This window comes from Rutilus rutilus (genome assembly GCF_951802725.1).
Source record: "Rutilus rutilus genome assembly, chromosome: 12".
In the NCBI taxonomy this organism is placed as follows: Eukaryota; Metazoa; Chordata; class Actinopteri; order Cypriniformes; family Leuciscidae; genus Rutilus; species Rutilus rutilus.
This window is the reverse complement of record NC_140217.1, coordinates 29060494-29121441: the sequence shown is the minus strand read 5'-3', so window position 1 is coordinate 29121441 and position 60948 is coordinate 29060494. Positions and strand designations below refer to the sequence as shown.

Genomic DNA, 60948 nt, shown 5'->3' with positions numbered 1-60948 from the left:
TCAAGCTCGTATATTTAAGTTCAGTAATTTAACTTAATATACAGGCTTGATAAAAATGATCATTCTAGAAGAAAATTTCAGATGGCACTTAGAGGCTTTTGCATATATATATATATATATATATATATATATATATATATATATATATATATATATATATATATATATAACACAAAACAAAGCAAAAACGAAAGCACTTTCACAAGTTGTCTCATATTTGTTTACCCTATTGTAGCACAAAAGCAAGACACACTAATCTGGAGAAGTTCTCTTTCAGACATTGTCTAAAGAGAAATACTTCACACTGTTGGCGTTCTAGCATTCATCCCAAGAGGTCACACGTCATAAGCACATGTTCAGCCCGAACAACTTGTCTATAGCCTACACTATTCACAGTCCAGAAGCTAGAACAAAGAGCACTGACAGAATAATAAAATTTGACTGTGCCAAATGAAGACACTCAAAGAGGAAGATTACACATTCAGAACAGACAGTCTTTGTTCAGGGGGATAGTCTAACAGGGGACATTCATAATAGAAATTAATGTTTTTGTTTTTTTCTTAAGCTTAATAACCTGATCTGTGAGGATGACAGCTATAGTTCTACAGTCATTTCGGTAATTGTTAAGTTAAAGATTTAAAGGTTAAAGCTAGTCGTTTATATAGCATCTATGCTATGCACTGTTTGTGTCACTTGCCCTCTAGTGGAATTTATTTGTATTGCAATCACAAGTAGAACCTAAAATTAATCTCAGAGGGCCAGTTGTTCAAAGGTAAACTGATCGGATTTTGGTTATCGGATTGGATCAAATCTTGAAAATGGGTTGTTCAAAAGGGAAAGAAGGAATCTGAAATCAGATTAGATCACGGAATCCAATCCTAGTTTTAATCTGGATCAAACCTTCAGTTTGTGTTGTTCAAAACTTGTCAGTAGGATTTGGATAACTTTGATCCAAAAAAACTGGATTATCCTGATCCCAACAGGGGGTAGGATTTCAAGGTGGATTCTAGGAAGAAAATGTAGTAAAACTTTAAAATTGGTCAAAAATACAACATTTGTATATCATTGTAATATACACACACACACTCATATTTTTATTTTGCTTTTGATTAGCTTAACTGTTAAAGTAATACATTAGAAGTAGACATTTGGCTACATATTAAGCCTTTCGGTAGCCTACTGTAAAGTAAAAAAGAGATTTTGGCGCCATTAAATAATCCCCAAACAGCTGTAAAAATAAAACAAAAATATTATATTTAATTCAAAGTGTTTTATCACTATTTCTAAACTACATTGGCACAATCATAAGAGATGAAGCAGTCAAAAGATCTTTGCAAGCGAACACAACGTTTTTTTGGTGAATGCTATACAAAACTTTTCTGAGAGAACGCAAAAGCATTGAAATATTTTTTTTTTTCCTAGGCTATCTCATATTTTTTACATGACCATGTCCCTTTGGGGGTTCCGTAGAGCACCAGTAATCCAGATTTGGTAATCGGAAAAAGTTTACATCCAGATCAGGGTGATCCAATCCAATTTTGCTTTGAAAAAACCGGCACAAAAGTAAGATGGATTACCTGATCCTGGATAGCAAAACATGGGATTTCCAAATCCAGATCATTCTGATCCAGATTAAACTTTTTGAACAACTGGCCCAGAGGTATTGCCTACAAATTGGACTCTTACAATGTCCCACTTTATATGTTTCATTACACTCTCATAATGAGCAAAGATATTAATAAATAAATAAAAAATTAAGGAACTCCATTGTACGGACTGCACACATTTAGGAAATGTCATGTTTATACACTGTGATGAAATCTTATTTTAGTCAAAAATCTGACTGCTTTCTACTTACAGCCACTTAATTTTCTGAGAATATAATGTACTTAAGAAATCTTTGATTTGAGGTGTTGTTTTACCTTAAAATGGTCCTTAAAGGTCCTTAAAATGATTTCTTCTCCAGTTATACTGCTCATAAAAAGTCACATCTTTACATCATGTCATTTCAGATTACAAATAAATAAGAAAATCTTCCATTACATGTGACCCAGACAGTGACTTTTATTTTTGCTGACTTTTGTTTTGAAAGCATGGCGTCACGCTGTGGACCAGGAACTACTTTCCACTCCTCCAGCAGCAGTTGACACTGGTGATCGCCTGCTTGCTATGCCCTTGTTAGCCACGTAGCTAACCTGAGTGCCACATTTGGAAAGATGAATTGAATTTTATATCGGAAAGAGATCTGATAGACCCCTATATATTCCTTTATTGCCAATAGCAGGATGTTACGAGCCGGAAGTGTAGTTACCTGGTAAGTAGAGTAACGTTAGTTCTTTTGCAGCTACATAATTCAACGCATTTTACATACTGGAAACCGGGTGATTGGATTTATAAATAAAAATGCCTAATCCCATATGTGATATAAATACACTCATTTATCATTTTAAAGGACGGTTGACTGTAAAGATTCGCCCTTAATGACAAATGTTGCTTGGTATCGTTTCCTAAATGACACTGACAGGCTAACGTTACACTACTGGACTAAATGGACACCACCCGACCACTGACTCACTTTTCACGTTTTTAGATAAATTACATCAATTATTAACAAAATTTCTACGTTGATATCATAAATATAACAGTACTAATTTTATTCTAATTTGACATATTTACTCCAATTTTAAAGCACTAAGTTAAGCCTTTGGACAGCTGTTACAGGAACCACCAAGATCTTCTCTGAATTTTTGTTTTGCGTTCTTGCTTAAAAATATATTTTAGTCACTTAAAAGGTAACGTTTTCAGGCATTTGTCGGTCTATTAACACAGCTGTCAAATTTGGGACTTCATATCTTATACAGTGATGTTGTTTTGCATGCTGCGTGTGTCTGACAGAAAGCTGCCAACATTTAGGCTAGATTAAAATAGATTGATATTTTTCATTAGTTAGTTATTAACAACTTAGTTTTATTAACAAAAACGCCTAAAGTTAGTCAATTACAGCTATAAATTGTCCCTTAATCGAAAACGATAGCACATCGCGTGAACCATTTGTTTTGTTTATCATTTTCAACCCATTGTAACTCTAGCTTCCAAGTCATTCTCATAGTTTCAAAACAGACTTTTTTAGCTTTGCAAGACCTAAAATGTGTTACAGCTGTCAAATTTGGCGCTTTATATCATATACTATACTATGCTGTGGTTTTGCATGCAGTATTTCGCTATTTAAATGTTTTTACAGTAAGAAAATAGAGATGTGTATTTTTCATTAAATGTTTATTGCTACTTAAACCCGAATTTTACTCCATAACAACTATAAATTGACACACTTTTGATAGTAAACATTGGCGTTGCGTCAGTTCTATCAGCTGGCCCATTACTTTGATACTTGCTCTGGGCCATCGAGCCAACCTGCATTTGAACAATATATTCTTCAAATATTCTTACATATATTGTTATTAGGGATGCACCGATATTAAAATTTTGCCCGATACGATAATTCTTTATATTTTGAAAAAAGTCGATAACCGATATATTGGCCGATAAATCTAAATCCAATTTTTTAAATCATTTTTGAGAGCCTGATTACAAAATCAAAAGTCTCACCATTAAACGCCATGTCACAACCACATAATTATAATGTTCTCATTATAATTTTATGTAGCCTATATGACAGAATTGCGCTGCACATGTTGCACTTAACTGTATTTTCCTTTTCAAAGTGATTCCAATCATATTTCAAGCAATTTACAACCATTATGGCGAACAGTGCGCATCTGAATTATCTCAGCTAAAGGAAATAGTCCATTATTTATCGACTTTATATCTTTTTTATTGAGCCGATAACATTAAAAATGAACATATATCAGCCGATACTGATATGGTGGCTGATACATCGTACATCCCTAATTGTTATAATCTGGAAAATAAGAGACTCAGAAGAGTATAAATGTGTCAGAATGATCACAGTGTCTCTCTCTCCACAGCATTGCCTGCAAGAATCTGCTTCCCTCCAGAATGGGGGTAAAGTTCAGAGTTCCATTGCAGAAACTGCACCCATTCTCTCGTGCCATTCATCACCGCTTCTCTGCTAACAACAATCCACAAAGACCACCTCACTGCTCAGCGGCCCGCCATTACACGTCTCTCTCCAGGCTCCCCATGCGTCCTCCCAAATCCCGGTCAGGAGGACACGGCTATCAACAGCACCGGACATTCTGGGTCGCCCGACTTGCTGCCAGATTGCTGAAACTGAGATACATCGTGCTGGGTTCAGCAGTTGGAGGTGGATATACAGCGAAAAAGGTACACTTAACTATTTGGTTGTGTTGAGCCAATTGAAATGAATGACCTCAAAGTCCTTTTACTTGCACATGCAGAGTCTGAATTTAAATCTGAGTTTGAATGAACACTGGATGTGCTGCTTGTCCTATTTCAAACAAGATGCAGATATTTGGTTTTCAGTGTCATCATGTTATTTTAACAGATTAAACATGTGACTTATAGATTTATAGAATCAGCCATCATATCAGTTATCAACAAAAATACCAATTGGCTGTTGGAATCAGGCTAAGTGTTTATTAGTCCACTACTAGTCAATAAATAAATACTGTCTGTTCTGTTTTTACAGACTTATGATGAATGGAAGGATATGCTTCCTGATATGAGCCAATACACATGGATTGTGCCAGACTTCATTTGGGAGCTGAGTGAAAATATTGATTTAGGTAAGTAATTCAGAGACATATTTTGATAAAAAAAAAATGCTTATTCTAGGGATTCATCGACATGAAATTTTGTCTGATATGATAACCAATAATTCTTTATATCTGAAAGCCAATAACCGATATTTTGGCAGATAAATCTAAATCCATATTATTTTTTGAGAGCCTGATTACCATAACAAAAGGCTTACCATTAAAAGCCATGTCCCAAGCACTTCAACATAAATCAAACATACAGTAGCCTAGTTAGAACAAGTGTAAGATTTTACACTCCATCTAAAATTAATATTACTTTTTAAAATAATAGCATTGCTGTTTGAGCTGTGTGTGCTAAGGCTGGTCAGCCATATATCGGCCTAAACCGATATGGTGGCCGATATATTATTTTATTCTGATATATATATATATATATATATATTTAAAAAAGAAAATTGTGTGTGTAAGTGCACTGGATACATTTGGTTGGGTTGCTAATGCTAATGATGTAATTTCTTTGCTCCCGAATAAAGACAAGCTCGCCAGAGCTTTGCCTGAACTAGAAGAGATAGCCAAACTACTACCTGATATGGAAAAGATCGGAGAGAACTTCACTTTCCTGAAGAGCCTCCTCTCCAGCGGTAAGCAATTTCTTTCACACACACCTCATGATGGATACAAACTGAATAAAGAGAAACGACATAGAATAAAAAAAAAAGAAATTAATACATTTATTCAGCAAGGATGCAATAAATTGATCAAAAGTGACAGTGAAACAGATGTGCTGTTTTCAACCGTTTTCAAGATTGATAATCTCAAGAAATCTTTCTTGAGCACCAAATCAGCATATTAGCATGATTTCTGAAGTATCATGTGACACATAAGAAATGGTCAGCTTTGCCGTCGTAGTTTACTGCATTTTTTATGAATGTCAGACCGTTTATGTGAATGCGTTTGAATGTTAAAATCTTTAAAGCTTCAAGGTGCTAAATCTAACCATGTGGTCCATGTGGTTTGTCTCTGTGATTTTTGCCAACTAAATGGATCAGTATATTCTTAGACACTGCATTGCTTATAATCATTTTCATGCATGCGTAATCAGTTTCTTCCTAATGGTAATATGACATTGAGGCATTTTAAGATTTTTCACGTAAGTCTGGGTTATTTATTTGCTTAACATGTGCACAGTGCTGCTGACACTGCTTGTCCGCTAGAATCCCAATCCAATGTGTAATGAAATGAGCGCTCCATGCTTTTTCTACAGCCTTTATTTTATTTTCATTTCATTTGTTCCTCTTGTTCCTCCCTTCTCCTCTCCCTCCCTCCACGTTCTTCACAGGTTTGGGTAGTGAAGTCAATGGAGCTTCTGGTCTGCGTCTGTTATTAGGTGTGTAAATGCCTCACTTAGCGTGCCTCGATTCCTCCTGATCTGCTGCACTGATGTAAAATGGATTTAAGTTGATGGTGGGGTGTGCGCCTCTAAGGATGGACCAGCAAAACAGGGAATAATCTTTAAAATATTATAATAATGTTGTTAGTCAGAAATCGCTTTATTGTCTGTACAGAGCTACAGCTTCTTTATGTGACAGAAGCTTAATATTATTAAGCTTAAAAGATAAAGTAAGCTTCCTGTTGCAGTTGCGTTACAGTGTTGCGTTGTCTTTCAAAAGTCTGGGGTTGGCTATATTTTTTCTAATGGTTTCGAAATAATTGTTTTCTATTTCAATATATTTTAAAATTGAATTTATTCCTGTGATGCAAAGCTGAATTTTCTGCAGCGATTACTCCAGTCTTCAGTGTCACATGAACAGAAAATTCAAAGAAACAGCATTTATTTCAAATAGAATTTTTTTGTAACAATTTAAATGACTATACTGTCACTTTTCCTCAATTTAATGCATCTTTGCTGAACCAGCGTATTGAGTTCTTTCATAAAAGAAAAACAACTTACTGACCCCAAACTTTTTAACGCTAGTGTGTATTTAGTCTAAACTGGATCACAAAGACTCGAGTGTTATTTAGTTTGTTTGACTTTTTATAATATACCCTTAGCTGAAATCTTTTAACTGGATGCTACAGCGTTCATGTTAACATAGGTCACTCACAGTCAGTTTCAGATGCATTTACAGTTACAGTAGAGATGCAGTTAATGACACTAACAGTATCTGTGAATGTGAATTTCTCCGATTTTAATTGTCTTGCCACTTGGTCCCTTGACTTCACCTTCTCCTCTCTAATGATTTTGTGAGCCCTTCCCTGTGTTTGTCACTTTCTCTCTCTTTCCATCGATATTACTAATTTATTCTATATGTGTGAAGTTCTTACAGCTCAAGAGTTTTGAAAAGTACACTGACTGAATATCTAATCTGAATTCTTGTTATCTTAGGGAGGGAACGATTGTTTAGAACTGCATTTTTATATGTTCATATTCCTGTTCGTGTTTTCATAGCATATTGCACATATTTTCTCATCCAGTATATATTCTCATTACTACACTCACTACAATCTTAAAATAATATGCTCTGTTATGTAGTCTTAAAGTGTGTCTTGATAATTTATGAACTGTTTCTCAAGCATTTTTGCACCATTTACTTTTCAAACCTTTGAGTCTCTTTTGGGATATGGTGACTTGATGTAATTGCTTTAAACTACAAGCAAATATATGCTTTCGCATGTTAATTTTTGTTGTCACATGACAGTTATTTTTTCTAAATGTGAAAAAAGGGGAACAATAATTTGTATTTGTGTGTTATATTTATTTTTTCTAGAAACCACAGGTGATTCATCCCTGAGAGCACCAGATATCCCACCAACATCTGCATCCATGTCTGACAGCAGTGATAAACAGTTCAAGAAGGTAAATGTCTCTCTTTTCACTGCATAAATTATGTTTCAAATGGCTTTTCTGAATGCTAAAGCTTGACCATAATATTACGATGGCTCTTTTCATCATTTAGTATTTTAGCCATTATAATAATTAAAGCAGCTTAAGTTTTTTATTTGCATTTCTCTGCCAAGCTGTGTTGCTTGGGCTTTTTTCCAACTTTAACTGAGTTGCCAGTTGCTTTGCTATTGTTTTGACTATTCACTATAAGGGGCAACCACCATTGGTTGATGGCTATCCTGATGTTTTATAGTCCTGGTAAATATAGACACTGTTTCAGTAGCTTGTGGCAGGCAACTTGCTAATGCTGAAGTTAAGTTTATCTTTTATCAACTCTTTCCCCGACATTGCCGAGTTATCTCGTCTTTTATGAGAAAACGCTTCCCTGCCATTTTACTGCTTTCCGTGTTGTCACTGTTGTAAGGTAGGGGGCGCTGTTACGCATCTCCTGAACTAGGCTAGTACTGTCTCTCCGGATCAAAACACAGGCAAAGAAGCAGAAATGAGCGATCTCATATGTTTGCAGATGCATATGAAAAATAATGCGATGTTACAGAATGAAATGTTGACCCAGAAAGTGCTATTTGACTGTGAAGCTTTGGGGGTGTTGATGTACTCCGTCTACTCCATCTATGTTTTGATCACCGTACTGAATCTGATCCAGATGTAGTCTTTGACAAAACGTGTTTTTTCTCAGCTTTTTGCTCAATTTTGCTTTTTTTATGACACTTACTCACATTGTACATGATTGTTTTTATTCAAAAGCAGAGGGTCTGTTCTTTCTTTTGATATATTGCATGTTCAGATATTCATACAACAAAGTGGAAAGTGTTAAAGGGATACTCCACTTTTTTTGGAAATAGGCTCATTTTACAACTCCCCCAGAGTTAAACAGTTGAGTTTTACCGTTTTCGAATCCATTCAGCCGATTTCCGGGTCTGGCGGTACCACTTTTAGCATAGCTTAGCATAGATCATTGAATCGGACAAGACCATTAGCATCTCTCTCAAAAAATGACCAAAGAGTTTCGATATTTTTCCTATTTAAAACTTGACTCTTCTGTAGTTACATTGTGTACTAAGACCGACAGAAAGTGAAAAGTTGCGATTTTCCAGGCTGATATGGCTAGGAACTATACTCTCATTCCTGCGTAATAATCAAGAAACTTTGCTGCCGTACCATGAGTGCAGCAGGCGTAATGATATGACGCAGCGCCTGAAAATAGGTCTAATAGGTTAGACAAACTTAGTCCCGGTCACGTTGGAAGTTACAGAGCTGGGGACTATTTTCAGGCGGTGCATCATATCATTACGCCTGCTGGACTCATGGTACGGCAGCAAAGTTTCTTGATTATTACGCAGGAATGAGAGTATAGTTCCTAGCCATATCAGCCTAGAAAATCGCAACTTTTCATTTTCCGTCGGTCTTAGTACACGATGTAACTACAGAAGAGTCAAGTGTTAAATAGGAAAATTATCGAAACTCTTTGGTAATTTTTTTGAGAGAGATGCTAATGGTCTTGTCCGATTCAATGATCTATGCTAAGCTATGCTAAAAGTGGTACCGCCAGACCCGGAGTTCGGCTGAATGGATTCGAAAACGGTAAAACTCAACTGTTTAACTCTGGGGGAGTTGTAAAATGAGCCTATTTCCAAAAAAAGTGGAGTATCCCTTTAAGATGCCCCATTACTCAACTAATTAAAATTGTTGTTTGTGAGCAGTCTGCATTTTGCTCTTGATATTTTTCCTCTTTTAATGTGACACCTTCACATTATTTGAATGAATTGTCTCTCTCAGTGTACAGATGTCTCTTTTTAATGTTTGACATGCTGAAACATTGACTTAATTTTAGATGTTCTAAAATCTTCTTTTTCCAAGGTGTTTTAAAGGTCAGATCCAGTTGTATAACCTAAATCCAAAGGGTTCACACATAATTTGTCCTGCAACTGTATTTAAACCCTTATTCCAGGAGATTGATGATTAATTTCTGTCTTTCTAAGCTTATTGTCCGTCTAAAAGCTTCCCTCTCCTTAATTCCATGTTTGTCTACCATGGTCATTTTGTGCTCTCTGAGAAAACTTGCTTCTCTGAGAGCAAAGGATTTACTACTTGATATGCTAATGTTAAATGTCAGTGTTCTGTTTTTCATTTTCTTTGTTTCATCACTCATAAATCACTCTTTGTCTACAGTGGAAAACTATGCACTTTTTAGTTTATCTTAGATTAAAACTGAAAATGTTCATATTAGCATTCCTAAAAGAGCATATATCCCATAAAATGTCTTAACGGACAAGGTTGTTGCAGTTATATTGGAAGTCTAAGCATATTTACACTTTCATTTAGTTTGGGGTGAGTACATTTATTTTGAATACTTTATAAGTTTATACTTTTATTCATCAAGGATGCATTAAATTGATAAAAAGTGACTACATTTATAATTTTACAAAAGTTTTTCATTTCAGTTAAATCCAGTTCTTTTCAAATTTCTATTCATTCAAAGAAAAAAATGCTTCATGGCTTCCACAAAAATAGTTAACCACACACACAACTGTTTTCAACTTTAGCACCAAATCAGCATATTAGAATAATTTCTGAAGGACCATGTAACACTTAAGACTAAAGTAATGGCTGCTGAAACAGTTATTTGGAATTGTAATAATATTTCACAGTATTACCGTTTTATTATATTTTTGATCAAATAAATGCAGCCTTGGTGAGCAAAAACATAAAAAAATCGTACCTACCCCAAATTTTGAATGGAAGTATGAGTGTGTGTAAGACGAAATGATACAATTGAATTAGCCTAATACATATATTTGGAAGCAACGGTGTTTGAAAGATGTGTAGTAAATATTTGCTCTCTCCAGCTTCAGGCTTTGCACTGTTCTGCTACTCAATCACTTATTCCTCAAATGCTTGCTTTGCCATGTAGCACTAGTTTTATATGATATTAGTTCATCTATTAAAACTTAGATGTGCCCTTACTGCAATTATAGCAGCTTGACAACACTGACTGTGAGTGCAGGTCTTGAATGTGACTCAACATTATTACTAGTGCGAATAAATGTTCGCTTTTTAGTTTCCTCTGATGTTCGCAGTTCAGCTCTTCCCCTCCCGTTTGCTGAGAGACCTTTATGGTCATTTCTTATGCTCTAAGATTTTAGGTTCGCCATAACCGAGTTCAAAACTACTGTATTATCGAGAGCAGTACATTAAGTGAGGTGGACCATTACCCAAAGGCTCTGCCATGTCCTCCTATTGGTTGGTAAGCAGGTTGATTGACTGCCCCTCTCTGTCACTGTGCCGTCCCTCAGCAGGGGCTGCTCAGCGAGCTCATTCTCATTCAGCAGCAGATCCAGCAGCATGAGGAGGAGATGCGGCGGGCGGCAGCCAATAATGCTCCGCCTCCGCCGCTTGAACCCAGTCCCAGCCCGGCCCCGAACCCCAGCCCCTCGCAGTCCAAACGCAAGGTGAAGGTCCACTCCCCCACCACCCCTCTGACGCTGTGGCTCTCATGCCAGTCTTTGACTGCCTCACGCCATTCGATTTTAGTTACGTTGTGCTTTTAAAAGGATATATTGAATTTTTGACTCTCAGAAATATTTATTTCTCAAATTCTTATTAGCTGACTATAATTAAGATGTTTATATTTATATAGCTAGTGGAATGGTGGAGGTATTCACGATTGGCGTGAGAGAACTACAGCTTTAATATACTTAAGTTACAAGCCAAATAAGTAGCTCCACCCATCCAAGCGCCTGTTGGAAATTACATGTCCTAAGTGACAATTTAGCTTAATCCGCTTTTGTATTTTAATTTAATCTGAGCATCTGTATGGCTACATGATGCTGATTTCACTGTGATCTTATTCCATCTCATAACTTATAGTGGGGTACAAAGTCTTAGGCCACTAGATGAAGCATTTTTGTTTATTTAATAAATAAGTTTTCATTACAAAATATAGGGGATACTGAGACTAGTTGGGCAAGTTGTCACAAAGCATGTCTCTATTTAAACATAAAATTAAAAACTGCCTTTAATTAGAATAACTTTTTTGAATTCTGTCCTTTAAAAATAAAATTACAGTATCATACTTTTGTAATAGGTAGATTTTTGAGGAAGATTTTTTTCCAGGTATCAGGGATATTTTTCAGAAATGTCAGGGCAAGCTGAAATGTGCATTTTATGTTATGAATATTTTAACTGCAACATTTTTTGGACAAAACACTGATCTGACATTGTTGTACCTTTTCTTACTTTGTATATTTTCACTGTTTCATGAATTGTTACTTGTTTTATCATTATTTAGATTTAGCTGAAAAACCTATAATAGTTTTTTTTAATGGATTTTTCTATTGTGACAACTTACCCCATACAGTGTGGCAAAATCCCTTTCTATTTTAGAATGTTCCAAAGAGCATTTTGTGATCTTTAATGGAAAGAAATCTGATCTTTTGTACAAATGTGACATGATCAAAGTCACAAATTTGCCCTAGAAATAGAACAGAATGTTATGTATAAAATATTTCTTATTCAAGTAATGCTATAGTGTTTCTTGGTTTATAATTGTAAAAATTTTTTTTTTTTTACAAGACTAAATACACTTATTTTTTGAATCTCAGATTTTCAGAGTGGTCCCAGACTTTTGAACCCCATGGTTTGCGACATAGACATTGATTTCTAACAATCAAACTGAGTGACTTTGAAAACATTATCCTTTTAAACAATACAGTGAAATGTTTCAACGTTTCATTCAAGTGGCTTTCAAAAGACCCATATTCTAAACAAATTGTAATTTTGAAAGTAAAATAACATGATGTTTGCAATCCATCCTTACTAGTAGTATAAAGTGAGTCTTGTATATTTTCATAATTTTTGCGATAAGCCCAAACTCGATCCATTCTGCCTCGATCATGCAAACCCATTTATTTACACAGTCCCAAGTGTACAGTTTATATTCACTGCATGGAGTGGTGTGCCGTCCTGCCACATGGAGTGCAATGCACTTTGCTTCAGCTGTTGGCCAGCAAAATTAACCTGCCTCACACCAGAAACAGTTACATAGTCTGTCTGCACATAGGCAAAAGACATGTTATTTAGCAGGAAACAAAAAACATTTTATATCACACACCCTTGTATTTTACGTAGATGTGTGTTTGTGTATGTTTGATGTTTTCCTTTGTGTCCTTTCCTTTGTGTCCTATCATGCACTGATTTTCTGTGATTTGCCCTGTAGTTTGAGGTGTGTGTGCTCAACAATTGCATTGCAGGTGCGGGCCAATAAATGATTCAAGAAACACTTTTGATGCGTTGATTTATAATCTAAGCATTCTTCACAAATCGGGTTTTTTTGTGTGTGTGGTGATTTGTGTAAAGAATAAATGATTAAATGCTTGGAAGTGTAATTTCTTCTCTTTGCATTAACTTGCCTTTCCTCTGCTGGGTTACTCGCTGGAATTGAATGCATGAGATGTGGATTGTTTGTGCAATGACTCTTACAGGGGGATATTAGGAAGATGATCAGCTGTCCTGAAAAGAAATAACATGATCATAGTCTGCTACATTGTTTCTTGTGCTTACAGTCATCTGATAAAGAAAGAATTGATCAGCTTCAGGAAGAACTTCTTCGAACTCAGGTATTGACTGTTAAATGTCATTGATTTTAAGCCATGATTTTGAGTTGTTAATTTTTAAGTTGTTCATAATCATTTTATACTCCATTTCTCTCATGTTTGTATAGATGAAGTACCAACGGATGCTGGAGCGTCTGGAAAAGGAGAATAAGGAGCTGAGGAAAGTCGTATTGCAGAAAGATGACAAGGGGATTCACCAAAGAAAAGTCAAGGTCAGATTTCAACAGTCTTTTTTTTATCGGTGAACACAAAGACCAAATCGCTGGGTTTCGTTGAAGCATTTATCCTGTTTTTGATCCTGTGCAGAAGTCTTTGATTGATCTGTACTCTGAAGTCCTGGACATTCTCTCGGATTATGATTCCAACTACAATACTCAAGATCACCTGCCAAGGGTCAGTGTTATTCTTATTTATTGTTCTTTTAGAATGTCAAATATTTACACAAAACTTAGTGACTAGTAACTATTTTGAAAATCTATTCATTTGTAGACTAATCTTTAATTAATTGATTAATTGCGTATTCTTTCCATCAGAAAATGTCTGTAGAATGTATGCTGCATTGAGTGCAAAATGGTTTAAAATATAAAGATTACAATATAAAGTCAAAAGTTAACGAACCACAAACTACATTTTACAGGTAAAAGTTAGAATTCTCTACAGCAAAACTCACATTCCCTCCTCTGAACATAACATATTACTGCAATCTGATTATTTCCCTGTAATATGGCCTCATAAAACACCTTCTCTTCTCTAGGTGGTAGTGGTTGGAGACCAGAGTTCAGGAAAGACTAGTGTGTTGGAAATGATAGCTCAAGCTAGAATCTTCCCCAGAGGCTCTGGAGAAATGATGACCAGGTCTCCTGTCAAGGTGCATTCAACTAATTCACTTCCCAACTTCTCCTGACCTCTGATTTGATGCTAAAAAAATCATACTATTATCAATGTTGAAAACAGCTGTGCTGCTTCATATTACCTGACTTGTTTTATTCTGAAGGTGACATTGAGTGAAGGCCCTCACCATGTAGCAATGTTCAAAGACAGCACTCGTGAGTTTGACCTCGGGAAAGAGGAGGATGTAAGTATTTTAAAATGATGTAGTACAAGTTTGTGAGCCTCTATATTTGACTGTCAGATCACTGAGATGAGGTTCTTTTCTTTTCTTTTCTTTTCTAGCTTGCTGCACTGAGGCACGAGATTGAACTCCGGATGAGGAAGAGTGTGAAGGAAGGTCAGACAGTCAGCCCTGAGGTGAGACCCTTGTTCCTTCAGTGCTTTGTGAAAACATTTACACTTGAATCTGCCTAAATGATTTAATATTCATCATTCATGTGTTTTCTTTCTTGTCTCAGACCATTTCTTTAAGTGTAAAGGGCCCAGGAATCCAGAGAATGGTGCTTGTTGACTTGCCGGGGGTTATCAGTGTAAGTTCTGTGTGCATTTTCATACAGTTTTACTCATCGCACATAATATAAGCTTATACATCTATGCAGAACATGTTGCACTGGTTCTTGACTTTGTCATTGACTGTTTCATTTGTGTACAGACTGTGACGACCGGCATGGCTGCTGACACAAAGGAAACCATTTTTAGCATGAGTAAAGCCTACATGCAGAATCCAAATGCCATCATCCTATGCATTCAGGGTGAGTTTTCACTCTTTCATTAAAATATGTGTACTATCACTGTTTCTAGTCACCGTCTCTTGTTTTATTTCTCTCTTTCAGATGGCTCGGTAGATGCAGAGCGTAGTATAGTCACTGATCTTGTCAGTCAGATGGACCCTCAGGGCAAAAGGACCATCTTTGTTCTTACCAAGGTTGACCTGGCAGAAAAGAATCTAGCTAGTCCGAACAGAGTAAGACCTTTAGATATTTCACTACACGAAACTCCCAATACTAAGTGCTACCTGCTGTATTAGCCACTAGAGGGAGCTCCTTTTTATCTTCTGACTCTAAGAAGGAAATATTAAATGCTGTTATGTGCAGGTGATGGCATTCATGGGAATGTTTTCCACATATACAAGATTAAAATATTTTGTTACTTGCTTCAAATTATTCATTTTCTCTATTTGTAGATCCAGCAAATTGTTGAAGGCAAATTATTCCCAATGAAGGCCTTGGGCTACTTTGCAGTAGTAACCGGCAAAGGTAAAAAATGAGATCTTGCTCATTTGCATTTTGCTGGACTTTGCTGGATGTCATTCAAACCCGTGATTGTTTTGTAGGCAGTACTAATGAGAGCATAGACTCCATCAAAGACTACGAGGAGGACTTCTTCCAGAACTCAAGACTGCTGAGGTAGGACTCTCATGCATATTTCTACCTTACCTTTCCTATAATCTGTCACATGTTTTTGATTGGACAGTCTTTAATCAAACTTCTATAGGGATGGCATGTTGAAAGCTCATCAGGTGACCACAAAGAACCTGAGTCTTGCTGTGTCAGACTGCTTCTGGAAGATGGTGAGAGAGTCAGTGGAACAACAAGCAGATGCCTTTAAAGGTAAGATAGAAAATAAATACAAAATGTGTAGATTGACGCGTCCCCAGGAACAGGATTGAAAATGACTGTTCTAAAGCTTCATGATAGCGTTCTGCGAAGAACAGACTGAATTAATGGGTTTTTTTTTTTCCAGAAACATTTTCTATTCACTCTCTCTCAGTCATTTTTGTCTTCACTATCCTTTTAGGACAGTGGTTCGCAACCAGTGAGCCAGGGACCATTAGTGGGACCTTATTGAACTTACAAGGAGGCCTAAAGATGACTTGAAATAATTTAAAATAAGACAAAACAAACATTAAAATAATCTGAAATTATTCAAAATTATAAATAATAACAATAATAATAGAAAATCAGATTTTCCAGACTTGGAAAAGTCATGTAAATTAATAAAATCTTTTAAACTATTTTAACATTTTTATAGTTAATACATTTTGTATTGTTATTCAATCAGGTAGGAATTGTGAGTAATGTAAAAATCATTATTCTTAATATATTTCCCCTTTTCTCCTTTCTGAGTTCTGAGAAGCAGGTTGGGTTTCTATTTGCTCCAATAGCAAAAGAAAAAAAATCCCTGATAGCATTTCTAATGATTTTCCAAAAGGGGAATTTTTTTTGAGAGATCGATTACGGTTGTCAGAAGAGAAATGTGTCAAATGTGCCGTCATTCCCTGTGTTACAAACACCCTCACAGCAGGTTTTCTGAAATGTACTTCCAAGCTAATGTAACAAATTTGTAGTACTACATATGCACACAATTTTTTTAAATCAAAATATAAAATAGAATTGCTAGATTTACGATGTTAATAATTGGAAACACGTCATCAAAGTCTATGAAAAAAGGTCCATCCTTACTCGGTATATCAAAAATAACTGAAAAGGTCGTGGGTCCTCTGATTATTCTTATGGACAATGGGGAGCCTAGAATTCAGAAAGGTTGTTAACCACAGCTTTATGACATCTGAAAACCATGAAATAAAAAAGGCACATGGATTGTGCTTTTAAGTCTTTAGTTTGATTATTGTTATTTTAAACTCTTAACAAGATGTTGATTTTCAAGGGCATTTTGAGAAGAGTACACATCAGCTCTCAGGAGACCCAGTAAATAAACCTTAATAGAATCCAAACCAACAGCTCGACAGCCACTTAACTCTGAAACCCACCTCAGCAGAGCTGTTTCCCCAGTCCTGTGCGTGCTGATTCCCGTCACACTTCACCTCAGCTCAGACGTTCTGCACAGGGCACGCTGTAGACCTCCACGCTGCCAATTAGCAGGCCACCCCTGCTAACGCTCTACCTCTAGATTTATTACCTGACCCGGGACGCTCCTCAAACCTTTGTGTGGGCTATCGATCTCCACAGCTGCACCAGGGCCGGCCCGATAACCAGAGCAATTAGCGTCATCTCCATTGTGTGAGCGAGACGTCCGGCCCGTGTGTGTGCTGGGGACGCGGGGCCCCAGGGGGACGTGGGGTTGCTGATACAGTGCACGCCTGGCTCCAGGTGCATTGATCACGAGCACAGCGCAGGCTATCTGGTGTCCCTGTTCGGGGAACGAGACAGAGATGGGAAGTGTCTGAAGAATAGGGCTGTTGTCACTGAAAAGTTTTACTCAAAGTTCACTCTATTATTTTAGGTGGCTAAGTGAACTTTGAACTCATTGTTTTATAGAAAATCTTTTTTTTTTTCTAGTATGACATCAATAGCAAGTTGCTAATGTTTTAACCTACTGTACGTCTGACCTACTTGCTACAGTCATATAAATTGAAATCGAAATGTTATGAATCTTGCAACACTTTTTACTGCATGTTAGAGGCACTGAGATTTCACTGTTGTGACCTATTGTAAGACACACTGTCCATAAAATTATATAATGGGATAGTCCAGCCAAAATTGAGATGTCAAAATGTTCCAAACCTGTTTGAATTTCTTCTATGTAACAGAAGAACACATTTTTAAGAATGTTCAATGCAGTTTTGGTTTATATCGACTTCCAGTGTAAGGACAAAAAAATACAATGAAAGTCAATGGGAATCTTCTTTTGTGTTTTGCAGAAGAAAGTCTTACAGGTTTGGAAAGACATAAGAGGGAATAAATGATGACAGATTTTTCATTTTTGGGTGGACTATCCCTAGTTTTAAAAACATAAACAAATGGCTTAATACTTATAACCCTTCAGATTTGTTTCCTTTACAAATCTGTAGATATTAATGAAAATAATCTAAAATCAACTTTCCTCCCTTGTTGACCAGCATCTCGATTTAACTTGGAGACTGAGTGGAAGAACAACTATCCTCGCTTACGAGAGCTTGACAGGGTAATAATCAGCTCCTGGCTGATCTAGACTAGATCTTCAAGTCTTGGACACCTTGTTAAGTGTATTTTGATTTTAAGTATGGCATATAATCATTATAACATTATTGAATATTAGTAATGTAAATATATTGTTAATGTGCTGTCCTTGCAAAAAGAAAGTGGGAAAAAAAGTAAAGAAGTACTTACAATTCTGTAATGTATAATAATAATAAGCATATGTGATATGACCAGAGCTTAAGTTTATGTTTTATACTGTATATGTCATGCTTTTTATTCATAGAATGAACTCTATGAGAAGGCCAAAAATGAGATCTTGGATGAGGTGATCAGCTTGAGTCAAGTTACACCAAAACACTGGTGAGCACTTCTTTTTTCATTTAATATAAAATTAATTGTAGGACTTTCAAATCGCTAAAAATCTTCCAAAAATTAATAATGCATGCTGTGTGGATGGCTTCTTACTAATTTTGCTGTTCTTACTGTTCTGCCGACTCCGTAATTGACTTCGGATTTACAAAAACATGAAGTTGGTACTTCCAACTTAAATTTCTTCTGTAGTAGTGTGTTCGTCTGTTCGTTCATTCATTCACTCGTTCATTAGGTGTGTTCGACTTTAAGCAGCGCTGTGCAGACCGATCAGTATTTGACATAATAGTACAGTGAGAGCGCTTCGAAAGCATACAGAGCCATCTACTTTCGCTATGAGATCGATCTGCGCAGCACCGCTTCAAGTTGAACACACCTATCCGTTTGTTCTTTCATTCGTTCCTTCATTCATTAGTTCATTCATTTCATTTCATTTCATTTTATTTATTATTTTTTTATGAAATTTTATTCTATGATATTAATTCTTTGCTAAACATACCTTTTGATATCACACATCCAAGGTCAAAAACCATGGACAGTATTGAACATGTTGTATTGTGTTAGTAGCATATATCAGCAAAACCACAACAAATGAGGAATACTCACTCTTCGACTCTTTGGCTGACTGACTTTAAACTCAGCTTCTCCATCTCATGGCTTCAGGGCTGCCTCTACCATCAGAATGCAGAGCTGCAAGCTGTACTTGGAGTTATGATCCCCAAAACCCAGAGGAGCAAGCTAAATGAAATAGATCAGATGTTTGTAGGCGGCCCAGTGTGCTCCATCAGCCTCTCAAATCAATGGCATGATGAATAGCTGGAGGGTGGCAGTGCTAGTTTGGTGTTATTGAAGATGTGTGTATATTGATGTGCCACGATAGAACAAAGCAAACAGGAAGCTATGAAATATGGTACCTTTTATGATAAATGAGCTTGACCGTCATCCTCAGAATATTCTCGTCTTTGTCTTAATGTCAAGTCCTATACTTTCCACATGACTGTTTAGAATTATGAAGTACATTTTTGATGGTATTTGTATTTGTTATTTGATAGTTGAGGGGACTGAACATAGCATAATTAACATTGTTGATTCTGCTCTTGGTCTCTATTTGATAGCAGTTTGGTCATGTACATAAATTTGTCTTTGTAGGGAGTCCATCTTACAGAAAAAGCTTTGGGAAAGGGTGTCAACACACGTTATTGAGAACATCTACCTGCCTGCCGCCCAGACCATGAACTCGGGCACTTTCAACACCACTGTAGACATTAAACTCAAGCAGTGGACTGATAAACAACTTCCTCATAAAGCACTAGAGGTAATCATCGCTGGTGAAACACTGGTCTTTCCTTTGTGCTGAATGCTGATATTTAGTAGTTACATTTCCCAAATCATCAGGTTAAAAGACTGTTTATGCAAAAAGATGGTTTTTGGCAACCAAAGCATCCCCTTTGCTCTCTTCTAAATTTCATATGATATTATAATACCATTCAAAAGTTTGGGATCTGTAAGATCTTTTTTTTTCTTCTTTTTTTGTTTCTTAGAAGTCTCATGACTGCATTTATTTGATCAAAATTACAGTAAAACAGTAATATTATCAAATATTATTAGATTAAAATAACTGTTTTCTATTTTGTTATATGTTAAAATGTTATTTATTTCTTTGGTGGCAAATCCGAGTTTTCAGTAGCCATTACTCTAGTCTTTTGAGCAATTTAATGCTGGATAAAAGTATTCATTTAAAAAAACAGCAACAAGTTTTTACTGACCCCAAACTATATAGTGCTATATAACACCATTTGAAAATAAAATTTCTCTCATCCAGTTTTTAAATCTATCCTCTTTTCTTTCATACTCAGGTTGCTTGGGAAACGTTGCAGGAGGAGTTTGCCCGATTCATGGCAGAATACAAAGGGAAAGATCAGGATGACATCTTTGATAAGCTTAAGGAAGCTGTCAAAGATGAGAGCATCAAACGACACAAGTGGAATGAAAGAGCCATGGACAGCTTGGTAAATATCATGCACAATACCAGAAACACCATAAATTCAATATAGAATTTATAACCAGAAATAATATGTTATTTTGCTAATGCAGCACACAAGGGTTTCTTGAGTGCTGTTGGTAAATGTTACTCATGTATGTGCGGTACAGAGAGTGATTCAACACAACGCTTTGGAGGATCGTTCTATCACAGACAAGCCCCAGTGGGACGCTGCTATTCAGTTCATGGAGGAAACGCTAGAGTCCCGTCTTAAAGACAGTATGTCTATCTTTTATAAACACATTTCTTGTCTCTCTGTGTATGGAGTGTGTGACTCATCTTCCTGTGTTGCAGCTGAGTCAGTAATAGCAGATATGGTGGGGCCAGACTGGAAGCAGAGGTGGTTGAGCTGGAAAAATCGATCACCAGAGCAGGTTGGACAGACAAAACTACATATTTGTCCACAGTCTTTTTTTTAAATATAGTTTTTATGATCATGGAGCCATAATTAAGTGTCACTGTATTTGTAGGTACTAGTGAAAAGAGTCAACGTAATTCTCTTTCCTAATTGTAGCACATCCGTAATGAAACCAAAAACGAGCTAGAGCGTCTGTTGAAGCTGCATGAGGATCACACAGCTTACCTGGCCAATGATGAGGTCACTACAGTACGCAAAAACCTGGAGGGCCGAGGAGTGGAGGTGGACCCTGTACTGGTCAGTGAGACCCTGAGTGAAAATTTGTAGCATTACTACCTGCACATCTGATTTTATGCCTTTTTTTTATACTAATGTGTATATAACTGATTTCCCCCTGTAGATCAAGGACACGTGGCACCAGCTCTATCGACGCCACTTCCTGCAAAAGGCATTATCACATTGTAACCTCTGCCGGCGAGGTTTCTACTATTACCAGAGACACTTTGTAGACTCTGAGGTAGAGAAGATGCCTTTTTTAGTAAAATCATCTTTTTTGAGAATTAAATGTTTGATGAGATTAAATGTATTTATGCTTATTTAGAGAAAACAAATAGATACAACAAAATTAAGCATTTTAAAGTGCAAAAGTTAAAGTAAATAAATAAATGTAATGCATTTAATGTTTAATTAATCTCAATTGTATAACCACCATTGTTGTCTGTGTTCAGTACTCCAAAATTATGAGGAAAACCAGAAATTATTAATTATCAATAACAAATCAAAAGTCATTTGCATTCTTTGTATAACTGAGCTGAATTATCATCAAAACATTTTTCTCTCTCTTTCGGCCAAAGACTGAAAAGTTTCATTGTTTCCTTACTTTATATACAGTACACAGTTTATTTAAAATAGCTGTTTTTGTCTTGGTTCGTGTTAAAAGGTTATATTTAGCTAATAGTTTCTCGTATTTCTGTGTTCCAGCTTGAGTGCAATGATGTAGTTCTGTTCTGGAGGATCCAGAGGATGTTGGCCATCACAGGCAATACTCTTCGACAACAGCTCACTAACACTGAAGGTAAGCTTTCCTGCAAAGTCTTCAGTTTTGGTTGTATCTCATTACTAATGAAACAGGCTTCAGTTAGAGGGAACAGCGACAGACTACTCGTAGCATTTCCATTCCATGTTCAAACAACGCAAGCATTTGTGTGTGTGTTTGTGTGCAGTGCGGCGCTTGGAGAAGAACGTTAAAGAAGTATTAGAGGACTTTGGAGAGGACAATGAGAAGAAAGTCCAGCTGATCACAGGCAGGAGGGTTCAGTTGGCAGAAGACCTCAGTAAGTTTATCCTCATACTTTCCCTTCATTCAGTCTGTGAAACATCAGCAAGACAGGTCTACCACCAGAGGGCAGTGTTGTTTTGCACTGAACAGCCCATTCATTTGGTCTGTGTGGGGTAATTTATCAAATTTCACTCCAGCGTTAAATTTCCATTTTTCTGGGTCCATTTATAATATTGATGAATCTAAAAAAAATTCATGAATACTTTTGATGGTTATAAATCTAGACTTTTTTTTGTAATACGCAAAGTCAGAATAGTTAATCAGATCTGCATTTTTTTTTTAAATGCCCCTCCCCCCCTTTTCATCCCACATTTTAATTCTAAAAGTTTTTTTTTTTTTAAGGGCCAAAACCATTTGTACTTCAGTGTCAGGTGTCTATGGTTGAAATTCCACTGTTTTCAATCCTTTTTGCGTTCTACCTTCTACCTCATTTTAAATGATATTAGTTCAGAAAAGGGTACGGATAGCTTTCCACACACTCTTCTCTCTCACACTCCCTCTCATTTTTTTTCCTGTTCCTTCCTCTGTTGAGGCTTGAACCCTTAATTGCCCTTCACAGTGTGGGAGACAGTGTGAGAGAGCTCCTGGCTGCACACTGCCTGCTGTCTGTCATGTCTTCAGCCCTGGTTACTGTTAAACACTCTGTTGATTAAAGCAGCAATTTGTGGAGGCACGACTGACATGCTCAGACTTGATCTCGCGCAGACACACGACTTGCACACACGTAAATCCCAGTGCTGTCATTACTGTGATAACAGAGAGTGAGGTAATGGCCCTGCCGCCCAGGTTAGTGTGTGCTTAGACACAATGGTCAGACTGCCCATACAGTGTCTTGAGTCATAAAGAGCCACTCTGCCTTCTCTATGAAGTATGTCTTTGTGTATCTAAGAGGCCTCTCTAAATGTTTAGTGGGCACTGTCTCTTTTGACCAGGTTGACTTGCTTAAGTGCCTTTGCAGTGGACAGGAAAAAGCATGATGGCAGTGATTTTATCCCATAACTCAACAAATATCTTCCAAGAATATTTTTAGTAGTCAATAAAGCATTAAAGCTTTGCAAAGCTTTCATTCAGATGTTTTATATATTCTGCATGTTTTAAGAGACTAAGTCTTTAGGACACAGTCTTTCAGGACAGAGATGGACCATGTTAACCAGCAAGAGTGCCCAATCTGCTTTTGTATCTGCCCGAATATAAAGACCAGGATGTTTTTTTTTGTTCCCGTGAGCATGTCCTCTAGTTCTAGAAGATGTCTGACCCTCCACTGTTTAAGCCCGATGCTTGGCGTTGGGTAACCCTTAGAGTGGATTCTTGTGCTGTAAAGCATGACGTTGCTTGGTGGATAACCAGCACTTAGGGAAAACACAAGCATGACCTCCCAAGAAGTGGCTGTTATGCTAATAAAAGCAAGTCTGGGCATGCATGCATCAGTGCCCTAGCTGTTGCCACTGCACAAAACACATGGTCACTCTATTAAGGTGCAGTCAGTCTTTATGAAAGAGAGAGACGGCTGTAGTGACAGGACTTGGATTGTTAATAATGGTTGCCATGATATGAAAAACAATGGCTGCGTTTAGTAAAACGTAACAATTAGGGCTGCCAAAGTGATCATATGTGAAATAAATTCAATGTTAAATGGCGTAAATGGCGTTAGCACATTTACATAACTTTTTCACTTTGAAAATGCGTTTTTTTTTTGACTTCGGAGCCGATAGCCTCGTGGTCAGCACACACACGTAGCGTAATTGCGCTTAAAAAAAAAAAAGCATTACATCATATTGTAATAGACCCATTAAGCATTCATCTGACTTTATTAATAAACAAAATTGTATGTTTTGAATTGAAGCAGAAACTGTTTCTTATTAGAAATAATTTCAGACCCAGCTGTTTTCATCCCGTCGTCACTGTGGTGCATTTTGTTTTAAGTTTGAAGTGTAAAAAGGCTTTTCTATTTGGCATAAGTTTACAGGAATCATAATGGCTTGATCATGTGCAGTGTCATATTATATTCAGTTTTTCCATTTTCTTTCACAGTATATATTGTAATTTTTTGCGTACATGGGTTAAATCAAAAGCATGTTTGTATAGTTTTCAGGCCAGAGGTTTGCCAATGTGTGTTAAATATAAATATACTACATTGTCTGTTCTGTGTATACACAATTAACGCAGTATGTTGTTTTTATAAGTACATTAGTTTTGCCACCCTTTTTGATCCAGTTTTGTGGTTTTTGCCACATCCTGAAGGGATATGCAAAGTTCAACATGAACATGAGTTTGGACAGAATCCTGGCTATTTCCAATGCCTTTTCAAATAGCAGGGAGGAATTTGTGGGCCTGTCTGGCCTTGCCGCCTTTCCTGCGTGAGGTGGCATCATGTTCCCAGGGTTCCTGGAGCTTTTGATGTATTTTGATGTGCTGTCTCGGTTTCCTCTCGGAGAGAACAAACAATCTTATTTTGACCGCACTCACCTCCTAAATTCTTAAACCATTTAAACATCAGCAAGCTTTTCAATCTGGCCTGGTTTCAGCACCATTATGCATTGAGATCAGAGGATCTCAAATGAATATGATAACAACTGATCGATTCACGACTGAAGTGAATATTTTTTTTTTTTTATCATCTTGCAAGCAAAAAAGAAAGTTATTTATTGTCATGTATGTTTCCATTAATAACCCTTAACATTAACCCTTAACCTTTCCATTGCACAAAAGGTTCTTTATCAGTGAAAAAAAGATTCTTTAGATTGTTAGAATCTTTTAAGAACTGTTTACTGAAAGGTTTTTGGGTAATCTCAAAAAACACCTTTCGGAACCTGGGGCCGAACCTTGGGCAAAAAAAAAATCCAAAGATTTCCAAAAGTTTAATAAACCATAGCATACTCTCTCAGTTTGTTCTTGCTAAAGTTCCATCCACTTTGAAGTATCACTTTCTGACCAGCAGTTTTGACAAGCGTCTCTTAGATGTTTGACTTCTGGAGTGCTTCTTGAGATTTTTACAAATCAGTGAAGCCCATTACTCATTACGAAGCACTCTGAGCGTTGTGCTTCAGTTCACTTTGATGACGCTTTGCTAGATCCAATCTTAGACTGTATTGAGTTCACAAAATTGGAACTTTTATGCCATTGATATATTCCTGGATGGTGATTTTTAGAAGGTGGAAAAGTGGGGGATTTATTTTGGGAAGCCACATCTATCCCACGTCGCCCACCTTACAAGACCCAACAGGAAAAGATTCCAGAATCCAGTAGCGGGCGGGAGGGGGTTAGGAAGCAGGGGGATTTCAAGCTCCATGCTCTTTAAATCACCTATGAGCTGTTGTTACACGCTCCCTGTCTTGCTCCCTGTTTGCCTTCTTTTTTTCCCCTTTTTATTTTTTTTAGACGGATTGGAAAAACTGACAGCCCCCTTCATAAAGCGAGAGATGTATTGATGGGCTCATGGAACCTGGGGCTGGGCCAGGGGTTGAGTCCGGCTCACACGAGGCCATGAGGGGCTATTACTCCCACAGGTGCAGGGAGCTGAGCTGCTGACCCTGGCCTCACCTGTCTGCCTGTTTGAAGATGAGGAGCTGGGGGAGGACAGGGGCACTTCCCTTAACAAAGAGAAAAAATTTAGCCCCTGGGGCAAAGTCTGGTGTTAAGAGCGATTTGCCCTTACTTGCAGGCAGGCATGCAGGCAGAGAGCTGCTCTGGTTTCACACTTGGGGATTGAGCATGTGTGAGTGAGAGAGTGGGAATGCGTGGGATTAGATGTGCAAGATGGCTGCATTCAGGCTTGTTACTCTGGCTGCCGCCTGTGGGTGATGTGTCGTGTACGCGCGCAGTGCCAAGGCAGCTGTATGGCACTGTGCCTTTCGCTGGAGCTCTGCCCACATCGCTAATATGCTACTGCAGGCACGTCAGGCGACGGCTTTATGAGTCTTTGATTTGCCTAATAGACTCAATTCAATTACAGCAATCCAGGGCGTGCGGGGCTCCCTCTCTTGTTAGCCCGTATGACAGCTGTAGACTTGGCTCTTAGTTGCCGTTTAATTTTTTTTGAATGGTGGAAAATTGATGTGTAAACAGCCAGAGTAATTATTTTTTAAGTACTTACTTTTTAGGCTTTTTAAGGGCCTTCAAAATTAGTCTTTGAGACATGGCAACTGAAGTGTGGATTGACATTACTCTCACTTTTTATGGGGCGATAGGATTATTGTAAAGAGGAGGGAGGAGGGGAGAGCAGGACAAAAATAGTCTGGGCTCAAACTTGCAACCCTGCAGCAGTACTACAAGTCTACAGGCATGTGAAAGTAAACGCGGTTGAAGTTATTTTGTATTACATTTTTGGAATCCATTACTTTTTTGTTTTGTTTTTGGTATCCATTACTTAATTAGTACATCTTATTATTATTGTCAATCCAGCCCTAATTGGAGGTTACATCTTCTCCACAGTTTTACCTCCTGCAAGGATTATACAGAAGTTAAACCAGATCAGTGTTATGCAGGTCCTTAAGAACCGCTGTTACGTTCAGTCTCCCCCTCATCACCTTTGCATCATTTTGTCTCTCTCTTGAAAGGATGACATGGAAACCAGTTTAAGTGCTCAATGAAAACCGCTTCTCTGTTTCCTCCTAGCGTTGTGATGTACTGTTGCTGCCCCTCAGCTCTGTATACACAGGGTTTAACTGTGTTTGCATGAGGCGTTAGGTCACCACAGAAGCTGGTGTACCACCTCTTTACAGTGTCTTTCACTCTCACTCTCTTTGCCCTCTATCTAATCATTCCCTTGACTGTATGTTCTTGCCTTTTATTGGATTATCTAGAGCTGGGAATATGAAACATATTGCGCATATGGTGCAACTCAGGTGTGAACTGTTAATCCTGTGAGTGTTATCATCTGTTCGTGATGTTGCCCTGCTAGCTAGATTATAGAGCTTTTCATCAAAAAGCTTAACTAAAGAAATAATGATCTATGAATGTTGAGAATTTTAAGAACCAGTGTTATTTTAGTGTCATTGATATACACAGATCTTGTTAATATTTTGAATTTAATTAAATTTTTATATTTTCTGTTTTCATTTTAATTTGAACGGTTTAGTTATTTCTTTTTATTTTTTTAAATAATTTTTTTACCCTTTTTAAATTTAAAAAAATGTCTATATAGTTTTTATTACGTTTTAGTTTTTAGTTTGTTTATTTAGATTGTTATTTTAGTACTTCAACTTAGACTAAACAAAAATGAGAAATTAGCAATACAACTAGCTAAAGTTTTTTATATATATATATATATATTTTTTTTTTTATGGTTTAAGTTTTAGTTAACAATAATAACCCTGTTAAGAATGTGAAAATAGGCAATTGTTTGGTCCCCATTAACCTGGTGAATTTATATATTTTTTTACACATTTTTTTACTTAATTTTTTTTATGCGTTTAAAGGGACATGGTCTTTAAATGCAGGTCATGACGCCTTAATTTTTTTAATATTCAATTTATATTTATTAAATTTCACAATTCGTTACATATTGTATTTTAATATAATATTAAATAAATAAATTTCAGTTTTTTTAAAGTAAAATAATTGTCAATTGTCAAAATAATTGTTCCTCTGGGGGAACTCCATATAGGACACTTGATGTTCTTTTCCAAGCCGGATTGGGCATGTGGTGGTCTATTCAACTGGAAACCATTGAGTCTTTCTTGCTGTTGTGTTTTTACTGAGTTATGCAAATTATTGTTCGGTTCACTAAAGACATGTCCAGAAACTGATTCAACCAATGAACTTGTATTGAAAACAAAACCGCATGTCACACATCAATTTCTGGAGAACTATATGCATTTGCCTTTCATCTGTGGCCAGCTTCTATGTTTTTCCTCCTTTCACTCCCGCCTCTTCTTTCTCACACGCTCCCACCATATTCCCTGCACCCCGTCGCTCTGATGTGAAAAGCATATTTTTGGCCTGCCCCTCTAGTGACAGAAAGACGATTATGCCTTTCTTTCAGGCTGAGAGGAAACCGCTCCCATCTCTAAAACAGCTGGAGCGAGCCCCCCTTCCCCCCGAAGCTGGCTTGTAGCCCCAGTCTTCCCATGCGAGCCGATAATGGGCCGCCCTCTCCCACCAACGTATCCCCGTCACTCCACCCAAGTGCTCTCAGAGGTCCTGCTCTCCACATATAAATCTCTCAACACTCGTCATCCCAGTGAAGGAAGTATTTTCCCACTTCTCTCTTTTACCGTCACCCTACCTCTGAACCTGGGGAAGCGGAAGTTAAATGAGTGGGAAATGGGCCGACGATCTTGCATTTCCATTTCACCATTCGTCCCATCTCAAAAAGGACCTCTGGGGTTGGCAGGATCAAGTCCCGTTGTCAGTCGGTCTCCTGCAAGGCTGTTCTCAAAGCCTCTGCACACCACACTATACATCTATCTGTCAGATAGTATGTTATGAGGTAATAGGAAAACCATACATTTCCTTCCTCACTGAGGAAAAACAGAGCACTTGTTTCAATGCCTCACCTTCTGGACCAGTCACGATGACACTGCATGACATAGTGCTGCTCCTTTATCATGTCTTTTCTCAATGAATAGTTAAAAGAACGGATTTACTGAAGCTATAATTTTAGTCCCCGGCATCACTTTAATATATTCTGCAAACCGCGGCAACAAAGTGTGTTTTTCTCTTTTAAATCCAGAGTCCTAATATTTAACCCTTAACCTAGAGCACAACATCCATCAGAAAATATGTTGTCCAACCTAATGATCCATTAAATCAGGACCTGATGAAAGGCCTCTAGATTTCTGCACACACATTAGCCAGTTAATATGACTGTAATATTCAGACAGATCGGGTTCCACGTAAGTGGAGTTAAAGAGATAGTTCACCCGAAATTAAAATCCAAACCTGCATGACTTTCTTTCTTCTTTGGAACACAAAATTTGATATTTTGATAGTTTTTGGCTTTATAATGAAAGTCACTGGGGTCCAAAACAACATTGGTCTAAACTGCATGGACAAAAAACACAGACATTTTATAGAATGTCTTCTTTTGTGTTCCAATGAAGAAAAGTGAACTATCCCTTTTAGATGCCCATCAGTGGTGCAAGGAATTAGGGGTGGGATGGAAACACACCTGCAGTTGTGAGTGCAGGGTCAAAGTTGGAACTTTATGCTGACTGACATGCAGTTATGAGATTGTTCTTTCCAGCGAGGGTAACTTTTGGTCTCAAATACTCGTAGAGGGACGGCCATCTATTGTCCGGTTGACTGTTTTCTGGCTGTTCCACGTCTTGACTTGCCCCTGTCTTACCTGTGCCAAAGCCCTGTAATTAAATGCTTATTGGAGGCCAGGCTGGAGGGAGGCTGTGAAGGGTAGGTGAGGAGTTCAGCATACACCTGGGTTGACACAAGGTTTTCTGCACAGCCCTTATAAGTAAGAGTCTCTCACACAGCCTAAGGGGAAAGTGAAGTCAGAACTCCCATTAGATGCACCATCAGATGTTGTTCAAAGTTACTGACTGTTGGGTGTGTTGAAATGAATGCTACAAAAGTTCTTTGTGGTCTTTAGTGGTTAATTTCCTTTCATGCAACGACATAAGCAATACATTTTACTTCAATATAGGAATGACTAGGTGTGTAAATGATGGCGGAATTTTCATTTTTGGGAGAACTATCCCTTAATAAATCCAATATCAACCAATTCGGATGAAATGATATTTTACATTTATCTTGCATGTAATGTGATATATTTTCCATTGTAGTCACAGTATCACATTGTGATAATTAGCATAGCTCTATAGTATATGGCCTAAAATGTCATTCTAATAAGTGGTTCTAAAGGTACTGTAGGAAGACCGCTTTTTCATATTTGGACAGAAGGCATACATGTAAGATTTGTTGTCAAGAATGTAATATTTAGCCAGTCATGTCAATGAAAGTTCTGGGAAATCAGCCTATTAGTGACTTATTAGTTGTCTCTTTACTTTATGCTGTGATGGAGAAAGTGTTTAACTTCAAGAAATTACGCACTTCATCTAACTGGCTGTTAGATTTCACACACTCAAATAAGCCAGTTATCTGAGGTAAGCTGGAAGCTACACTCATGTTGAACCCTGAGGTTCTCCACAGCAGAGCTCCGGCAGCAGTTCCTCTCCTCCTTGTGACCATATGTTTTAGAGACAACTTGGAGAGCTGATTTGTGGGACTGCTGTTTTCCATGGTGTTGTGACACCCCAAAATGAACATTCTGTCATCATTTACTCACCTACACACACCCTAAGTTGTTTTTAACCCTTTTGACTTTCATTGCATGTACAAAAAAATGGTTCTTCAAAATATATTATTTTGTGTTCTGCAAAGGAACGTCAGTCATGCAGGTTTGGAACAGTATTTTAGGGTGATCTATCAATTTAAGGACCTCTCTCGTTTTCTGTTTGCAGCTTGAGAAGCTTTTTTTCTTGTCACACAGGTTCACACGTGATGTGACATTGATTTTCCGCAGACCGTCTTCAGCAGTTTTGTTTCCGGGAAGGCATGGTGGGAAACGTGAGCTGCTGAAAAGGCTGTTGCCACATTTTAATTTCTTTGCCATTTTCCCCATTAATGGTCGTGCTACTTGATGGCAAATACCGAAGGCCACCATTTATATCAAAAGGGATTGAGTTTCTCTTCAGCTCCATCTCATTGGCGGTATCCCGTGCCCTGACTCTCGCTTTTTTCCTTGTCCTTCTGTTCTCCACGGCCACACTGTTTCACAGTCTAATTACAGGTCAATTAAGGGCTTTCTCCAGCCTTCTGCCGCTCCGGCCCAGGAGGCTTAGAGGCCCGCAAGAGTAGGAGTGAAAGAGATATCATTTCATGTGGAGATCAGGCGAGAGCCCCCTTTCAAAGAAGGGATTGAGGAGGAATCCTGAAAGAGAGAAAGCCACCACACACCTCCTAAAAAAGGAGGCTGCTGGGACAGGGGCCAAAGGATTATGGGAATATTCATGACCAGATAAAGAGAGAAGACCTATGAATGGATGTGTCCAAAAGCTCATCTCTTAGGTAAACAGGAGTCTAAATGGAGTTTGGACCTGTTCTCGGACTCACAGAAGCAGGGGAAGGAGCAGTTCTCTCTCCTGCTTCACATTTCCGAGGCACTGAAAAGACCGGTCTTGTTTTGGCCTTTTCTTAGCCGTCATTCTGCGTTCCTCCGTGTGGAACAAACAGATGGTGACCAGAAATAAATATCTGTTTCTCACAGTCTTTTCAGACACTTTAAGCCCATATACACACAAGTTCACATCATCCTTAGCTGTTCATTCTTCTTTAAAACTTCATTGGCTGTAAAAGTACACGTTTTCGATTTGACAGTTTCCATGGACTTGCGGTTTCCCCCTCGCATCACGTCCTCTTGATTCATTCCATGCCCAGTCTTTTAGAGTCTCTGTGTATTATAAACGAAACAAGCCACAAATAAACAAAAACTTTTAGTATTCAACATCGTATAAATACTAGGGATGCACAAAATATCGGGCCGACATATTGAGCCATTTATCTGGGTTTTAGGTTTTTATTGAAACTATTTTTTTATCTCTATTAGCAGATTTTGTATATCTATCTGCCAATATCTGGATATTTAATTGTTACCACTTATTTCAAGATTTAGATTACTTTTTCCTTTAAGCCCTGTAAGAGTAATCTTTGCTGTAATCTCTTGAGTAGCGCTGTCCCTTTAAGAGCACGTTGCTTGGAGATGCTGTGCATATTTGTAAATAATGTTTTTTTTTTAAATAATGATCTGTACTTTTTTATAATGTAATGCCTAAGTTCATTTGTAGTATGCAAACTATTTATTTGTTTTTGTTTTTTTATTGTAATTCTTTTTTTATAATATTTCTACATTTGTAATCCATCCATAACATGAAAACAGTTATCAGATTTTTGGTAAATATCTGTGCATCCATAATAAATGCACAGATCTCTATTTTCCAGTGTCATGCAGTTAGATCAGGTATCATCAAAACTGTTCAGATTGAATACATTTTATGACAAAAATCTTTTCCTGCTGCTGTCCTGCATTCTTCAGAAAAGAACATGGGTGGCTTGAGTTTCATCTCCACACCTGCCGTGTCACCAGGCCCTCTCCAAAACTTAATGCATGTTATATTTTCTAACCTTCACCATTACTCTTTATGTCCCTAGGCACAAAAAAAGATACTCAAAAGTCTAAGTCTTGAAAGTGCGTATACGTGTTCAGAAGGTGCTGAAGGGTCATGTTTCCATGCTTCAGGATATTTGTGAAAGTTTGTGTGTTTGTACGTGTGAGCACGTGTGCGGTTTTGTGTGGATCACAGTATTGAATTTCAGACCTTAGAGATTGTCAGATGTCCACAAAGGATGTCTTATTTCTTTCATCCTACACCTCTGAGGAGAATGGGGAATCCCCACACCACAAATACACCTAAAACGGCTGCACGAGCCTCGGATGACAGTATTTCGTTACGGCCACAAACTTGTAGCCCAGTGTCCACTTTAAAAGCCCAGTTAACCTGATGTCATATGAAACCATAGATTGTTTGTTCACACACTATTAGGCAATTTTAAAATGGTCTTGCATAAATATATAACATGCATAACAGCTCTGCTCTAAAACCTAGTGAGCTGCCTTGCTGCCAACTGGTCATTAAACCTCATGAATGACTGATTTAGTCACTTATGAGGTTTTCAACTCTTGAGTTCAGTGTATGTGACGCAAGATTTAACAAGCATTAAAGGTTAAACTTTATTCAGTAACACTTAATTTTAAGGTGACGTAGTTACTACATGTACTTACTATAGCAATAACAGTAAATTATGCATAATTACAAGTAACTAACCCTAAACCAAACCCTAACCGTAAATCTATAGACCTTATGCACCAGAGAAACAAGGGCGCCGCCATCTTTGGAAAATTGTCTTTTAACTTCCGTTTTGCGGTCGCTCTGTATATTTATATGGCATTTCTGTCCAGGAGTAATTAGCTTTTTAAGTGGATTTAATGTAAAGTTAACGAAAGTTATCATGAGGACTGTAATGTTTAAAGCATATGACTTAAATGTAAATCGACCGGGAAGATTTTAAAACGAGCCGTTCATTAATAAACACGCAAAACGCTGTGAAAATACAGACCGGAAGTCAAAAGACAATGAGCGCAGCGCTGAAAAGGGGCGGAGCTACATAAGGTCTATAGCAAGTACATGTTGTTAATTAATATTAATCAATATATTTGAGTAATTATACAATGTAACTACGTCACCTTAAAATAGTGTAACCCTTTATTTTAAGGTGTCCTTGTTAGAGTGTAATTATACATTTAAGTACTGAGCAATATTAAATCACAACATAGGGTTAGGATTAGAGATGAAACAGTATGAAGATTTCATATCACGATTATAGTGACCAGAATTATCACGATTATCGATATCACGTTTTTGTTAAAATGAGAAGAAAATGTTCAAAAATAACTAATACACGCACTGAAAACATTTCATTTTAAACAAAGTTTATTATTTGAAAATAAATAAACGACAAATAAAATTATTAACTCTATGCACTTCTTTTAAGCATAAACATTAAAGCTGCAGTATGTACCGTTTTTGTGTTCAAAATAAATCAAATGTATATAATGAGCGAGTACATCATGAATCCATTTTCCAAACCGTGTTTTTGTCTTATCTTGAATCACTATGGTACACCTATAATAAGTGTTTATATTCTGACTATTTTAGTCCATTTGGGTCATACTGCTGCAGAGTAGCCCAGTACATGCATGACTCGCAGTTAGACATAAACAGAGAGAAGTAGCTCCGGCTAGAAGTTTTTTTTTGTTTTTTTAACTTTTCATGAATGAAAGTCTTATATTTATAATTTTTCTTGCATCATCAACCATCTTGGAATTAATTAATTTGTTTATTAAGGAGACTGCATAAAATTCATTTGAATGGATTACACTAAACCTCAAGAAGTGTAAAGGTCACATTTGACCTAACAAAAAAAAAAAAAAAAGTAATAGTAACAAAAGTAATATTTTGTATATAGAAAATGGAGCCCTACATTTTTGATTTTTTTTGCATTGTGCTATTTCCCCCCCCCCAGGACAATTAATGTGCATTTTACCACCCACTTTCCATCACTGTAATATAATACATATATTTGTGTTCTTTTAACTTTTGGGCTAAATTGTGAGCCCTTTTCACCTCTTTGTGAGATTTACCCATGCAGGAACCAAAATTCTAAATGAGAATGAAATTGAGTTTCATATTTTAAAGGACATTATCTTGCATCATCTTCATTACCTTTGCCCCTCTCTTTCGCATACCGTAAAACTTCAAATAATAGCCCAGGCTTTTATTTTCCCAAATCGCCAAACTGCACCGGCGTGTATTAAAGGCCGGCGTCTATATGAGACAGGCCTTTAATTTAGTGTTGAGATGTTGTTCATTGAGTGTAGGCCTAGAGATAACGATCCAAATAGCATAGGCTGATAGACGGAAAGCACGACAGTAGGAGGTTACCAAATCTGTGTTTGTGTTTTAACAAATCAGTTAAAGGACAAGTTCGGTATTTTACATTTAAAGCCCTGTTTACAGATCGTTTCTGATGAAATAGAACGGTTAAGATTAAAATTTGGACACATGCTGCTGGCCCGAGACTTTTAGGTTTCTTTCGCTTTCCCCCCCCACCTCCACAATGGCTGCATATGTGCACTGGAACAATCCTTCCTAAAACGCATTAAACTTTCGTTTACAAAGACGTGAAACTCACCGAGTGGTCAGGGGTGTTCACTGATATGCTCACACAAAAATCGCTGCAAAAGATGCAAGAATTAGCCTACTATATTTCTGTATGTCTAAAGGTGGTCGCACACCAGACGAGAAGCGCAGCGCCACATCTTTAAAATTCGAACACATTATGAGTGTACATTCTCAAATCGTCGTTAATGTATATACTGACTTCACCCTGTGCTGCAATATACTGATGTTATCGGTTTTTCAGGTGATATTCTCAATTCATTCAGTTAACGGACGCTCTGAGGTAAAGTGAATTCAGACTGCAGACTAAGCAACGATTGTATTTAATTGTACAGTACAATCATAAAATAGTACATGATTTTAATTCCATAATATCCTTAAACATAACAATATTGCTGGCCATAAACTGACAAAGTGCGCGTCCGGTGTGCGAAACCTCGAGTTGTCATAGACGCGACGCGGCGCTGCGCTTCTCGTACGGTGTGCGACCCCCTTTAGATTATTGGCAGCATAAAAAAATGAAACGATGTGACAGCCATGGGCTGAACAATACAAGTTACCGGTAATATCCATCGAACCTATGAACTAGTTGCCCGAAACACATTAACAAGAAAGAATGAAGGCTACCCTGTAAAACAACTGCAATCATGTGATACAAAAGGACCCTATTCATCACTATCATCATCACCGCGATCCTCAACTACAAGTTGGCGAATTCCTCCTCCCCCTCCCCCTCGCTCTCCTCCACTTCTCCTTCTCCGGCCTCCGCTAACTCTGCCTGCCTTGCTTGCGCTAACAGCTCCCGCCCAGATGCGCAGGGCTCTCTTGCCTGCGCAATCTGCTCCATAGAACCGGCTTAAACAGACGATCTGACGGGTTTTAGAAGATTAAGTACAACCCGAAACTAAAAAACAGACCGGGCCTCTATTTGAGACCGACCTTTACTTATCCAAACCTGTAGCCACACCAGGCGTGTAAAAGAGACAGGCGTCTATTTGGCACTCGGATATTATTTGAAATTTTACGGTAGTTAAAAGTTGTCACCTATTCCCACTCCTCCTCCATGAATCCCTGAAGGGGACATGCTTTGAAGTAGCATGTGGAGGTGAGGAGGTGCAATAGAACACCACCTCTTCATCATCTGCTCCTCAACCGCACGCACCTTTTGAGTGCTGAACTGTCAGTGGTCACCATCTGCTGTTTGGGCGACAGAGAAAATACCCACAGTGGCACTTGACACGACTTGATACTTTATCTGCAAGAAAACCTGCAAAAAATTCTTATGCATACGAGTCCACTTGAAAGTGCGTCTCTGCAATGATGTGGCCAGGTTAGGGTTTTTCCCAGAAGAAGCTTGAACTTGAGAAGATGAGTCAATTTCATTCAGTTCAGCGCAGGGGAGATGGAATGGTAATTCCATGCCATTGGAATGGCATCAATATTACTATGTGGTTTGCTCACATTTGCATTTCTCTTTACAGAAAAAGTACGTGAAATTCAGGAGAAACTTGAAGCCTTCATTGAAGCTCTTCACAAAGAGAAATAGAGAAGTAGGTGGTTTTTAATTTCTACTGCATGGATAAAGAAAACAGTAGAGCGAAAGTGATAGAAATGGTTTATGATGGCATTTATGATTAATAATTGAATTATAATTTATACTTTAGTGTAAATATTATTAAAAATATAATGTAATACATTTTTGTAGTCTATTTTTTTTTCATTTTAATATAAAAAAAGAAATAAAAAGAGGGCTGCCAAAGTAACGAGAAATGCACTAAAAAACAAGAAATGAACTATGCCTTCTGAATATGTAAACCCCCCCCAAAATTAAATTCTGTCATCCCATACTCATTCTCTTGTTGTTTCAAACCTGTATGCATTTATTTCTTCTGCTGAACACAAAAGATGATATTTTAAAGAATATGGGTAACCAATCAGTTGATGGACCCCATTGACTTCCATAGAATGGGATAAAATATTTGGAAGTCAATGGGGTCCATCAACTGTTTAGTTTCTGACATTCTTCGAAATATCTTCTTTTGTGTTCAGCAGAAGAAAGAAATTCATACAGGTTTGGAACAACTTGAGGATGAGTTCTGGGTGAACTTTTCTTTTTCATTCACTTTTCATCTCTTCATCTCATCTTATTGTATTAAGTAATGAAGTATTTTAATTCGGCTCTTTTTATTTACTGCATGAGATGCAATTATGCAACATATGTTAGTAATTCATTCAAAATGTTAAATAAAACAATGGATAATTAAAAAACACATGGTGTTAAATAGTGTTCACTGTAGTATTAAAGTTTATCATTATTATTATTTAAAATGTATTTATGCTTTTTGCTGGATTTCATGATTTGAGAACTAAATCTTAATATTTTGTCTTCTTTCAGGATCATCTTGTTTCTGGACAGTCATGCCCTTACAGAAGAAAATGCACTGATTAAATACAACATTCTTTTTGCCCTTAATCAACAACTTTCTTCCCAGCTTCTTGTCTTCTCTGTTTTTAACGTATCTCCTCACATACACACGCATATATACACACACACACACAGTTCCCCCTTGGCAACAGTGAAAGTAAGTGAAGTGAGCTGGAGTCCCTTTACATTTGCTGCATATTTATTCACTGTTGGAGAATAAGCACTTACTTGACTAGAGAATGATACACGTCAGTGTCATGCTTTTTTCTTTCTTCCTCCAGTGCTTAAAAGCCACCAATGTGTTCACCAGACATGTTCTCAGAGAAACCAGTCAGCACATACATCATCTCCCATCCCTCCTTCCCAATAAATGACTTTGTCCGGGACTCTCTTTCCCCTGACTTTCTTTATTATTTCAGGGGATGTTTATAGATAATCCAAATGGTAAAATGCATCTGTTATTGATTGGCCTTGGTATGAATAGAGAAAATATTCAAAAATGTCTTATCACTAACTGCTGCCTTTGTTCATCTTTTGGAGCTGTGATTTTTACAATATTTTGACATATTCACAGTTAGCGAGGTCACAGTTAAAATGATACGTCTTAACATCTTACCAATCGACCACCATCGAAATCCCTTGTTATTATTTTGTAGAATCTGATATTAATAGTACAGTAGATCTCATCTGCACCTTATTACCAGTTGTTTGTAGTCACACTTAGCTTAGTGTAAAGTTTATTCAAGAAACGCTATGAGACTTGATCTTGAAGAGACAAAACATGAAGACATTACAAAACCAGATTACATAATTTGCTCACACAGATGGATGAAAATGCAATGGCATATCCGGTCCGTTACTTCGGCCCTACACACCATTTCCTCTCACTTTGTTTTTCTGTCTTTTTCTATAATGTTGAAAATCAGAACCATTTGAATCTCTCAGTCATCTTCAGCTTTAGTGCACTTTTATTCTTTGCTTGCACATTTTCTCTCTCCCTGGAATTTGTGTGGTCTGATTGGGTTTTATATAAAATCCACTTTAATGTCCTGATCATTTTTAGTGTAAGGGACACCACACAATTGTTCCTGGTTGCTCAAAAATGTAAATTGGTACATATATATGTACTTGTAAAGTATCCTTAGAGTAGGTTCATTGAAATCATGGATCTGTTGTCACAATGGAAAAATATATGAGTGCGGTGCTTGTAACAGAAAATCTGTCGGTTGATTTGAGAATGTTTCCACGTTTTTGTTGTAGATTGTAATGTTTGCATGTTGTACCCCAACAGATGTGGTTTATTTATTAAATTGGTGTTTAAAGAAAAGTAATAATAAAAGTGGCTTTAAAAGTATGTTAAACAGATCTCCAATTTAAGATGATATAGGATGGGCGTTATCCAACATGTTCTGAAATTTCCAGCTTTATGAGAATTTTGCTGGCTGTTAAAACTTTTTGTCAGGCATCACAGTGTATGTTTTTATTTTTATTTTTTAAACTGGTTAAATTGTAACATTTATTTCACTTTGGAAAATATTTATTGAAAGATCCACAGTTTGGCCGTATCCTTGACTCATCTTTCTCTCTGTCCAGTAGTTTTTATATTTAAATACACAGGATAACCAGAATAAACTCCAAATTTCTCACTCATTCCAAAAATGCTGTAATTAAGAAAAAAGACTAGATCAAAAGTCCTTAGCTGTTCTCAACCTGCAATTTTAGCATTCCTGCAGCTCAAAAATTAGCACATGGTGCAAGCTATGGCAATGTTGTGGGTTCGATACCCAGGGAATGCATTAACAGATCAAGAGCCAGATTTACCAACAGCTTGCGCCAGCACAAACCCTCTTTTGGTGTTTAAAAACTACTGACAGGATTTACTAAAGACACGCAGGGCAAAATTAGCGCTGAAAAGGCGTGGACTGAGTTGTTTTTGCGGCTGACTTTATTGCATATGCATTTGTAGGAGTTTCCCTTTCAGAGGCTAAATTAATGGGAGGAGAGTATTTAAATGAATCACGCAACGCGATTTACTAATGTTTGCGCCAGGCACGGCGCCAGGATTCCAGTTTTGGATGGGCCAGACCAATTGTGGGTGGGCCTTAAATTAAAAACGTTAAATAAAAAAAATAAAAAAACGTTATCCAATCACTGCTTGGATATATAAACTGCAAAACTATTGACTAATATAGCCTACTGTTATATTATCTGTGCGTATACATAATATAGATTTTAATAGCTTGATGCTCTTTAAATATTTTGTTGCATTGTTAAAAGTTTCGGTGCATAGGACAGACCTATCCGCGATCGCTCTCCATGGTTCTGACCAAAGAAGAGCGCTTTGGAATCTCCATTACGCATCATACGCATCATACTGGGCTGCATTTTCCGATAACATTGTCTCATAGCGCGCTACGAAGACTATTAAGGTATAACTTAACTAAAGGTATACTACCACTAAAGGTATATCATTGCTAGGCGTCTTCAGGGCTATCATCCACTCGCGAGGCAGAGGCGCTGGCGCCCTCCTAGCAACAGCGCTGTTTTTGGTAAAAAATTATTTTGACGACTTCATTAAGTTTTGTTTTATAGAAAACTCCTTTTAAAAGATTTTCGTTTTGTATAAATTGTATCTTAATTTTGATAAATGTTTTATCAATCAATTTTCCGTATTTAATAAATAAGAAGCATATACAAGCATATACAGCAGACAATGTAATAAGGCGCCGGCACCATCACTTGCATTGCACGTGAACTGGAGGGCGCCGAAACTCAGCTTGTGCCTCACAGATTTGAGAAATATGGGTTATCTATTACAGAAAGCTTGAAATGTCTACTTTTAAACGAAAATATTCAAACCAAAATAAATAGGCTACTCTCTGATTATGTAGCCTAATCCATATGAAATGTGCATTTCTCTCTGGCGTTCATGGAGAGTCCGCATTGTCAACTTCATCTTTGCAGCGACACAGAAAACACCAGTTTATTCCTAAACAATTAAATGTCTCCTTGCTAATTTAGACACATTCATAATTACTTTAACCGGTTCTTTGTGGCAAGCTTTATGCGTGCGGTCATAACGCTTATTATCCTGTAGGATAGCAGCCTAAGTAATTAAATTATTATAAAGGGGCGATTTGTCCATGAATGGCTTAAATTAACAACTACTAGTCGACTAGAAAAAAAAAAAAATTAGTCGGAGGCAGCCCTTATTCCACATATTTTCGAACCAGCAGGCCATTCTTGGTTGAGCGAGCGACGCTACGGAATGAGTGAGCGGAGCGGAATATTCAGAAATGCGCTCTCTACTCACGAGCTCTGATCGGAACAAACCCGAACCCCACTGTCTGCTGAACTTGCGCAGAAACATCCAAATAGACATAGCCAGCTTTTTAAATTGTTTTTAAAACTAAACATTTAGACTATTTTAGTACAAATTATGAGCTTATTGACGATTTTTTATAATTCTTGACAAAATTTGAATAGGCTATATTACGTTTTTTTTTTTTTTTTTTTTTTTGGGTGGGCCTGTTGAAAAGTGGGTGGGCCCAGGCCCGTCAGGCCCACCCATGACGCCGTGCCTGGTTTGCGCTAGTCAATTTACTGGTATTTGCGCCATTATTTAACGCCCCAAAAAAGCAATTTTGCGACATGGCTGCAATTGTTGCTGCTAGGAGGAGACACCGCAGAGAACAGAAGGGAGAAAATGTTTTCCACTCATATAAATTTCATTGGAATGCCAGATTATCGTTACATTATGGAACGTTATCGTTAAACATCGTTTGCCAAGCCATGTTATTTTTAATTTACTGCAGGAAATAAAAGACGTCTTGGAACCCTCAACTACAGGGAGTCACGCAATACCTGGTGCTTCTTGCAACCCTTCATTTTTTGTTCACTGGCTCTTTTCAACGTACTGTTCTTTAGCTGGGATCTACAATCCGCATTTTCACCTGCGTTATCAGTGGTCTCAACGCTAATTTGCGCTGCTCTTGGTAGTGTAGTGGATTTTTCCCCTAAAACCCGACTATCTAGCGTCTACAAATCGACACTTAATAAATAAATCTGTTGTGTCTACTCATCGACACAGAGCGTCTACAAATCGACACTTATTAACCTTTATACTCCAGCTCTTTGCGTCTTCAGTCGACAACTGTCCGAGTCTCTTACCCTAACTTACGTCCCCACTTGGGTACCTGGGTCTCGTCTCCTGGCGACGTGATATCTGAGTCTCGTCTTCAAATTGACGTCCCCACTTGGATATCTCACCTAGTCTAACTAGTTTTCCCTTACTAATTAGTTTTCTTGCTGCGCAGCAGAAATGAACAGACAGACTTTCAGCAAATGTCCTTTAAATGCTTTAATAACGGCCGGGAGAGTCTTCAAGCAGTTCTCAGAGAAACTCTCCCAAGAAGAATCAAGGCTGGAGGATCTCAGACAAATTCCATTGAGACATCCCACCGTTGTATCTGTATACAACAGCTTTTATAGAATCGAGAAAACAAATAAGACTAACATGTCACCTTCAATATGATTGGTTCAATTGGTTCAAAAGCCCCAACCTTTTTCCTCTGTCACTGGCACAAGCAAACTGTTTTAATGATGACTTCATCTGTTAATCACAAGATTCTGTCTAGTTTCATTTCCCAAAACTGTTATTTTTACATACATACGTACACAGTCAAAGACACAAGTTTTCCATTGGTTTCGTACAGTACATCCTGTTCCATTGTTAGATGTTAAATAAGGTTAGATGTTAGAAACATGGTTAGTTTAATATACAGTTAAAAATTTCCACGACAGTAGATTGCGTTGGTCATTATGTAAATGATTTGACTGCGTCTGTGTTCTTTCATTTGCGCGTCAGCAGTAGATCACGTGCAAAACTTGCCCCTCCCATCGCTTCACGCTAATTTTGCCCCATTTAGTAAATCTGACCCCAAATGTATACCATGAATGCAACTATCAGTTGCTTTGTACAATGTAAAAACATACATGTAGCCTACACAATAAGTGCATTGAATTAAATTATTAATTTAAAAGTTAGTACATAGTAGTTAAAGACAGAATTTTCATTTGATCTTCCAAATTTTCATCAGACCATTGCTTCAAGGGCATCTTTTTTTTTTTACATTTTGAATACTAAACTTTGGTAGGGTGTTTGGTTGGCGCTTAATGTCTGATGTAAAATTACCAGTTGAGATCCACTGCCCTAGATTAGTTTACAAAAAACAAAACTGCAGTGGTATTTGAATTTTCTGTTTACTGATATTTAAATAAAGACCAATTTTAGATGCCATATGCATTCAAGTTCTTGTACGTCAATGTGCATTTCCTGCAACTAATGAATCTGGAAGATGATGCATGTTAGGTATGAGTGGCCCTTGCTCTGAGGTATGACTCGGTTCTCTGTGGCCTGTGCTCATCAGTGCAGGGTTGTCAGAGCTGGACCTCTGGGCTATGTGTGGAAGCGTGGGGCCCTTGAGCTCTCGGCTCCAGCCCACACTGATGAATAACACAGTGGGCAAGAGGTCTTTAACTCCTGGGCATCCTCTCCCATTTCACAAGGCCTTGATTGTTACTGGCATCGTTACCTCGCCGGAGGGGTGCGGAGGGAATTGCGGGGTGTCTGTTTTTTAGAGAGCGCTCCATTTCTTTTCCAGCACCTGAGGGGTCGCACGCATACATATGCTCCGGCCTCTCTCACGTCTCGGAGAATGGTTATATTCCCCCGTTTGTTAAAAAGGATAGTCTGAGAAGGAGGAGTGTTTGGAGGGGAAAAAAAGAGAAAGACTTTAACCTAATGACTCTGTAGCGTTTCAATAGGGGCGAAGGAGAAGTCAACCTCCAGCGAAATGCCTTTGTGCTATCAGATAACTGGCTTCTGAAGACGGGGGAGGACACACTATATGGCCATTAGCATCTCCAAAGGCCGTCACGTTGACTAATAGCCAGGGCCACAACGCCACAGTGGCTCAGTTTGTGTTTTTCTCCATTATGTGAGTGACACAAAGGAGCTGAAGACTGGTAAAGACCTGTCAAATGTGCCACCACTGCCGATGCTCACAAAGCTTTATTTTTCCCTCAAAAGACACTGACTTGTTCTGTCTATGCCCCTTCTGTCATCGCCCCCCTGTCTACCTCACCGCCCGCCCTTTTTGGGGAGGGTGGCCATGCAGAGTCACTTTGTGAATAAAGCTTGGGAAAAGGAAATAAATTCAGCAGTTCAGCTCTTGGGCTGTTTTGGCCATGTAACCATTTGTTCACAGGCTTGTCTTTTGGGACGGGCCAGCCCCTCTGGGCTTTGTGCTGTCCCAGTCCTATACAGATCGCAGTTGATAAAGGGCTGCAAGACAGGGTGGGATTTTAATTTTTTTTTTACTGCACTAATATGGCTGAAATCCAGTGACAATTAGAGTGAAGCAGTTTGTGGTGTCCGTATTGTTGTACTCTTGACGTCTTTTGGGTTTTTTGACTTTTAATCGTTTGATTAGGAATCATTTTATAAGATTTTCTTATTTGATCTACAAAAATAAAAAAATGTATCTAAAAATGGCACAATCTTTACTGTTCTTATAGTGTTGATATGAAATTCTTTACCTTATGATCTGTTCTGTGGAAATAGAACAGCAGCTTTACTTGGACTCCCTAAAATGGAACATTTTCGTGCCAAATGACTTTAGTAGGTGACAAATTACAGAATCCCTTGATAAAGATGATTGTTCAGAGGCGCTTCAGTTCATTGAATGCATAGCTTCTTAGCAAATGAGATCCAATTGTAAGTTGAATTTGCTGTTAAAAGCTAAACAATAACCAATAATATTTTTTGGTTAAATATTTCAATGTTTTTAGAAGGCCATTTAGTAATTTATTACGTCAACAAAACTATTTTATGAATCTTAATGTGCAATTACACATTGTCACATGAACAGTGAGTCAGTAGTAAAACAGCCTGATGTAAGTCTCAAAAACTTAATATACATCACAGTTCCTTCCTGGTTCATTTCAAATCATTTCAAGACATAAATGGCTCCCGTTTAAGTAACAGATTAGAACAACTCAATGAGTGAGTGAGTCTGATTCAAACAGCTATTTAAAGCTGTTTCATGAATCATTTTTATTGAGGTGCAAACAAGCAATTTGTTTGTCACTCAGACATCATGACTTGCATTGCATTCACAGTTGCTGTACAGAAAACACTGGTGCACTCTCAAATCACATATGGAAACAGATTGATTTTTAATTGCTGCCATTCAAAGTAAAAATAGCGATTATCGACCTTTTGAGAACGCTACTTTTATTACTGTAAACGTGCTGAACAGCTTAAGCGTTTATCCTAAATTCATGGGTTTGTATATCTCACAATAAGATACTCTTGATCGCTGAGTCGACACCCCTTCATCACCGAGTGTCATCATGCCTGAGAAAAGCAACAGGCTTCATTCACCCTTTACTGTCCCCTGGGCTCTTTGCTTTATATTGAGGAGAGAAACCACTGCACAATTGGCTATTGTGTGCATTATGTTTGAGGCATCTTCCCATTGCTGCTGTGGGGTCCATTCCCCCAGCTGAATTAGGCCCATGGGGATTTTGGCCAAAGCACAAAGGTCACTTATTTTCTTCCCCATCCCCCTGGCCTACGACTCAGGATGAGCCATAAATTACTATAACTATTTAGCATAGATATTACCCACTGGTTGTGACGCACATATCTCTAATGCTTATGGATGAAGCTGAATAGATCCACGGTTCTGTTTCTCAAGCACTGGATGTGTCAGGTTTTTTTTCTTTTTTTTTCTTTCTTTGCCTCACTATTCATCTGAATAGTAAAAGTGGGAAAAATCAATAAGATGACCTCACTGTCTCATGGCCTGGAATGTCATAAATGAATTAGCTCCTTTGTTAGGGGAACGAGGCCGTTTAATGGATTCCCGATGGCAAATCTATATTTCGGCTCCCTAATCCCTCCGTGGCTCTTTTCCACTCACAAGACAAAACAAGCCAGGCTCTTTCTTTCACTCATAAAGGGACACGAATGCTTACTGTTAGAGGTTTAATTTAACACGCCGAGCGCTGGGAGTAAACATGCGGCATCCTGTGAAAGGTTCGGAGACGGCGGGAGGCGGTGAAGGCAGCGAATGAGGTCCGCATCATGACAGGCTCCCACTTTCATGTGGAGATAAGGGCTGCTGCCATGGCAAACTGATCAACAACAGAGTGCCGCCTCTGCTGGGCTGAGCGACTCAGCCTGGGTGAATTTGCATGGACTTAGAGGGATTATTGGGGTATTCATGGCAACCTCGGGGCCAGCAGGTGAGGTCCTAGCTCAGCTCCCTCATCCTTTAGGTAAACACTGATGTTTGGTATGGAGAAGGGACCGAAGGGGGGATCGGTTGCCAGGATGAAAGTGTATCCACAGGCAGGCTGATCCCTCCTAGCGGAGTGGCACTTGTAGGGCCTTACCACTACAGCGTTGGGGACTCTAAGGACCGCATTCACTGTGTAAGTGGTATAGTGTGTCTGCACCAAACGAAGTCTGGTGACATTACTTCATTGGCAAGAATGGTATCTTAGCAGATGCTAAAGCCCTTGGCAAACAAGTGTAGAGCCTTTGCATTGAAGCGGGGATTCTTTACAAGACTGAATGCTGGTTGAATTTCCTCTGTAGTTTAGCAGCACTAACAACTATATGAGATTGAATTTAGTTGAAAATTGTCATTTATACACCACTACATAATGTTACATGTAACATAACCATGTTAGAGTTCAATTAATGCACTTCAGATTATCCCTAATCTTAACCTATACTATATATGTGTGTTTCTATTGTTTGTTTTTTTAAAGTCTCTAATGCGCATCAAGCCTGCATTTAATATTATTGTGAAATATTATTACAATTTTAAATTGTTTTCTATTTTAATAAAATATAGTTGACTTCTGTGACGGCAAAGCTGAATTTTTAGCTTTCACGATCCTTTAAAAACCACTAAAATACTGATTTGGTACTCATGAAACATTTCTTATTATCAGTGATAGAAAAGTTCTGCTGCTTAATGCATTTTTTTTCAGGATTTTTTAATGAATAGAAATTTAAAAAGAACTGCATTTATTTGAAATAGAAATAGTTTGGAACATAAATGTCTTAACTGTTACTTTTGATCAATTTAATGCTTCCTTGCTGAATATATGCATTACATTCTTAAAAACAAACCCCAAACATTTGAACGGTAGTGTATATACTATATATTATATATTATCTGCACTATTCCTCGCACTATCCCATTAAGATCCTTAATCAAAAAAAAAAAGAAAAGTCAATTACATTTTTTTACATGTTTTACTTTATTTTTTTATTTTTTCAGTGGTAGCTAAGAAAACGTGTGTACACGGAAAAGATGTGTATATACGGAAAAGTGTATGATATTGCAGGATGTCATACAGCATTTGTATGTGTTAAATTCCGACTGCATATATTTGTAACTCATTTAGATAGAACATACATTGTAGCATATCGTTCCATTAGGGAATTACAAAAGAAGTGTCATATGACGCGTGTGGCGGGTGAGCCTAGACAAGATTACTCCTTTATCCTCGTGAGACACAAAATGTCTCGTGCATGCAGGAATGGAGCCCAGTACCTGTTACGAGCTCCAGAGCACCCGACCGAAAAACATCACTGGTGCTACTATGGATATTGTGGACACCATGTTTATTCACCTGCATGTTAGGGAGGAAACACCCCCTGATTTGATCTGGAAGTATACTACTTCTCCAGTAATGAGGATGCTCGTTCTGTAGTCAACACACCCACAGGCCTGCTCAAATATTGGGTTAGGACCTTGGGGATGGTTGATACACACCCTACAGCCTTTGACAGTTGCTGCCTAATGGCCATTGTGTTCATTGTCCTGGATGACTGTTGTGCCCCTCACCAGACCAGGACCTGGCCTTTGCAGCCAGGGGACAAGAATGCCTGTGTGTAAATATGTGTGTGGGTGGGTGTGTGCCAAGACTGTTGGTTTGTGTGTACGGGGGGTGGCGATTGCAAGTTTGTGTACCCATCGCTGTGATCCTGTGCTCAGGAATGTTTGCTCTGACAATAGACAGCAACTGTAGTCTGTCTAGTCCAAGCCCTCTCCAGCCTCAACTCAAACAGCACTTGCAAAGCAAGAGGCTCTTCTTTATCTGAGAGACGTTGCCCTTCTTTAGGATGGGGAAGGTAAATAATTACAAGGCTTTAATAGGTGGATAATGTGCTCCCAGGGTGCCGGGACTCACCCTGAGCAAACAGGGCGATCCACTGGCTCTCTTGCACAGCACGTTCCAGAAAATCACACTCTACCAGGACGTGCCATCTGCAACCTGCAAGAGGCAAATCCTTGTCATCTTTAACAGTGGCAATGTTCAAATTGAAAAGGCATACTATGTGCTAAATACTGCATAGTATGCGTAAATACACTGTGTGTGTAGTGAATCAGTAAGCTTTATTCAGACCATGATGAACATTTTAAACAGTAGCATGCTGCCTCTGTCTATCTATATCTTAGACGAGGGTCAAGCTAGCCTAGAAGTCATATGACCATACTTCCAAACAATGCTGTAAATATTTTTAGACCATTCAGGATGAGCAAGGTTTTCTTTGTCATTATGTCAAGCTGACTTAGGCACACACTCCTTGGCCTAAAGATAGAAATTCATCGTGACCAAGCCCTAGCTCCCACGCGCAGCATCCCAAGCCCTGGGACGGGATGGTAAATGAGCTGAGAAAGGCCTGCTCTTATTTTGCAATCAGCACAGAAAAGCTCAGATATATGACAGCATTTATTAACCTCTCATACCATTGCCTCTACACAGCTGTGTCTGCTGCCCCTCACACACTCTTTCTCTTCAGCCGGACACATTCTTGTCATTCACTGGAGACAAACAAGTGATGTGACCCCCACCTCTTCCTCACACTCACTACATCTCTCCGTATCCTCTTGCCAGCTGCAGGTCCTCTCTTGTTAATGAAATTACCCAGCACTCTGTGATGCTTCTCAGTTGAGGTAATGGCAGAGTTATGTCAACAAATTGGTCAGGACAAATACAAAAAGTTAGTGTGGAGATGAGGGAGTGAACTTTGAAGAGAGGGTCAGAAGTTTTGGAGAATAGAGCATTTTGTTAATGTTAAGTGTGATTGCAGTTAGTTTGGCTAAAGCTTGGGAGAGTTCACTGGCAATGGAGAGCCCATGATACCACAGTTGCGCGCTATTCAAAATATGAGAATGCTGCGTAAAGTTCCAATTAAATTCCTGAGGGATTCATCTGCCTGCATCATTCCACACTGTAAGTATATACAAATACTCCCATAGGCTTTTCCCTGAAGTCTTCACCCTATGCCAGTTCTCTTTCCTCCAGTCATTATCATTAATGCTCCAAGTTCATCACAGACTGACTCCCCGATAGGCACAGAAAATCTTCCCTTCTCCCAAAGGACCAATTAAGACCCTACCTGCCCGAGGCCTCCGCACTCCCTCCACACCTCCAGACCTGACCTTTCACCCCTGACACACGACCCCTGTGTTGAATGAGAACACACAGGAGCGTCAGAGCGAGACTCACCCTCAACCCCACCCCCCCTCCTCACAGCCTCTGGCTTTACATTCCTGACAGGAAATGACCAAGCAGACCACCAGCTTACAGGGGTAAGAGATTGGACCCAGTCACCGGGTCAGAATGGAAATTTTGCACAATTATGGTACACTTAGGTGTCCCATTATCCCATTACTTACACACACACACACACACACACACACACACACACGCACACACGCACACGTGCACACACATTTTTTTAACCCATAAAAAAAAGAAAAAAGCCATTTGTTAAAATTGAGTTGCATCATTTTTACACTTTCTACACCATTTCTACTTATGTTTGATTATTTTAATATTGATATTAAACTTAGTCAATAACTATAAAAAACCTACATTCAGTCCTAAAATAGTATGGCCCCTAAATAGACAGCTAGAGAGATTTTTTTTTTTTTTTGGTTGGCCAACCTGGAAGTTTGCATCACCCTCGACAAAAACCCAATAGGATTTTTAGCCTAAATACAATTGAACTATACCACGGTCGCATGACTTCAACGTAACCATCCCTTAGAATAAAAAGTGACAATATCTTGAGCTTGTGTTAATCACGGACCTTATTTCAGGCATTGAACCAAAAACCCGTTGACTTTGGACGATGGACGATGGAAACGGAAGTGCTTAAATGCCAAAATGTTTTGATGTAAAGTTGTTTATTTATTTAATTATGATTTTAATTTAATGTTTTTAATTAGACTGGGTAAACTTGGTCAGCTGCTGTCTGTGGGGGGAGGGGCTCCATTAAGGATGATGCAGAGTTACCATGGGTCCAAGGGTCAAACAAGGACGTTTTGGCATGCATGCAAACATCTTTTGCATTTTGTGCATTCTCAGAACTTCAGAATTGTTGTTCATTAAGCTTACATTTTTGTGCAATCTAACTGTCACATCATTATTCATATTTATATAAATTATCTCCATAAAGACCAGGTTGCATAATTTTATTTATTTTAATTTAATAGCAATCCCTAGCAGCAAAGTTTCTCAATTTAACATGCACACAAATAAACGGTGCAAATGAACATGTTCTGCAGTCATTGCATATTTCCCAATCTTTAGCTAATCTCACGATTCACGGAGAATAAAAGGCTCAAGCCACAGCATGACTAAAGCACGATCACTGAATTCATCTTAAACCTGGGACACAATTGAAAGATCACGCTGAATACAGACTCAGGATGATTCCTTTTATAAAACATCCCCACAAATCCATCTTTAAAAAGAGCAGAAGATGAGACTGTTTATTGTCTTACAATTTGTCCATCTCCATGCCAACACTCTCTTTTCTTGCCCCGCATTCACCGTGGTGGGAGCACAGGCCCGTAACCTTATGCCCTCTTTTATCCTCCCCGTATGCTAATCTGCTGGATTAGGACCTGTGCAGCATTGTGCTCGCATGTGTCCAAACATGACAGGGGTCCGAAAGGGTCACAGTGGACGCTGACCTTGGCCCCTGAGGCCTCGGTGGCCAGTGGAGGGTCCAGGGAGGGTACTGGAGCAGAGCGTTGCTGGGTCCACTTCTCTAATCTGCTCAACAGCGAGACTGAGACCTCCTGCGCTTTGTCCAGTGGTCCGACAAAGGCCACTATCTGAATAGATCAGGACTCAAAGGTCAGACTGGCCACAGATGACGGCAGCTTTGAAATGGAATCCACAATGCGCTTCCAGCCTTCATCCTCTGCTTTCTTTCACAGGGACGAGAAAAGGCAGTCTGTGTTAACTGTATAGCTTTACTTTGTTTATACACAGATGCGTAGATTAGATCCTGATAGGGTTTGTTCTCTGTTTTCATTTACTCGTTTAATCCAGCAACATAGGATTAAATATTAATCAACCCTAAATAATACTTTTCTTATTACAGATTTAGACAGATTTAGACTTTTAATTGCACCTTATCTAGGTTCTAATATCAAAGTTCTTGTTCTAGGGTGTGTGTTTATGGATGATTATGTTCATGTGTAAAGGTGAAGCATTTAGTTAACTGGGATGTCAGTCAGGTGAAGCAGATCCATGTCCATTAGAAGGACTTTAGCTGTTGACACGGTCCTCAATTAAGGCCAATAAATGTCTGGGTCGAGTGTGTTAATCAGTGCTGCTAATGCTGTTAGTCCTCCATAGAAAACGCAAACCAGTTCTATTTGATCTGTCTGCTTTTTACTGTTTGTAATTTCATTGTGTTCTGCATGAATTTACACACGGTAGGCATATTTTGGAGAAAGGTGCATTAGTCAAGAGGCTAGAAAGGAATATTCGGGATGTACTAAGTTTTTAATACACGTGAAGATTGTTCTTTAAATTCAGTGCATTCTTGTCAGTTGCCACATAATAAATGGTGCCAAAGAAAGCATTTGGCAGATGCTTTTATCCAAAGTGACTTACATTGCATTAAGTATACGTTAATGCATTCCTTAGGAATTGAACCCATGACATAGGCGTTGCTAGCACAATACTCGACTGAACTACAGGAATAACACTGAATATATAAATAAATATGCTTAGATGTTTAGGGGAGCTATATGTATCACTAAAATGATTTACATTTTTGCTTCCGCTACACTAAATAAAAGTAAACGCCATATAACAGAGTAGAAAAGAATGATGAAAAGCCATTAGAAAAATCAAAGACATAAAAAGGATAGTTCCCAAAATATAAATAAATTCAGTCATTATTTACTCACCCTGATGTTGTTCCAAATCCATACGACTTTCATTAATCTTCGGAACACAAATTAAAATATTTTTTATGTAACCTAAGATATTTCTGTCCCTCCATTGAAAGTCCATTACAGCAAACCTTTGAAGCAAGAAGTTTATAAAGAGGTCATAAGAGATCTTGAAATTAACATTTTAATCCAAGTCTTCTGAAGAGACACGGTGACTTAATATGATTAATCGATTTAATTTAGACTTTTATTCACATATAAACATTTATAAACGCACATATAGAGCACTTTAAATATGTTATAGAGAAACTCAAAATGTGAACGAAAGTCTTATGGGTTTGGAATGACATAAGAGAGTAACTGATGACAAAAGTTTCTTTTTTTGGGTGAACTATCCCTTTAAATTGATGGATTTGATGCATTGTTTTTGAGTTTCTTGATTTACACAGACTGTCAGAACAAATATATTCACTTAAAACTAAGTTGGACTTCCCAATGCTACTTGAAAGAGGGCGGTTTAGGTGTGTGCTATAAAGCTCTGCACGCAATACAATGCAACAGTTACAATACAAAATGTAACAATGTAAAAAAAGCTCAATTTTGTCATATACACAACTACAAGTTGGAAAAATATCTTCTGTGAAAAGCTAAACTGTTAAAAACTCCTGCGCTACTGTTATACTGCTGAAAAAATTATTTTAGTTAGCATCTTCCCAATGCCGAAACAAAACAATAGATGCTTAACTGTACAGAAAAGCACCCTGAAAACCATTCATAATTCTGGTCTAGCAAAAGCTGCTGCGAAATCTTACCAATAGGGCTTTTTCAGGTCACAAACTAAAACGAGCAATTAAATCAAATTGGAGTCTTTGGTGAGTGCTGGGCCCCCATGGACTTGACCAAATGCTTGATGCAGAAGTGACCTACTTGTGCAGCCTGATGAATGGCCACTGGGAGTGAAACCAGTGGCCAGTCATTAATCTGGGACAGATCAGGATCCAAGTATGTCTCTATTCTGTGTTAATTGGCCAGTTGTTTTATTGCAAATTGCGAGGGTGGCAGAGAACTAGCTAGTGGAAGTCACATAGATCTATGAGTCTCACAGTGAGGAAAAAGCCATTGACTCTCAAGAGATGAAGTGTTGGGTACAAAAACGCTTAGGAAATACCTTTACTCCAATCCATAAAATATAGAGCCAAAGATAAAATTTACAGTGTGTCTTTAATAGCATTATTTGTCTTTCACTAAATTACTTTAGCATTTTATTTGTTTTCAATCTCTGTCATCTTCCTGTTCTTTGTAGTCGATGTCAGATCATCAGTGAGGTGTGATTCCAGGCTGCTGAGCAGCTGATAGATGGATGGATGCAGAATGGCAGTTTGGCTCGCTCCTGATAAGGCCTATCTCCAGCAGGGCTTCCTCAAACGTTTGGAAACAGTCAAACACTGTCAGCCCAGAAGGATGGGGACTGGATTGATGAGGGGCTAAAGGCAATAGGCTGCTTTCCTCACTCTTATCATGTGGCCGTATTGGCTGGAGCTATAATGGAGAGGCACAGTTTTCTCATGTCATTCAACTTATCAGCTCTGTGCAAAGGAGATGAGAAAAGCCAGCTCAGATAAACAGGAAGGATGTCACACATTTTAGAAAGACACGAGTTTGACTGATGGTGCTAATGGATGTATTGGGTAACAGAATCCTTTTTTCTTTCTGTGGCATTACACCAGGGACATTATAAATCGGCTCATATAAAAATAAATGGGAAAAATAGTAACACTCAATATGACGACCGCCTTACAGTTAAAAAAAAAAGCAATTACATTTTTAATGCCACTCACATTTGAGGCATCACCTGTTTTGGTTTACTCTTAAATGTGCATATACATTAGCCAGACAGTAAATAGTTGTTTTGCATAAACTGAGCTAATGAAGCATAGTTTATGTTGTTGTCAGATTTTATTGCTATTTAATACAATTTAACATTTTGAGAGATTTCGGTCTCAGAGCTGTACTTTGGAAATAGCTGCTTATGAATGCAGCCAAGATAGTCACCTGACTTGGTTTAAAAAGGACTTGGCGTGAATCTCTTTAGAGCTCACTACACTTCTTCTTCTTTTTATTTATTTTTAACTTTTAATCTTGGGTTAATGTCTTTTTGAACCATGAGTGCAAGATAATTTTAACCCAGGGTTAAGCAATGTTTCACATTTGCACACTGTAAAACTTAAAGGTTTAACTTAAAGTAAGTAACCTGGTTGAGTTCATTGAAATAAAAAAATTGAGTTAAGACAATGCAGGAGATTGGTTTAATAAATAGAAACTCAAAGTATTATGTTATCTGCAACGACATTAATTATCTAAGTTGATTTGACTAAAAAAAATTAAAAAAATTGCAATGACAAATCATGAAAATATTTTTTTACAGTGTACTTTTACAGTATTTTACAGGCCAAATTTTCATTAGCCATTACTCCAATCTTCAGTGTCACATGATTTTTCAGAAATCATTCTAATAGGCTGATTTGGTGCTCAAGAAACATGTGAGAGTAGTGCTGCTGCTTACATTTTTTTGTGGATACCGTGAAACATTTTTTAGGACTCTCTGATGAATGGACAGTTCAGAAGAACAGCAAAAATCATTTTTGCTGAATTAAAGTATTTGTTTATTTATTTATTGTTTAAATTAGCTGACCTTTAAGAATAATAATAGAGTTGATCTACATTGTGACATATATCAACGTTATCTCAGGGTTTACCTCAAAACCTGACAGATGGTTATTAATTATAAGAAACAGTATGATGTATTGACGATACAGATTGTATTTGGGTTGGCAATTTCAAGTGTGAAAAGCCCAGTAGAGTCCATACAACTGCAACTGTCAATTTGGAGTAAGTCAGTATTGAAATGAGCAGGAATTCCATAGGTCTCTGTGCCAGATGACCTGTGCTTCCTTGGGTGGTCAGAGCTCAGACGTCTGTGTGTTGATCTCTCTTTTCTGTCCTCCCTGGCCAGACCAGTGCTGACCCACTGAGCACCAGGCCAGGGTTGACCTGGTGTCAACAACCTACTGAGAGCTTTCAATCCCTGGGTCCATCGCTAGCACTGGCCCCCCTGTGGGATGGGGGATCTGGGTCCCCAGGTGGGTATTGTGCACGTTGCTGACCACTGACAAAAAGCTCTTTGGGGGCCAGTGGTCAAGATGAGAAGCTGGAGAGGTGAAAGAAGAGAGAACGCACTCCCTGCTGTTCTGGTCTAATTTGGCAGGATGCCGACCGACTGCCCTCTGGAGCAAGTGCAGGCACGGAAAAGCAACTCTGCACAATGCTGTTTGTGTAAAGCTTTTCTGCAGTCAATTCAAGTCTCTCTATAACCACCATCTGCCCAAGATAAGCACTCGCATTCTATAGACATTTGCTTTCAACTCCTATCAAAACACCCTTTGTTCCCACTATGTAGCTGAACAATATTGTGAATACACATATATATTCTCTCTCTACATATACTTACATCAAGTTATCAAATAAAGTATACCATTCTAAAGTTTGGGGTGTAATATTTATGAAAAAAAAAATCTCTCATTTTCACCAAGGCTGCTTTATTTGATCAAACATACAATACAAACAGATATATTGTGTGAAATATTAATATATTTTAAAACGTAATTCATGTCAGCTCGATCATGCAGGTTTGCACTGCACAACATCAGGAAGATCAGGCCTTTCCTAACTGAGCATGCAACACAACTTCTCGTCCAGGCCCTGGTCATATCTAGGCTTGATTACTGCAATGCTCTTCTGGCTGGACTTCCATCATGTGCAACTAAACCTCTACAAATGATTCAGAATGCTGCAGCTCGTCTTGTCTTCAACGAGCCCAAAAGGGCCCACGTCACTCCTCTGTTCATCTCTCTGCACTGGCTACCACTCGCTTCTCGCATCAAGTTCAAGGCATTGACGCTACAGATCTATCACAGGCTCAGCTCCCTCCTACTTTCACTCACTCCTACGAGTCTACATCCCTACCAGAAGCCTACAGTCAATGAGCGGCGGCTCGTGGTTCCATCACAGAGAACCACAAAATCACTTTCCAGAACATTCTCATTCACGGTTCCATGCTGGTGGAATGATCTCCCCACCCTCATCCGGAATGCAGAATCCCTGACAACATTCAAAAGACAACTAAAAACTCATCTCTTCCGTGAGCACTTAACCTCATAAAAAATAAATAAATAAAAAATTCCTTTTCGTTTAATCCTACCTTGTCTGGCATATGCTACTCTGAGCAATGCCTGAACTTTGTATTTTGAGCACTTCTTGCGTTGGTTTTGTCTCTTCACGATGACTCGCTTAATTTAGTCCTAATTTGTAAGTGGCTTTGGACAAAGGCGTTTGCTAAATGACTAAATGTAAATGTCTGTGATGGAAAAGCTGGATTTACAGCAGTCATTACTCCAGTCTCCAGGAGTGGTGTGTTAGTACTTTTCAAAGTGGTCAGACATTTTTGATTTTTTTTTTTGCCTGGCTGATGATAAAACAAGAAACAGAAAAAAAATAAAAAAAATCAAGTCCAAAATATAATAGAGGTTTGAGGGAGGGCTATTTTGACTTGGGTCAATAAGTAACCACTTAATAACAGTCTAGCAACACAACCCTAAACTTGTGACAGAATGTATTTGCACATTTGGCAGACACTTTTATCCAAAGCAACTAACATTGCATTACATTTATCAAATGCGTTGTTAGTACTATGCTGTTAGAGTTATACAAAGAGCTACGCAGTGCTGGACTCTTCTTGGTCAGACAAAAGTCATATGCTTTTTAAACTCTGAAAATTCAGACGTGTCTGTCTGCCAGTGAACTGCTCTCTGATAAACTCTATTCCTGCTGAGGACAAAGGGAGATGAGCAATGTGCATGCTTTTAGATGTAACCCCGGCCCGTGTCCAGAGGGCAAGAGTGAGAGAGTAAAGACACGAATCCCCTAACATGATACAGATGGTGAAGGAGGAGAGCCAGGACTGTGAGGGATCTCACCGTTGAGTGTGATCGGTACAACCTGTTGGCCTTGCTGAGACAGCTGTGAAGATTTGGGATTCCACGCTGTCATTCAGGTTCATAGAGCCATCCCCTCTCATAAGTTCTCCATATGTACAGGCCTTTCATCCAAGACAGCACATTTATAATATAGTGACATTTCTGTTTTTCTGCGCTTCAGGGGTGAGCTTCTTCATCTGAACTGGGGTGCGTTTCCCAAAAGCATTGTTAGCCAACTATGTTCGCAATTTCCGTCGTTATCATCATAGTTCAACGAGTATTCGAGTATCAACGAAAACATCGTTCTAACTAACATTCGCAAGCAGCATCGCAAAGTTGTGTGGTTGGAACGACAGCTCTTGACCTGTGGTTAGAAGCGTAGTTTCTTGTTTGCATGACGTGGACTTAATAAATCCTTATCTTGAGCCAAATAAACAAGCTGACATTCAGTACAATCTATATCTTTCATTTAGAATACATACAAATGTAATTTACGTCTTTTAGTTTGTCAAGAGATTTAAAGCGTCATTTTTGAAGAGTGGTTTTGTGTGTACGTGCTCTAATAGCTACGTAAGAACGAGCCTATGATTGAATCTGGAAATAAAGAAAATAGAGAAAAATTAGAAATAGTCCTCAGATGCCATGTCCATAATTTATAGCAAAACATCTAGCATTAATTCAATCTCAAACAGATTTATTAAAAGTAGTTATTACTCAACCACCTGCGTGACATCATTAACCAACGTCAATATGGTTTAGGGAAACAGTCGTGACTAGCAAGTTGATTTCTTCATCGATGCATCGTACTATGGTAGAAAATCAGTGAGTTATGTTGTTGTATGGGAAACGCACCCCTGATCGATATCCTTTTTTTTTTAAGGTTTAAAAGTGTATTTTTTGTCTTAAAATATTTTCTCGTGATATTGAGCAAAAGTTGTTAGTAAGCCGAGTGTAGGATAATTCTGGCTTAGTGTTGCTATAAATGTTTTTCTGAGCAGCTAATGAATTCTGTGCATTGACAGAATGGATATAGACAGTTCTTTTGTAATGACATGACATCATCTGTTTCCCAGTGGTGTGCTTTATAGGGTAGTGAGTCATTTTAGAATAAACTGTGCTTTGCTTTATAGCGGTGTCTCATATTGGGTGCAGCCAGGCTGCTGCTTCTGGAGCCCCACATTTAATGAATGGCTGGGAGGAGGAATGAAAGTGAGGCAAACAAGTTGCCTGCATGCCTGGCTCCGGCCCCTGGCTCCTGCAGACAAGATGTGGGATTGTAGCAGGCGGCCAAAACTCAGCATGCCGTGTGCCGGGCACCTCAAGAAATTGTAGGAGCATGGAACTGTCTGTGATGTATGGGAAAGTAGTGTGTGTAAGAGAGAAATTATGCATGGTGTCCAGCACACTCCTCCATTATAATTTGCAACAGCTGCAAGTATAGACTACTGCTGGGCTGATGAACCATTGGAACATGAACTCAAAGAGTGAAACGCTGAGATCCCGCATTGAGGAGCTACACATTCTCTTAAAGTGATAGTTCACTCAAAAATGTTGTTCATTAAAAATTTTGTTCATGTTGTTTCAAACCTGTATTAATTACATGGAACACACTATACACTCACCTAAAGGATTATTAGGAACACCTGTTCAATTTCTCATTAATGCAATTATCTAATCAACCAATCACATGGCAGTTGCTTCAATGCATTTAGGGGTGTGGTCCTGGTCAAGACAATCTCCTGAACACCAAACTGAATGTCAGAATGGGAAAGAAAGGTGATTTAAGCAATTTTGAGCGTGGCATGGTTGTTGGTGCCAGACGGGCCGGTCTTAGTATTTCACAATCTGCTCAGTTACTGGGATTTTCACGCACAACCATTTCTAGGGTTTACAAAGAATGGTGTGAAAAGGGAAAAACATCCAGTATGCGGCAGTCCTGTGGGCGAAAATGCCTTGTTGATGCTAGAGGTCAGTGGAGAATGGGCTGACTGATTCAAGCTGATAGAAGAGCAACTTTGACTGAAATAACCATTCGTTACAACCGAGGTATGCAGCAAAGCATTTGTGAAGCCACAACACGCACAACCTTGAGGCGGATGGGCTACAACAGCAGAAGACCCCACCGGGTACCACTCATCTCCACTACAAATAGGAAAAAGAGGCTACAATTTGCACGAGCTCGCCAAAATTGGACAGTTGAAGACTGGAAAAATGTTGCCTGGTCTGATGAGTCTCGATTTCTGTTGAGACATTCAGATGGTAGAGTCAGAATTTGGCGTAAACAGAATGAGAACATGGATCCATCATGCCTTGTTACCACTGTGCAGGCTGGTGGTGGTGGTGTAATGGTGTGGGGGATGTTTTCTTGGCACACTTTAGGCCCCTTAGTGCCAATTGGGCATCGTTTAAATGCCACGGCCTACCTGAGCATTGTTTCTGACCATGTCCATCCCTTTATGACCACCATGTACCCATCCTCTGGTGGCTACTTCCAGCAGGATAATGCACCATGTCACAAAGCTCGAATCATTTCAAATTGGTTTCTTGAACATGAGAATGAGTTCACTGTACTAAAATGGCCCCCACAGTCACCAGATCTCAACCCAATAGAGCATCTTTGGGATGTGGTGGAATGGGAGCTTCGTGCCCTGGATGTGCATCCCACAAATCTCCATCAACTGCAAGATGCTATCCTATCAGTATGGGCCAACATTTCTAAAGAATGCTTTCAGCACCTTGTTGAATCAATGCCACGTAGAATTAAGGCAGGTCTGAAGGCGAAAGGGGGTCAAACACAGTATTAGTATGGTGTTCCTAATAATCCTTTAGGTGAGTGTATTTATATACACTATGTACTTTACATCAGGATTATAATTGTTAGCACAAAAATAAACTAAAACAAATTCACCTCTTCAGGTGTAGTTGCCAAGACAACATTTATCTTTTATTTATTTAGTTTAAGTTTAAGTACTAAAATAACTCAAACTAAACAAAGTAAACCTTTGTAAAAAAGAAAAGAAAAAAGAAGTTGTTTTGGGAAGAAGAAGGGGGAAACCAGCGAACATTCATAAGATTTTAATAAACAAATAAACAAATCCAAAATGAAAGTAAAAGACAGCAGTCCCTCACGGACGACTGCTGTCACATATAGTAAAACATAAGTCCAACTAAAACAAGTCCAGGCCTGGTCCTCTCTCGCTCTTCCCTGTCGTCGCTCCCCCTTTTATGCTTCTGCTCCTCCGTGAGAGATACGAGACCGGTGCATGGGCAGGTGTCGCTCTCAATCACGCCACCGGCCTCGCGCCGCTCTCTCACGGCCCTCGACCTCGTCCTGCTCGACACAATTATAAAAACACAATAAAATTGCTAAAACTTCACCCCACTTTAAAAAAATTCAAAATAAGAACAAAAACTTTAACAGTATTTCAATAATACTAAAATAGTAAAATACACACACACACACACACGTGTATATATATATATATATATATATATATATATATATATGCCATTTAAGTGAAATTATTGAGTTTAAATATACAAGCTTCATTCTAGAAGAAATGCATTCTAGATCATTCTAGAAGAAAATTTCAGATGGCACTTAGAGGCTTTTGCATCTGAACTCTTCATATATATATCTATATATATATACTGTATGTGTGTGTATGTGTGTGTGTGTGTGTGCATGCGTGTTCGTGCATGTTTGTGTGTGTGTTTCAACTGTTAATAAAAGTCATTGGGGTCTAATATTGTTTTGGAACCCATTAACTTTCATTGTATGGACAAAAAATGAACAAATAAACAAACAAAAACAAATACTGAGATAACTGTGCATTAAACATCAAATATTTTAACTGACTGGCTATGATTGTGTCTTGTTGTGTAGCCTTTTTGCATTCATTGATTTGCATGCGAACTTGTCACACACCTGGTTAGGACACCCTATAATGCATTTCTACTCTGCTCTGGCCATGCTATTTAAAGATACAATCTTCCTTCTGTATTGTAATCACATGTGCCTCATAACAAACATGAACTATTTTATGCTAGAGCATCTGGATAACACGGATCGAGACAGAAAGAGGTAGAGGAAGCCTATGTATGTGAGGGGGTCATTTAACTCTTCTTCCTTGAGCAAATTGCTGCCTTCCTCTGCCTGACAGCTCTTTTCCCTTTACTTGTTAAAAGGCCTGCCATTGTTAGCCGTTGCTCCTCTGACAAGTCGCTGCTGGTCATGATGTCAGGGGGAGACTAATAAGGACTAATTCACAAGCTGTCCTAAGAGCTCTGCCGGACTGTTAGCTAGGTT

The 60948-nt window shown here is 38.4% G+C and overlaps 1 protein-coding gene across 7 annotated transcripts; it reads left to right on the top strand.

The window, feature by feature from the left end:
- The first annotated feature begins 2113 nt into the window (after nt 1–2113).
- Nucleotides 2114–38666, top strand: opa1 (OPA1 mitochondrial dynamin like GTPase). 7 transcript variants are annotated; one of them, XR_014629414.1, is made up of 32 exons: nt 2126–2314; nt 3987–4305; nt 4631–4727; nt 5234–5341; nt 6040–6087; nt 7469–7557; nt 10899–11054; nt 13167–13220; nt 13325–13429; nt 13524–13610; nt 13972–14085; nt 14212–14292; nt 14391–14465; nt 14567–14638; nt 14761–14860; nt 14942–15072; nt 15292–15364; nt 15442–15514; nt 15603–15718; nt 17968–18032; nt 18312–18388; nt 19547–19712; nt 20254–20406; nt 20549–20657; nt 20733–20812; nt 20953–21093; nt 21197–21313; nt 21778–21871; nt 22020–22130; nt 36369–36437; nt 37283–37469; nt 37594–38666. XR_014629414.1 is itself a non-coding variant. In XM_084426147.1 (31 exons), the coding sequence occupies exons 1-30, from the start codon at nt 2286–2288 to the stop codon at nt 36431–36433; spliced, it is 3105 nt and encodes a 1034-aa protein (XP_084282273.1). In that variant the 5' UTR covers nt 2126–2285; the 3' UTR covers nt 36434–36437; nt 37283–38666. The 7 variants fall into 7 exon arrangements, 4 of the variants coding, with proteins under 4 accessions (XP_084282275.1, XP_084282273.1, XP_084282274.1 ...); XR_014629413.1 differs by lacking the exon at nt 10899–11054; XM_084426147.1 differs by having other exon boundaries at nt 37283–38666.
- Nucleotides 38667–60948: the final 22282 nt, after the last annotated feature.

Bases quoted from the DNA above. Each gene is read 5' to 3' on its own strand.
- opa1 (XM_084426147.1), top strand. From the start codon at position 2,286: ATGTTACGAGCCGGAAGTGTAGTTACCTG. The intron at 14,639-14,760 runs GTAAGTTCTGTG...ATTTGTGTACAG, and splicing joins ACTTGCCGGGGGTTATCAGT to ACTGTGACGACCGGCATGGC. The intron at 20,813-20,952 runs GTTGGACAGACA...TCCTAATTGTAG, and splicing joins AAAATCGATCACCAGAGCAG to CACATCCGTAATGAAACCAA.